General features: G+C 36.5%; 4 protein-coding genes, 1 long non-coding RNA gene and 3 other non-coding genes across 14 annotated transcripts; 5 read left to right on the top strand and 3 right to left on the bottom strand.

Moving 5' to 3' along the window:
• Window positions 1-16,500: 16,500 nt before the first annotated feature.
• On the top strand, window positions 16,501-17,440 carry LOC110905049 (21 kDa protein). The gene has a single exon (XM_022150935.2). The coding sequence runs from the start codon at window positions 16,623-16,625 to the stop codon at window positions 17,208-17,210; it is 588 nt and encodes a 195-aa protein (XP_022006627.1). The 5' UTR covers window positions 16,501-16,622; the 3' UTR covers window positions 17,211-17,440.
• A 15,095-nt stretch (window positions 17,441-32,535) lies between these two features.
• On the top strand, window positions 32,536-32,617 carry TRNAS-CGA. Its single transcript has one exon. It is a non-coding gene; the product is annotated as a tRNA-Ser (tRNA).
• Window positions 32,618-34,084: 1,467 nt separating this feature from the next.
• Window positions 34,085-34,166, top strand: TRNAS-UGA. Its single transcript has one exon. It is a non-coding gene; the product is annotated as a tRNA-Ser (tRNA).
• Window positions 34,167-36,533: 2,367 nt separating this feature from the next.
• On the bottom strand, window positions 36,534-37,175 carry LOC110906292 (pectinesterase inhibitor 4). Its single transcript, XM_022151465.2, has one exon. It carries the CDS (start codon window positions 37,157-37,159, stop codon window positions 36,572-36,574), a length of 588 nt encoding a protein of 195 aa, XP_022007157.1. The 5' UTR covers window positions 37,160-37,175; the 3' UTR covers window positions 36,534-36,571.
• A 7,637-nt stretch (window positions 37,176-44,812) lies between these two features.
• Window positions 44,813-45,674, top strand: LOC110905047. Its single transcript, XM_022150933.2, has 2 exons — window positions 44,813-45,278; window positions 45,362-45,674. Exons 1-2 carry the CDS (start codon window positions 45,123-45,125, stop codon window positions 45,539-45,541), a joined length of 336 nt encoding a protein of 111 aa, XP_022006625.1. The 5' UTR covers window positions 44,813-45,122; the 3' UTR covers window positions 45,542-45,674.
• A 3,315-nt stretch (window positions 45,675-48,989) lies between these two features.
• LOC110905046 (pectinesterase inhibitor 7) lies at window positions 48,990-49,708 on the bottom strand. The gene has a single exon (XM_022150932.2). The coding sequence runs from the start codon at window positions 49,676-49,678 to the stop codon at window positions 49,046-49,048; it is 633 nt and encodes a 210-aa protein (XP_022006624.1). The 5' UTR covers window positions 49,679-49,708; the 3' UTR covers window positions 48,990-49,045.
• Window positions 49,709-55,450: 5,742 nt separating this feature from the next.
• Window positions 55,451-55,523, top strand: TRNAK-UUU. The gene has a single exon. It is a non-coding gene; the product is annotated as a tRNA-Lys (tRNA).
• A 96-nt stretch (window positions 55,524-55,619) lies between these two features.
• LOC110905045 lies at window positions 55,620-60,534 on the bottom strand. Of its 7 annotated transcripts, none has more exons than XR_002572873.2 (9): window positions 60,071-60,531; window positions 59,674-59,989; window positions 58,984-59,138; window positions 58,793-58,846; window positions 58,593-58,685; window positions 58,419-58,511; window positions 57,164-57,207; window positions 56,514-56,770; window positions 55,620-56,091 (listed from the first exon to the last, which is right to left on the bottom strand). It is a non-coding gene; the product is annotated as an uncharacterized LOC110905045 (long non-coding RNA). The 7 variants fall into 7 exon arrangements; XR_002572874.2 differs by having other exon boundaries at window positions 59,741-59,989; window positions 60,071-60,530; XR_004879896.1 differs by having other exon boundaries at window positions 59,766-59,989; window positions 60,071-60,530.
• Window positions 60,535-61,938: the final 1,404 nt, after the last annotated feature.

The raw sequence follows: 61,938 nt of genomic DNA, 5'->3' as shown, positions 1-61,938 counted from the left end.
CTCGGACAAATCATGAACCGGTCACAGAGGGTTATACCATCATGTAACCTGGTCCTAAGAGTGTCCTAAGGCATATCTATACCTCACTAAAACGGGTCAGAACTGAAGTCAAAGCAAAAGTCAAACTTTTGCGACATTCGGCTCCGAACCGGGTCAATATAGCAAATGGTCGATTCAAACGAGCGTAAACAAGTTTATATACTTAATATCATGTTTTATGAGTGCCAAAACAGGTTTCATAGCATATACATTACAGATTATGTATAAAACGGCAAAATGACTTTCTGTTGACTTTTTAAGTGCACGTTTGACTCGGCATTTGACATAGTTAGAGTGGTGATCAGAGGGAACCCTTTTAGGGGTTTATTACCCACATAAATACTAACTCAAAACTACTTTTGATCCGACAATTCACTGGACCATTTGTGAATTATCGTTATGACAACCGTTAGTTACGACGGTTGAATTTACAAGCTAATTCTATGGAAATATAAGACCATAATGGTTTAGATAACTTACAGAAGCTTAAGGCAAGACTCAAGAACAGAGAAGAACACTTGAAAGCTCTTAGAATGATCAGTGAAGTGTGTTTTGAGTTGTGTGATTGTTATGAACACAACATGGCTATTTATAGTGAAAAATGAGCTCCAAGATCATTACACAACACCTACAACTGATCATGGATGATGGGCAGGTGTCCCATAGAGCTATGGGTCGAGTATAGGGTGCCCATGCCTCATTTATTGGCGTTTTGATCATTCACAAGCTCAAAAGGCAAGAAACTACAAACATTCTGCATCTGGGCGTCTAATGCGGCCCGCATGGGAGTTGCCATGCTTTTGTACGCGGGTCGCCTGAGATTCAAACTTCCGGCGCGTATCTTAGGTGGCTCGCGGCCCGCCTCAACTTAGGCCAAAACATCACGCGGGTCGCGAGAGGCCTGTTTTTCAGGTTTTTTAAAATCTTTTGTAATGATGAACAAAATCTGGTAATTAATAACGAAATCTTTCGTAATTATTAACCTGACCTTTCGGGTTTGAAGGGGTAACTTTGCGGTTTGGCCCTCGGTTAATTACAACTAAGGACCTCGTGTTATATACCCGCGTTGTTAAGTCCCCGGTTAGTTTATTAATTATTCAGAAAGTCTTAACTTTCATTATTGACGCTTTTAACCCTTCTCATACGAATTTGATTATAACTTTCTCGTTTTAAAACGGAACTTCGCGGAATTTATACAATATGTTCTAGTGAGCGTATAATACTGTTACAAAGCCTCGGGAGCGTTAAAGGGTCACTCAGAGGTATAATTAAACATGTTGACACGGTTAACCCCTGTAGCTTGTAGTCCCTCACTATCTTCCGCGTTTCGCTTCCGTACGATCCATGATTCATTCGTTTGAAGGTACAAGCACCATTTAGGGTTACCATACAGTATATTTACCCTTGTTTGACATCTATAACCCTCGAATTTATATACATTCAAGGTTTGTCAATATTAGTCCTTTATTTAATAGCAATGCCACGTGTAATCAATTGACACGTGTTAACACATTATTGGACACAAAAATTCGAGGTGTTACATCCTCACCCCCTTAAAATAAATCTCGACCCGAGATTTACTCAAATAAATAGGGGTACTTTTCTTTCATTGTGTCTTCGACTTCCCACGTATATTCGGTACCTCTACGAGCATCCCATTTGACTTTTACAATCGGTACGTGCTTTCTTCGAAGCTTCTTCACCTGTCGATCTTCAATCGACAAAGGTTTTTCTACAAACTTTAAGCTCTCATCTATATGCACATCTGTGTGTGGAATCACCAATGATTCATCGGCGAAGCACTTTTTGAGATTGCAGATGTGGAACACGTTGTGAATTCCATTGAGCTCTTCAGGCAAGTTCAACTTATAGGCAACTGACCCGACACGTTCAATGACCTCAAAAGGTCCTATGTATCTCGGACTCAGTTTGCCTTTCTTGCCGAAACGCATCACCCCCTTCCAGGGTGATACTTTAAGCAACACTTTTTCACCCACTTCAAAGTGAAAATCTTTACGCTTTGGATCAGCGTAACTTTTCTGCCTATCTCTAGCAGCCTTGAGACGTTCCCGGATCTGGACAATCTTGTCCGTCGTCTGGAAAACTATCTCTGGTCCCGATAATTGGACCTCTCCTACTTCCGCCCAACAAACAGGCGATCTACATTTCCTACCGTATAATGCCTCGAAAGGCGCAGCCTTTATGCTGGTGTGGTAGCTATTATTGTAGGAGAATTCGATCAGGGGTAGATTCTTATCCCAGTTACCACCTAAATCGATCGCACATGCACGAAGCATGTCTTCTAACGTCTGGATAGTACGCTCACTTTGACCGTCCGTCTGTGGATGGTAAGCCTTACTGAAGTTCAAACGCGTGCATAAAGATTGCTGGAAACTCTTCCAGAAATGAGACGTGTATCTAGTATCCCTGTCGGAGATAATAGACACAGGTATGCCGTGTAAGGCTACAATCTTATCAACATAGAGTTGGGCTAACATATCGGAGCTATACGTCTCCTTGATGGGTAGAAAATGAGCTGATTTAGTCAGCCTATCGACTATGACCCATATTGTATCGTTTCCTTTCCTGGTTTTGGGTAACTTGGTTATGAAGTCCATAGTTACACATTCCCACTTCCACTCGGGAAGCTCAGGCTGTTGTAGCAAGCCAGACGGCTTTTGGTGCTCGGCTTTGACTTGAGCACAAGTCAAGCACTTTGCTACATGGGCGGCCACAGACTTTTTCAAGCCTATCCACCAATAGTTCGCCTTTAAATCTTGATACATCTTGTCTGCACCAGGATGGACAGAATATTTGGAACTATGGGCTTCCTAGAGGATAACATCTCGTAGTCCTCCATAAATCGGAACCCATATACGTCCATTCAGTCTAAGGACTCCATCCTTGCTAAGAGTCAACTGCTCCTCAGTTACTCCTAACTTTTCATTAGGATAATTAGCTTCCAACACAACCTCTCGTTGTGCAGCTAGTATCCTTTCAATTAAATTGTTCTTGACTTCAATGCTCTTGGCATTGATTCGAATAGGTTTTACCCTTTCTTTCCTGCTCAAGGCATCAGCGACTACATTCGCCTTACCGGGATGGTACCTGATCTCGCAATCATAGTCGTTCAAGGTTTCCATCCAATGGCGCTGCCTCATGTTCAACTCCTTCTGGTTGAACAGGTGCTGGAGGCTTTTGTGATCAGAATAAATCACAAATTTAATACCATAAAGGTAATGCCTCCACAATTTCAGTGCAAATACAACGGCACCCAACTCCAAATCATGGGTGGTGTAATTCTTTTCGTGCACCTTTAGTTGCCTTGAAGCATAGGCAATCACCTTGCCCTTCTGCATAAGCACACACCCCATGCCTGTGTGTGATGCATCGCAGTAAACTACGAATTCATCTGTACCTTCAGGTAGTGTCAACACAGGTGCGTTGCTTAGCTTCTGCTTCAGAACTTCGAAGGACTCTTGCTGCTTTGGGCCCCAAATAAATTTTTCCTTCTTCTTGGTTAGGGAGGTTAAGGGTGCAGCAATCCTCAAAAAATTTTCAATAAACCTCTTGTAGTATCCTGCCAATCCCAGGAAACTACGAATTTCGGTAGGCGTCTTTGGCTCTTGCCAGTTCATGACCGCCTCTACCTTAGCGGGATCCACTTGGATACCACGCTCACTCACAACGTGACCTAAAAATTGAACCTCTCGTAGCCAGAATTCACATTTCGAGAATTTGGCGTAGAGTTTCTCACGCTGTAGTAATTCGAGAATGCAACGGAGGTGCTTCTCGTGGTCAGCTTGGTTCTTGGAATATATAAGGATATCGTCGATGAAGACTATGACAAATTTGTCCAAATACGGCTTGCAGACGCGATTCATGAGATCCATGAACGCAGCCGGTGCATTTGTGAGCCCAAAAGGCATCACTAGGAACTCGTAATGACCATAGCGAGTCCTAAATGCTGTCTTATGTACATCTTCATCTCTGACCCTTAGCTGATGATAGCCCGACCTTAAGTCGATCTTTGAGAAGTAGCTCGCTCCTTGCAGCTGATCGAACAGATCGTCGATCCTTGGCAAAGGATATCTATTCTTTATGGTAACTTTGTTCAGCTCACGGTAATCGATGCACAACCGCATCGATCCGTCCTTCTTCTTTACAAATAGGACAGGTGCTCCCCAGGGAGACGAACTAGGTCTGATAAAACCTTTTGCCAACAGTTCATCCAACTGGGTCCTCAGTTCCTTCATTTCCGTTGGAGCTAGTCTGTAGGGCGCTCTCGCTATGGGAGCTACTCCAGGTATGATATCTATTCTGAATTCCACCTGTCTATCTGGTGGCAAACCAGGTAGTTCTTCAGGAAAAACCTCGGGATATTCAGAAATGACAGGAAGATCCTCGATCTTCGGCGTAGGTCCTTCAATTATCACCTGAGCCATGTAAATTACACAGCCTCTGTTCAAACACCTAGAAGCTTTGAGCATAGATACATCTTCGGGCAATCCATACTGCGTGTCTCCTTGAATATAACACTATATGCTTTTTGCCGCAAATGATTTGAGCCTGATTACGGGATAACCAGTCCATGCCTAGAACAATGTCGAAACCCGCTAGTTTGAAAGGAAGTAGAGATAGAGGAAAAGAATGGTTCTTAATGGACATTTCACATCCTACTAGAACAGTGGAGACGGTTTCCATCATGCCGTCTGCTAACTCTACCTCGTATTTCATATCTAGGGTTTTGATCGGCATGTTCAATAGTTTACAAAACTTTTGGTCTACAAAGGACTTATCAGCGCCAGAATCGAAAAGTACTCTTGCAAATATATTATTTACGAGAAAAGTACCTGTAAGCACATTGTCGTTCAGCACTGCCTCCTTTGCATCCATGCGGAAGACTCTCGCGTTTGTCTTCTTGGTCTCCTCCGCCTTTTTGGCGTTCTTAGGGCAGTTACTCTTGATATGCCCCTTTTCATTACAACCATAACAGGTTGCATCCTTGATCTTCTTGCAATCCACTGTCTTATGATCCTTGGACTTGCACAGTCCACAGGAAGGAGTCTTTGGCTGCGACTGTGAATTCGACGCAAACCTACATTTCCCAGAGTGGGGTTTCTTGCAGATTTTGCAATTGGGCCTTTCACCAGTTTGCCCATCCTTCTTTGCTTCAGCCCCTCTCTTGCCGTCACCGTTTCCACGGTGCTTCTTTCCTGACTTTCGTGAGGTATCATCCTCACGTTTCCTCTTCTCAGCCTCCTTGCTCCTTAGCGTCCTCAGACGGACAGCGTCTAAAGTGAGAGACAAGGAGAGGTCAGTAACTGACCTGAAGGTCGTCGGCCGAGAGGCCTTCACGCTAGCCTTTATCGCAGGCTCCAAGCCCCCAATGAAACGGGCGATTCTTCTAGACTCTGGTGTCACAAGGTACGGAACCAGGCGAGACATCGTATTGAAGCTCGTCAAATAAGCCTGGCAGTCCAGGTTCGTCATCACCAGTGACACAAAGTCAGCCTCGATCTTCTCAACCTCATGCTGAGGGCAGTAGTTTTCCTTAATGAGAGCAATAAATTCCTCCCATGTCATCTTGTATAAAGCAGACTTACCTGATGCCTGCACCAACGCTCTCCACCATGCCAGGGCCTCGCCCTTAAATGACTGGGACACAAACTTCACCACATCCTTCTCTGCGCACCCACTGATGTCCACAATAGTGTCCATCTCATCTAGCCAGGTGATACAATCAACAGCACCTTTCTCCCCTGTAAATTCCCGGGGCTTACAAGATACAAAATACTTGTAGGTGCAACCCTTGGCACCAGATGCATCAGTGTACTCTCGTTCACGACGGATACTATTTTCAGCTGACGAGTGATTGTCGTCATCCTTCTTGGGTTGAGAGGGTGGTTTGGAGTGTGTCTTTGGTTTGGAGGGTGGTTTTGATACGGTTCTGCCTTGGGACTCAGTATATTGACGATCCAGAGCTGCCTGAACAGCGTTGTCAATTAGAGCCTTTAACTGTGCGCCTGTCAAATGCACTGGCGCATTGTCGTAGTCATCTTCATTTGTATGGCTATTCTCTCCATTGGGATCCGCCATTGTAACTTGAATCTGTTACAGAAGATAACAAAATTTTATTTAGAAGTTTATTATGGAATTGTCTTTTATGTCAATTCGTTAACCATGGTAACAGAGACCATATTTGGTTAACTTATTACTCATTAAATCTTAGGATCTGAATACATCCTATTCTAGCTATAACAATAATATTGGCGGCATAAAGCCTAATTACGAGAATGTTTTATAATATTAGCCGAGATTCCAGAGAATCAAAGGCATAGAGAGTTGAACCGTAGTTCTTTTATCTCTTTCTGACAGGGAGTCATAGACCACCGTTGTCCTTTGTCGTTATCAGACAATTATTACGGCCCATAGGCACTACACCACTAATGGATGTTTTAATAAGGTTGGCCCGTAGGCACTACATCACTAACGGATGTTTTAAATAAGGTTGACCCGTAGGCACTACATCTCTAATGGATGATTTAATAAGATTTGGCCCGTAGGCACTACATCACTAATGGATGTTTTAATAAGATTCGGCCCGTAGGCACTACATCACTAATGGATGTTTTAATAAGATTGGCCCGTAGGCATTACATCACTAATGGATGTTTTAAATACGATTGATCACCTTCATTGGTGATTTAACCCACGATTTATAAATCATTTAGTTGGGTGTTGAAATCCTTAAAGGATTATTGTACAAGAATGACGCGCGTGATTTTAACGAATCACATCTGCCATGATTGTTAACATGCTTGCAGCGGTTAACAAGGAATCTGAATCTTTTAATTAAGTCCTACCATCTTGGCCGGATCTTAAAAGACACCAGGCTAGGTTTCACTCGTAAGATTCTTTATTTAGGCAGATCAATTTAAAATGAATGGTTTTGATTTATTTCATACATATTAAAAACTCATAACATACATTCCATAATCTCAAATACAATCACATATTGCCCTAAACGGGTCTTTCAAATAGTACATACCTCCATAGAGGTTTAAAATAAGTGACAAGTCCACGCAGGGACTAACATAAGATAAGTGTCCATGCAAGGACTAAAAGATAAGTCCACGTAGGGACTGAAATACGATAAACGTCCAGGTAGGGATTTCTTTTAAAGTAGAAATTACATTAGTACAACTATTAAGGGCTAATGGTCACGTTTCTTCTTTTTGCCCTTTAGTAGGTTCGCCAAGCCTTTGAGAAATCCTCGGTGGCTCTTTTTCTCTTCCTCGAACTCTCTCTCCACACGATCTAGTCGATGGAGTATCTCTTCCTGTTCAGGAGGAGAGAAACGTGGTTGTGGCGTTTATTGCGGAACTGGAGGTCTGGGAGGTATTGGATACCCATGAGCTGAGTAGTCCGGAGCTCCCATGTTTCCATGTGCTCCGTCAGGGTAGCGTGCGTTATATCTAGCCGACACCACATATGGGTCGCGCTCATAATTGTAGTTGTAATGTGCTTGTGACGGTTCGAACGGGTTGTAAGCCGTTGGACCCGTGTAAGCAGGTATGGGTTGGTCATACCCAAATGGTGGCGAATTTGGTGCAGCTGGTGCGGAGTTCGCCTCCTGTATAGGACTTGAAGGTCCTTCTTCTTGTAGTGGCGGATAGTGGCTACTACTAGAGTGTCGAGGGGTGCTGAAGTGGATACCCCCTCCTCCTCGTGTGGACATACGAGCATTTGTCCTCCTACGTCTTGGCGGATCAGGCATTACTGGTTGCGCCGGTGGCGGAGGTGGTGGCGTAACTGCCACAAAGCGTGAATCCTCAGAGGGATCCTGTGGATGTCGCGGTTGTTGTGATGTCTGTTGAGGTGGTGTGTAGTACCACTCATGTCGGTCGAACAACGCTTGGAAACTATCTGGTCCCTGATAGGGTGTGCCATGGAAGGATGACCCATCAGAGACTTCTATCGGATGCGTGGGCGTACCACGAGCAGGTTCTGTTGGATCAGTATCTTCATCCATATGGTCTTCGGATAAGTGATCTTGTGGCCCTAATGGAACAAAGCCTGAAGGTTCCTGTATGTAGTCAGCTGGATTAAACTGACCTATGAAGTATGGAGTAGGGTCGTCGTAATTTCGGTGTGATACCGAACGTTGTAGAGGTATGAAGGAAGGTTGTGGGTTGTTGGGATCATTCTCTGAGTTTGGCCCAAAGGAGTGCCGGTATGATGGCGTCGAGCTGTGCGAGGTGGAATGCCTCGCGGGTTCGTAAAGGTCTATTCGTCGTTGTGGTTCTTCGCCCCTTGTCATTGAAGGAGGTCTTGTACCTGACGGTCCAGCTTCGTGATCGTGATGTGTTACGATATCTCCTCTGCCTCTTCTTCCCCTTCCTCTTCCTCGGAATATTACGGGCGGCATTTTTCCTGCTTTATAAAACTTTAAATACCAATAATAAAAGAAAAAGACAAAATTGGAATAACAATTCGAATTTGTCCTAAGTTCTTGTCTAGACTCAAGTATGTGCAATTGTGTCACTGAGATTAAACACATTAGGATAGTGTTTAATTCACTCAATGTTGGCTCTGATACCAACCTGTCACACCCCGTTTTCCACGTGTATCACCGGTGGGCCCGGTGGGGGATTACCGTGACGTAGTTGGCAACAATATAGTCAAACCACACAATTATATAAATGCACAGCGGAAGCTTTTAAAGATAAATATATACTTCAACCTCTGGTGGTACTATCAAATGTATTACAGAAGTCGAATGTATCCACAGCGGATCAAAATAATAATAAAATATTGTTCATTCAGATACGGCATCGAGTTTGCGAGACTATTCGTGATGCCTAGGAAGCTATTACCAGCCCATTTCGTATAGTACCTGCACTTAATCTTTTGGGGGAAAATACGTCAGTTTACACTGGTAAATACATTCAACTGACACATTTGAAAATGTTTATTAAAAATTGATTTGAATGCACAAGGCACAAACTCTTTTATGGAAAATTGTTAAAATCTTGTGAACGTATTACATGTTCTTTTATGCGTTCAGTAGCCCGGATCGTGCCGGGTTAAAGATTAATAGACACACCACATTGCGTAAAACCGTAGTATAGAAACCAACGGCTACGTCTTTTAATTAAATGTCGACAATATATACCGGGTGTACGCCTACACCGGGATGTCGATGGTCGTGGCCATTTCGTAAAATGATGCCAAGGATATCCGGGACAACGGTCATTAACCCCCCAAAGGCTTTTAAGAAACAAAACTGTTTAAATGAGCCGATCATATTATTTAATTAACCACCTAAGCGATGGAAAAATATAATGCTCAATCAAGCGGTATTAACATACCGTAACCCAAGCCCGTATAGGGGAAATAAGTTAAAGTATTTACCTTTGCAAGTATTATTCCTTAATTTGATTAAATCACCGATAGCTTTTACTGGGCTCCTAATCTGGAACGAAGGTTTTAATTAACCTCTTAGAATTCTAACGGGTCTTTATATTGGCCGTAGCCTAGACCGGTTGGATTCCGGAATATAAATATGGTTTAACCGCGCGAAAAGGCGAAAACCGAGGATGGAATGTGATTCTGCCCCAAACAAGTTCAGAGACTTGTTTTATATGGGTTCAAGGTTCACACTCTGGATTTTGGGGTCAAAATAATATAGTTTGACCCGTATCGGCTAATTTATGAAAACTAGTTTCATAAGCCGAACCGTGCGCGCAATAGGCGAAACGGTTAACCATGAGAGTCTTACGCTTATTTCCTAAGTCAATATGCCTTAAAGAGGTTGTGGCATCAGTAGGATACCTTCCGTGATGCTCGGAACGAGTTTAAGTTAATATTACGCCCCGTAGGGGTTTTCCGGTCATTTTAAAGACTTTTAAAGAGCTTTTCGAGTTCTACAGGAAATCCGAGTTTCCCGAACATTTTATAAAGTCTAAAATACTTTATTTATTATTTAAAATCAGTAGCAACTGGAATCGGGTCAAAAGACCTTGTAGAACTCAAGTTTTGGCCGAAAAGGGCATATTCGGTATTTACCGAACCGTAGCCATAACCGCAGGTTATGAGTAAGGTAAAAATTATTAAAAATCTTTAAAATTCCAAAAATATTATTTTATAACAGTGGGTAAAAGTTTTGGTGACGAAATCTTGGTTTAGATAGGCGTTATGCTAATTGTGTCGTTTATTACAAAAGTTTACTTTAATTGCGCTATTTAGCATAACTCTCATTCTAGACCTCGGATTGACGTGAAACTTTAAGGACATGCTTATAATTTAGTAAGCAAGGTTATGGTCCGTTCACGTGTCCGAAATACTCGTTTTATTTTTAAAAGGCCGTTACGGTCAACTTTTAGGCGATTAACGGAAATGCGCAAAAGACTCGGACAAATCATGAACCGGTCACAGAGGGTTATACCATCATGTAACCTGGTCCTAAGAGTGTCCTAAGGCATATCTATACCTCACTAAAACGGGTCAGAACTGAAGTCAAAGCAAAAGTCAAACTTTTGCGACATTCGGCTCCGAACCGGGTCAATATAGCAAATGGTCGATTCAAACGAGCGTAAACAAGTTTATATACTTAATATCATGTTTTATGAGTGCCAAAACAGGTTTCATAGCATATACATTACAGATTATGTATAAAACGGCAAAATGACTTTCTGTTGACTTTTTAAGTGCACGTTTGACTCGACATTTGACATAGTTAGAGTGGTGATCAGAGGGAACCCTTTTAGGGGTTTATTACCCACATAAATACTAACTCAAAACTACTTTTGATCCGACAATTCACTGGACCATTTGTGAATTATCGTTATGACAACCGTTAGTTACGACGGTTGAGTTTACAAGCTAATTCTATGGAAATATAAGACCATAATGGTTTAGATAACTTACAGAAGCTTAAGGCAAGACTCAAGAACAGAGAAGAACACTTGAAAGCTCTTAGAATGATCAGTGAAGTGTGTTTTGAGTTGTGTGATTGTTATGAACACAACATGGCTATTTATAGTGAAAAATGAGCTCCAAGATCATTACACAACACCTACAACTGATCATGGATGATGGGCAGGTGTCCCATAGAGCTATGGGTCGAGTATAGGGTGCCCATGCCTCATTTATTGGCGTTTTGATCATTCACAAGCTCAAAAGGCAAGAAACTACAAACATTCTGCATCTGGGCGTCTAATGCGGCCCGCATGGGAGTTGCCATGCTTTTGTACGCGGGTCGCCTGAGATTCAAACTTCCGGCGCGTATCTTAGGTGGCTCGCGGCCCGCCTCAACTTAGGCCAAAACATCACGCGGGTCGCGAGAGGCCTGTTTTTCAGGTTTTTTTAAAATCTTTTGTAATGATGAACAAAATCTGGTAATTAATAACGAAATCTTTCGTAATTATTAACCTGACCTTTCGGGTTTGAAGGGGTAACTTTGCGGTTTGGCCCTCGGTTAATTACAACTAAGGACCTCGTGTTATATACCCGCGTTGTTAAGTCCCCGGTTAGTTTATTAATTATTCAGAAAGTCTTAACTTTCATTATTGACGCTTTTAACCCTTCTCATACGAATTTGATTATAACTTTCTCGTTTTAAAACGGAACTTCGCGGAATTTATACAATATGTTCTAGTGAGCGTATAATACTGTTACAAAGCCTCGGGAGCGTTAAAGGGTCACTCAGAGGTATAATTAAACATGTTGACACGGTTAACCCCTGTAGCTTGTAATCCCTCACTTTCTTCCGCGTTTCGCTTCCGTACGATCCATGATTCATTCGTTTGAAGGTACAAGCACCATTTAGGGTTACCATACAGTATATTTACCCTTGTTTGACATCTATAACCCTCGAATTTATATACATTCAAGGTTTGTCAATATTAGTCCTTTATTTAATAGCAATGCCACGTGTAATCAATTGACACGTGTTAACACATTATTGGACACAAAAATTCGAGGTGTTACAAAAATATACCAGAAAAAAGCTCTGTGAAAGTAGGATATCGTGACAACCCTCATGAATAACATCTGAATTGTCAATTGAAGTAATAATCGGTGAGGAATCAAACTGAATCAGAGGGCCACAACTAAATGGTTAGCATGAGTGAACCCTAGATCTATATTATTCACGTTACTGAGATAAACCTGCTGAGAAATAGAATCAGTTGGAAATTGTGAGGAACTGAGATCCACATCTGACTCGCCAATGGAAGGCATCGAGAAATTAGGGTTCAGTGGCACCAACACATCATAGCAATCAGTCGGATGTTGTGGAATTTGATCCCTCAATTCAAGAATCAACGAGTCTTGTTTATCCAAAGTTGCAAGCATTTCATCAAACACGTTGAGAGCAGATACTGGTGGGGACAATTTGACAACGGTATCAACAGCTTTTAAGGACGAAGAACATAATCGACGAAGCATTGCATTAGTGAAATCGTTCCATGTGAGGTCATCGCTCCGAAACCAGGAATTGAACCAGTAGAATGGTTCATCCTCAAATACTTCAATAACGTATGAGAATCGTTCATCACCATAGATTGAGTAAAATCGAAAGTATAGCTCGGATTGAGAAATCCACGAGTTAGGATCAGAGCCAGTGAAACGAGGTAATTGTGGTTCGAGATCTTCCAAAGCCATCGATGCAATGGATCAATGAAAGCACCAATGTTGTGTACTCAAATTAACACAACAAGAGATAATCAACTAGGATGTAAGTAATTGCGATTCGACTGATTCAATAGAACGATTACACTAGAAAAATAAACAACTGACAAGAAGAAGGATAGGAAGCTTAGAGATTACAGAAACGAGATGGGAAAGAAGATAACACACTGATCATATTTCTTTTATGCTCTATTTGCTTTGCTATGTTTCCTTATATCCTACAGCATTCCTATTTCTTTTGTTAGGCTGCCTTAATTGGGCTGGTTGGGCCCGGGTCCAGTTCATAACACATAACAGATCATATACACAAGTTTTTCACGCGAAAGAGAAAGTGAGGGATTCCTTGTAAAATTCGGTTTAAGCCTAACTTTTCGTGCTTGAGGGGGTGCATTACAGATCATATACACAAGTTCTTCACGCGATACATTTTTGAAAATTAATATGTATTTCCAAAGAGAAAGAATTTGCAGATAACGGATCACGTGCACGTTTGGATATTCATCACATGATCCAAATTTTGAGTTGTTGATATTCTTCCTTATTTTCCTCATTTGTGTAACTTGTGAATTGATAAGCATAATGTCTTAAAAGGGATTTGGTTTTTGAAGTATATTTGCATAAAATATGACCAAACAAGTCACATGTTCCGTAAATTCAGAACAAAATTTATGGACCTTTTTCTTGCTTTACGTGTGTGAATCATAAAAGGTTGTTACAACTGTCCGCATTTTACAAAATAGTAAGACCAACCGTACTGGGGCGTGTTCCCCCTTAATATCGTCGGAAAACGCCGGAACACCCACTACACCCGGCGTGATGTGGCGTTTTTTACAAAAAAAATTGCCCCAACGTTTTTCTAATAACGCTGCAAATGGGTTTGACTGGGGTTGACTGGCCAATGATAAAATAGTTTGCTTTTTTTTTTGTTTAATGATTGGAAGGGGCATTATTAGGCATTATTCCCACTACGCCACTTTTGCAATAACGCCCCATGCTGACTGGACTGTCACGTGTCAAATAATGCCCCATGGTGGGGGCATTATTTTGTTTAACCACTACACATGGTCTAATTAAAGTGTACGGAGTGGTTAGGTACTTTGAATAGGTAAACTCTCAAATTACCCAATCAAACAGTGCCACGTCATTTTACCTATTTTGTTTACCTATTACTCAAAAACGTTGGCGATGGTTAGACACTTTGGAATAGGTAAACTATTTAAAAAAAAGGAAAAAATGTGTGATTGGTTGAGAAGACATGGACCCCACCACACACCCCTCTCTCTCCCCTTCCCTCCCTCTCCCCGATTCGATGAAGGTTCACCGAAATCCGTTAGCTTGACGGTAAACTTATGTTGGCAGAAACCAAGTTTACCGCATGAAACCGATGCCACTCCGTAAGGCCTTAACTAATTACAAGCTCTGTTTTCTTTTGCTTGCCATAACTTGATAAGTTATCAATGAGCGGCGTGCCCTTTTGATTTTCATGTCATAATCATTGTCATAATCATGAAAGTAATTACGAATTATGACACTATGAACAATGTATATTTTATCTAGACTGTTTTTAAATGAGCAAGTAAAAGAATGTAAATAAAGAAAACTTATTTCTATTGGATAAGGAAGAAACTAGATAAGGAAGAAAATAAGTAGGTTGGGAGTTTTAAAACCACATGGACGTAATTACACAATATTGTTGCTAAAATATGATTCTAAGCAAAGTCACAAATCAAAGATTTTTACACTAATTACATGTTTGAATATTATTTAAGAAACATAAACCAACACAAAATTACATGTACTCTTTTTTTTTTTCGAACGGCATGTACTATTTTTATTTAGTTTGGATATTCATATATCGTGATATGCATCCACTTGATAGAGCCTTCCTAAACAGGACAAGAAGTGAAATAAAACTAACAATACCGACGAAAAATCTATCTTATGAACCGAGAGACCTTATCCATAACCAAACCACATTATGACAAAAGTAAAAGGGGGTGTGGTTAGCCTCTTCACCCTTCAACCAATAATGTATTCTATTTACAGGAGGGGGTATTGGATTTAAATAAACACAACTTTCATCAATTATTCGATAATACTTCTAAATTTTGATTTGTACTATACCATTTTCAAACTAACTGAACCCTAACTCACTTAATTTTGTTGATGTGGTACTTTGTTTGGTGACATGGCATATGATGTGGCCTTTTTGCTGACATGGCATCTGCCATCTGGTGTGCCACTTATTTGGTGACGTGGCAGTTGACATGCATCTGATGTGGCACTTGTTTAGTGATGTGGCATCTTACATCAGTTAATTGCGTTAAGGTTCAGTTCAGTTAGTTTAAGAGTGACAGAGAAAAATAAGTTGAAAGTTATGAGTGGTGTGATACAAATTGAAAGTTTGAAGTGCTATCGGGCAATTGGTGAAAGTTGTGGTCATTTAAATCCAATATCCATTATAGAAGTGTCTAACACCGTTTGGTTTCTAATAATTTTTACACTCAAACATGTTATCATCATTAGGGGAGTTTTCATTGAATTGAAATTTAAATAGTCGAGTTAATCAAATTAAAGTATTCAAATTTTAAATTTTGAAACTGAATTTAAATTTGGTTTAAAAATTATCTATTAAAATTTGAATCGAATTCGAATGTAATTCCAAAGGTGAACTTAAATTGGAATTTGATTCAAATTCGAATCCAACTTTAAAATTCTAATGATGTACAATTTAAGTTTAAAGGAACTTGAAATCAAACAAAGTAACAAACCAAAGGAACTCGAAATCAAGTACATAAATTCTAAATTGACATATTGTACATCAATAATGGTTGTTAACCGGAGTGGAATTGTGGAAGTGACTCAAATGTTAAGAAATTAGAAATCTAATGATTTTTGGGTAGTTGTTTATTGGGTTGATAACTCGATTAGATATTAAATGTAATACCGAATTCAAATTTAACTCGAATTAAATTTGAGTATTCAAAAACCAAAATCAAATTCGAATTCCATTCGAGTCGACTTTTGCGTTTTTCGAGTCCGATATCAAAACTGAACACCCTAGTTACGTGTATATCTATTTAACACATATAAAAAAGTTCTATTAATGAATAATAATCAGCTGAAAAGTTATAACTTGCATTGTATTCCTCTTCTTGGACCCATAAGATGTAATAGCTTGCTATTTTATATTAATTTAGTGATAGTGTTCAGATTTTCTTCTTTTACGTGTGAAACAAAATAGATAGTAGAAAACGACCAAAATCAGCCTACTGTACCCGCAATTTAATGCTGGATTGTTGCATCGACAGTGAAGAAAACCTAACCTCTGCCTTAATGTCCATTATACACATATATATAAATAATATTTTCATAAAATAATAATGCCTAGTGACATCAAGGGTGAGATAAAGCTTAAGCACCATTAGGTCCTGAGTTTGATTCTTAAAAGAGGGTTTTTTTTCCGAATTTATTGGGTTTACTTCTGAATTGCTGTATAGTGGGGATGGATATAATCAGATGGTTCCTTTAGTGACACGATTATACTCCAATCGTCTGTCTGTTAGTGATCCAAGTTTCTCCTTCAAATAATAATAATAATAATAATAATAATAATAATAATAATAATAATAATAATAATAATAATAATAATAATAATAATAATAATAATAATAATAATAATAATAATAATAATAAGTTTTTAACATTTATGTCCCCATTCTCAAAATCTACAAAACCGGTTCGAACCCGACAGTCCAACACGGCTACACCACATTTCACACGGCTCCAGCAATGCATAACAACCATTAACCACCTCTATAAATACCCCCTCAAAACCCATATCTACCCATTACACCATAGAAGTACACACAACTCACTCCAACGTAATGGCACCAAAGCTAGCCACATTACTCATCTTTCTAGCCGTTATCTACCTAGCCCAAACCACCAATTCCACCACCATCAAACCCTCCTCCAGCTTCATCAAGTCGTCTTGCGCCACCGCAACCTACCCGGCCTTATGCGAACAATCTCTTTCGCCTTTCGCCAAAACCATCCAAACCAGCCGGGCCCAGTTGGCCCGGACCGCGTTGGCCGTGAGCCTTAAACAGTCCCAAACCACCCAAGCCTATTTAAACAAGCTTAAGCAAGTTAAAGGACTAAAGCCCCGTGAACGGTCCGCAATTGGAGACTGTTTAGAAGAAGTTAGTGATAGTTTGGACCGGGTCAGCAAGTCCATCAAAGAGCTCAAGAACTGTGACCGGGTTAAGGGTCAGGAGTTCATTTGGCACATGAGTAATGTCCAGACATGGGTTAGCTCTGCACTGACTGACGAGAACACTTGTATGGATGGGTTCGGGGGTAAAGTCATGGAGGGTCGGGTCAAATCATCGGTTCGGGCTCATATCACTAGTGTTGCACATGTTACTAGTAATGCTCTAGCACTTGTTAACAACTTTGCACAAAAGCATTAGTTGTTGACTGGTGTGTAATGTTACTTACTATAGTACACCATCACCAATGAACCTTTTTTTGTGTTATATGTTAGTAGTGTTGTTAACCCGTTTGCGCGTGTTTGGGTCGGGTTTGAGTAAGTTTTACGGATATGGAAGATGTATAAATTAATAAGTGTTATATATATATATATATAAATGTTTTTTTTTTTTGTTTAGCATAAACAATGAGGTTGTAAAATTATTAAGTCTTCAATTTGTCCTGTTTTATATTTATTTTTTCTTTTTTTTTTGGTCTTACATCATGGCTTCGAATTTATTATTGACAGACATTACCGTTTTAATTGTAGTGTTATGAGCTACAAGGGTCAATTTCGACCACAAATATTCTCGGATTGCGTTAGATCTGATGGATTATTTAAATAATTTTTTAATAAATTAATGCTTATGATTCCCATTGCGTTAGATCTGATGGATTATTTAAATAATTTTTTTAATAAATTAATGCTTATGATTCCCATTGTCGCATGCTAATGCTTATGATTCCCAGATTTATTGGGTTTCCTCCTGAATTGGTGTATAGGCATTATTGCCTAGTGGAAATGGATATGATCGGGTGGTTCTGCTGGTGGCACGATGATACTCCAGTGGTCCGTCAGTGATCCAAATTTGCCGTTCAAAAAAAAAAAAAAAAAGTATTTTATGTATCATAGTATTTTATTTTATCAAATAATGTAATTCAATATCTTCTGTATTATTTGACTATTTGAGTAGAAAGTTAGGCTAAAATACCAAAAATAAATATAAGAAGACGTTATAAATCAAACTCACATGGGACACTAGGGGTAGATACAACTGCATTGTAGGCTAATTACATTTTTCTTTATTTTTTAACAGCAGCTACTTTTCATAAAAGGGTGAGCTACTAGCAAAAAGCTATAGCAAACAATTATTTAAAAACACACACTCACGAATTTGCTTTTTGAACATGCTGTTAAATATATTTATTTAAATGTCCATGAAAAATATGGTGTACTGGTAAGGTGTTTTTGCTCTTTTTTAAAGGTGGAGAATTCAAAACTTTATATCTGGTCATGTGTATGCATTTGTGGTTAATAAAAGTGATTGCAAGTATATTAGCTTGCTATTAAAAAATTAATTAATATTAGTAATATTAATTAATTAAAATCTAAATTTATATCAACGGCTTAACTGAAACATAACTTTAGATTTAATATCTTTATATATGCTTCTTAAAATACTAAATAAATACAATTAAAAAAACAGTGTGAATTTAAATATGGCCCGTGTAACAAGGAACCGTGTCCATAAGGTACTATGTCATGCTTATTTTAAGAATAATATATATTATTTATACATAATAAAACTTTTTTTATATTGTACAGGATAAATTTGCTTTTTGAAAAGCGTTATCTCATTTTGAATATTATGGATGAGAATGGTATTTGTTCAGTACCGAACTGCTATCAGCACCAAAAGTATCGGTATCGGAAAACAAGGAAAATTGATACAGGTACAGAATATATCAGTTCGATACTGGTACTAGTACCGGTATTTACCAATATTTTATCCATAAAAACCGGTATCAAAAACGAAGAAAATAGTTACGGGTACTAAATATATCCGGTCCAGTTAAGTAGTGATACATCAATAAGATACTAGTACCAAATGCTACTATCAACTGCTCATCCTCGGTGAATATCACGTCTAACAAACAAATAAAAATAGGTGAAAAACAGCAGTCTAGATTAGAAAAACGGAAAGGCAATGACTAATGAGCAAGTAGAAAGAGAGGGAACATAACATGTTGGCATGGTAAATCAAGTGGGCCCCAATCACACGTGATTGACTATGGGTCCCACCCATGTGGTGTTCATAATTGATGTCGTTATGTACAAAAAATATCAATTTAAAATACCTAACTTATTGAGTATTTATTATTTAATAGTTATTATATTAGCCGTTCAAAAACAAAATTTATTATATTAATTCGGTTGTTTTCAACAATTTAAATTTAAGAATTTGAATCTTCGAGACACATAACACTTACCAACTGAAATAGTTGCAAAAATCGGTGGGCGTCCCCTAGTCGGTCGAATAGGGAGTTGAGAGTCCTTGGCTAAGGCGGAGAGTACTCAGAGAGTACTCGTAAATGTTAAATTATAAAGAAATTAGTTTTCGGAAATTAGATATATGTCAAACAACATAAATTTACTAATATTTATAACAAAATACGTGAAAAAGATTTTCATTCTTTAATATGATAGGCATATAAATTATGTTTTATTTTTTAAAGTCAAACTCGGTCTGAGTTGACCTACTAGATCCGATTCTGGCCGAGGTTAACCGCGTTTGATCGATTCCAGGAATTAGTCGGAGTTGAAGAAAGTCGCCTCAGCATATCTTAGAGCGATTACTTGAAGAGTACTCGGCCTTAGAAACCATGTGTTACAACCATGGCTACTGGTTAGGTTATATAAAATTTAAAAGCAACAAAAGAAATATGCATTGTGAGGAAGTCACGTCAAAATTTGAAATCCAGACACTAACAATAGTTGAAATAGAGATGAAAATGTTATCGAAGAAGAGATTTTGTAGAGAATAATGTCACACGTCGTCCTCAAACGCACAGTGCAGTGCCTTTCGTTGACTGAGGGTTAACAATTCCGTCATGCTTATTTATACGAGTAATTGGTTTCATTTGTAACATATCAGGGGTGTGACAACCAGTGATACGTGAGAAGTGCAATTAGTTGTGTTGCACGACTTTCCTTAATCATTGAGAGTTAAGACACCAACAAGTAGACGAGATATTCAACATTTAGCACATCAAAACAAATAGACATAAAAACTTTAAAATCATCCAGCTTTATGTTTAACGTTATCTTAATAAACCAAACAAATTAGACTATCGGGTGTGATGGCATGACCGAGATCCTTACGTGGCACCCCCTCCCTCCATGGGTGTGGCGACGACGTGCAATGGTGGGTGATGTGTTGGGAGTCCCATGGTGATGAGGGTTGGTGTGGAAGTAAGGCGTGTGGTGTGGAGGCCAGCCATTGGCCAAGCCAGGTAGGGTTTTTCTAAATATCTAAAATGGGTGTGGAGTTTAGATGTGGAAAGTGAAACCTATACTCGCATGCGTGAAAACTGTGTGAAAATAATATCACGTTGAGGTGAAGAGCGCGAAAGTAAAACCGGACCCGATAATGTTAATGTTGATGTTCCATATCTGATGTCAATTCATTTGAAAATCACATTAATTAAAACTGTAAAAAGGTATGATAATAATACAGAACACAGTCTAACAGCGGAAATAGCGATAAAACATGACATAAATTTTTATTAGTTAACCAACCCAAAAAAACCCAAAATCAACCCCTAGATCTTACGACTGTAAGACCTGAAGAACAATACACAATACACAGATCAACTGATTGTAATCAGTTGATCATAACAACAAAAATACAGACAACAGGACCGTAACAGACGACCAATAAGACCAACAGTATGAACCCTAACAGACGAATGAGAAAACAAAATGGAACAAGATAAAGACTGACAGCGAAGAATGACTGTTTGATTTATTCAGCAAGAATGGAGATCGACAGAGATCTTGAAGAAGAATGGAATCCAGCATCAAGATGCAGGCCGGAGAAATAACGACCAGAAGCGGCCTCCATCACAGCGTCTACCGTCGTCGTCTTACCAGACGCAGCACCACCAGAAACTCCTATGACGAATGGTTGTTCGAATCCTCTGGAAACCCTAAAACACTCTTTTATACCACCTGTTTTCGAACTTACACTCCAGCCCTTCTTAACTTGTAATACAATCTCCACAGACCTTATTAAACCACACAAATTACACTTTAGTCCTTAATACAATATAACCTGCACATAAAAAGGAAAAATTAGATCATTATAACTATAAAGGCCACAAGAATTAAATCTTGACATATTCAGTCCTTTTAACATGCCCCCTTAATTCATGTGGCAAACATATGTCAACCATAAACATAGCAAACTTGTAAAAAAAACACAACTTGTAGCAAGCATGTTTAGCCCCAAGATTGAAGAGAACAAAGAATAAAAACAAAGATGTATAGTAATTTCCCTGAGAAACACTAGTTGACAGATGCCAGCCTTCAAGATATATGTTCCTCTGGGATACCAACCATCAATTTTATTTGCCTTTATTATAAACCTGAGAGCAAGTAGATAACAATACTAAAATCTCAAGAAATAGAGAGACACGGACAAAAGAAAAAGATATCTTTCTACAAGCCCTCTTGAAATTTATCTTATATACATCCTTGTTCAGATAACGACAAAATAGAATGGAATTACAACTTCGTACTATAACCAAGTTAGAAGAAACACACAGAATTATGTTGAACCAACAAAAAATTTTTTAATACTTTGTTTAAAGACACTACAATCACAGTCCTCAACATGAATATACAAATACAACACTCAATTTACACACAAAAAACCCACACCAGAGAACAGTCATAATTTGATCCGATAAAAAAACATGATTATTCAGTAGAGCAGAAATACGAGAACTAACGAAACAATAAGAATCACATGATTCCTAGATAATATCACAATCACATGTGCCAAAAAACAATCCAAGTAAACAAATCATAAACTATCTTATAAACCAACAAAGAATCACCAGATTTTAATAAATCAGATCCATAAAAAAAATCAAACAAGGAATCACACAATTACAGAACCAGTTAGAAACAATCATGATAAAAACAAAAAAGTCTCAAAGCGCATCATAACCCTTTTAATCATCACAGACAAGAACAACTATACATGTCTAAACAACATAGAATCATATGATTCTACAAATAGAACAGAAAACTTCTCACAAAGAGGCAAACAAGGCAGTCACATCATACAAGAGCAATCTTTTTCACAAAGACGCTAGCAAGACAATTTGCACACACTAATACAATTTTCTGATCAACTCAACCAGAATACAACAGACAAGAAGATCTTGAAAATCAGAATCAACTAGTACATACATGAATCAAATCCTCAACAAACACAGAAAGATACAATCAAAAAATCTAAACAATAAATTCTCAGATGAACAAGATAATTACCACCGAGGACTAGAACTCTTCTACAAACATTTCTGATAAACAAGAGATACACAAAAGACAACATAACTCAGAACAGCGTCTGAAAAAAACCAACATTGAATCACACGATTCATACATATACAAAACAAGTGAGATAACAAACAACTAGAGAACATACTCTAATTGAACAATGAACCACACAGTCCATCAACAATACCACAGTTATATCATTTAAACTAAAAATCACATGATTTTTTAGAATTTGAGACCAAGACTAAAAGACTATACTTGCGAAGAACTCAAAGTCTAATTTGACTTGATTAAAAAAACTTACATTTTTTAAGAAATAAAGAATCATAAGATTCATACCAACACTGATACACAAGAAGTACACTTTCATATTAGTCAATAAATTCAGCCTATCCAAAAAAAACAAATGATATAACATCTCACACACAAAACAAGAACAACACGACAATAAGACACAGCCAAACAAAATCACAAAATAACATATTTTGCAACCAAAAACACCTTACAAGAGATAACATACAAGGCTGTCACAAATACAGAATAATCTTGACAAAACCAACGGTTAAAAACATGAACCACACAGCTCAAACTAACCATACAAACAAGATCATAGACAAGCAGACATCAAGACTGTGAATAAAAGACATTTAACAACATACAAGACAAAGATCCTCAACATATAGATCTCATAGCTAGGCAGAAACAGACATCAAGAACAAACTTGACAAAACAAGTGGTTAGAAACACTTGAATCACATGAATCGATTAACCATACTTAAGACATACGAACCACTGCCGTAAAACATTTTAGTAACTCTCAAGGCAAACTTAAATCACATGATTCAAGTCTCAAGACACACCTAGTAAAACAAGAATCATACGACTCCACATCAAATCAGAACTTTACAGCCACAACTACTCTTGATAAACACAAAAAAGTACACTTTTGCGATCAAAGAAGAAACATAACTCACACAAGAGAACATACAAGGCTGCTAGAATATCAAGAATATCTTGAAAAATACAACTAGTTAAAACAAGTTAACCACCCGATTCAACTAACCAGAAAACAGAGTTTCAGACTAACATAATCATTTTGTCCAAACAACAAAATCCTACAACAATACCATCAAGACATTAGGATTAATCACAAGACAAACCAAAGATTACCCTACAGATATAGACTTACTCACATTCTTTACACCAAAAACAAAGTGAAGATATACAAACTTCAATACAAACCTATCTACTCAACAGTTGACATGAACAAAGATACAAGACAAACCCTAAAATACACAAAAATGATTTAGGGAAGACAAACATAGACAAAGATGATGGCATGACAAAAAATTGCAAATGCAAGAATAAATCTTACAATTAAAAAACATACAACCTCATGCAAAGGAAAAAATAAATGCCTAATTTAAAAACAAACCAAGACCCAATGTTTGAAAACTCTTGAACCATAGTCACTTTGAAAGCAAACAGTGAACCAAGTAACAATCTTAGCGAACTCTTAAGAAAATTAACAGCCATAAACCAATCCCAAGAATAGTTACTAACTAAGTAACAAACATGATCAATATGAACTCATAAGCGCTCACTACAGATGAAGCTTGATACAAAACAAGGATAATTGAATAGTCAATAATGCCTTTGAACACAACAAATATATAAATATGGATTAAATGGAAACCTATGTACAGAAAACAACTTCATTATCTATTTAAACCCTAAAACCAATAGATATATGCATACATTAAAGAACGCATTGAACAACTCTTATGTATACATAGATATATATTCAGATGATGTAATCGATTTCAAGATAATGAAAAAAACCTCAATCAAGGATATATCAATCAATTTTTTAAGGATTATAGTAACATGGTAACCAAATTAATCAACTAGCATCTAAGACTAACAAACGCATGCATATATTCTATACATCAATAGCTAGTGAAAACAAACAATCAGAGAATAGAACTTTTAAACAAACAAACTAGAAAACAACTAATCATGTATTTAAACACAAGACATTTCAACGAAATTAGCGCCTCTTTGATACATAAAACTTATAACGGATTAAATGCCTCGACTAAACTCCTATGTTCCCAAGACTAGACAGTTTAATCAACATCTAACAATTAAAATACAATACAGAAACAGTGAACTCTATTCAACAAATAATTATACAACCATTACGCAAAACAATTAGCAGCGAAGATACCATCATATATCCCTACAAAACACAAAATTGGTCTATATATTATGACCTCAATATGCCACTCGCCTAGACCTAAATACACACTAACTGCTATCAATTCCCAGATCTTGCCCAAAAATTTCATCTAACAGATACAAAACCAGAGTTATACAATACTCTAAATCACAAACATCCAAGAAAGAATAACAATCACCTTCAAGACCTAACGAACTTAGATCAAGAACTACATTCTTTAATAACCACATAACTAACACTACACAGACTATGAACAGAACAACAAATAGACTATCAACACAGCAAAAAACCTGACAATGCAACAAGGGATGCCTAGACTCAGCAACAATATGATGCAGAAACAGGAACAAAAAATAAAAGAGATAAGAGATAGGAACGATCTCACCAAAGCCTCTGCAATAGATCCGATCCGTAACCTTCTAGGGTTACTAGATACTAATCAGAAAATCCACAAACAAAACCAGGTTGGTTTGCCCTATAACTCTCGAGAGTTATAGAGACCAACACAGATCTTGAGAATAAATCCAAGCTCCAAGAACTCCTAGTTAATCTCCAAACGTCGTACAAACCCTAGACTAGGGTTTCTTCTTCCAGATCGTAACACGAACACCAATATTCTTCAACAATTCAGATCTCACCAGATATTACCACAACAATAACCCAACACTAATTTCAATAATCTCCAAGAAATGAACCAGAACCACCGACACTAGTTTCTGAGCACAGAAACAAAAGAATCCCAGGAATCATCGAACACAGATATGAACAAGACACAATCAAGAGCTACAGAGCTCTGATACCATGTAAAAAGGTATGATAATAATACAGAACACAGTCTAACAGCGGAAATAGCGATAAAACATGACATAAATTTTTATTAGTTAACCAACCCAAAAAAACCCAAAATCAACCCCTAGATCTTACGACTGTAAGACCTGAAGAACAATACACAATACACAGATCAACTGATTGTAATCAGTTGATCATAACAACAAGAATACAGACAACAGGATCGTAACAGACGACCAATAAGACCAACAGTATGAACCCTAACAGACGAATGAGAAAACAAAATGGAACAAGATAAAGACTGACAGTGAAGAATGACTGTTTGATTTATTCAGCAAGAATGGAGATCGACAGAGATCTTGAAGAAGAATGGAATCCAGCATCAAGATGCAGGCCGGAGAAATAACGACCAGAAGCGGCCTCCATCACAGCGTCTATCGTCGTCGTCTTACCAGACGCAGCACCACCAGAAACTCCTATGACGAATGGTTGTTCGAATCCTCTGGAAACCCTAAAACACTCTTTTATACCACCTGTTTTCGAACTTACACTCCAGCCCTTCTTAACTTGTAATACAATCTCCACAGACCTTATTAAACCACACAAATTACACTTTAGTCCTTAATACAATATAACCTGCACATAAAAAGGAAAAATTAGATCAGTATAACTATAAAGGACACAAGAATTAAATCTTGACATATTCAGTCCTTTTAACAAAAACAAACAGGGAGCATCCTTCCACTATTTTGATATGGACCATCTTGAAAGATCCAAAGCCCATTTTATGTCCAACTAGTGTTTTATAATGACGCGCGTTGCGCGAAAGGTATTGGTGTTTTCGACCATGGGGTATGATGAGGCGGGGGTTTGGGGCATAGGTTGATACGTGGACCTCAAGCCCTCCCGCTGGTGAGTGACGTGTTGGGTCGGTAGCCCGCGTGGGTTGGCCAGTTTTATAAAAATTAAAAAAGAAACCTAAAATTAAAAAATATACACAGAATTAAAAAAAAACCTAAAATTATTATTAAAAGTTCCTAAAAATTACAAAAATCTAAAAAAAAGATTACAAAAAAAGCCTAAAGCGTTTGGTAGATTTCAAACAGGGCGATCTTGTCAAACGGCTTCCGCTCCTTGCCCCGGAACTCGATGTTGGCCACCGCCACCCGGTCTTCGTGACTTATATCACCTCCCGGGACGCTACCGTAGTAGGCTTTAAAACGGCCGAGCTTCGTTGTAGCTCGCGCCACTTGTGTTGGCACGCGTTTAAATTGTGCCGGTAGCTAACGAAAGCTTCCGGCTAGTAACGGGTCTCACCGAGTTGGCGGCCCTTCATCGCGTTGTGCTGGTATCAAGTGTGGGTAGCGGGTTCAGGTAGGTGGAGTGAAGGGTTGAGGTAGCGATGTGGACAGTCGGTGGGGTTGGAGGGTTTTATAGTGACTTGGGTGAACCGTTTGGCTTGGCCAAACATTTATTTTTTAAAATTTAAACCTAGCCGCTATGGCCTAACCAACCCAGCCAATGAGAGCCGACCACGGAGGACCGCTAGGCATGCCCAACGCCCGGGCTGAAACTTTCGCCCAAGGGGCCACGCCGAAACCCAAGCCACCGGGGGTGGTAACTTGGGCATTTGTACCCAACCCACGCTCCAACTCTCACCCCATACCCCATAGTCTAATAAATGAACATAAGGTATTGCACAATATAAAAAAGTCTCATAATAAAGAATTAAAAAAATCACTAAAGAATTAAAAAATCACAAATGAATGTTCATTCTGTTTTAATTTTATCATATACTAATACTTGAAGCTGAATAATGGAGAACTTGTCCCACTCCTAAGGGTATCCGGGGCACCCTTCGGTGACCCCTTAGGGGACTCAACTCACCTATTAGGTGTGTGCTGCCAACAATTAGGTGAGTTAGAGAGAGAGGGTGAAATAGGTGGGGAGTTGCCGAAGAGAGGGGAGGAGAGAGGGAGAGCTTGACCAATCAATGCTTTTCTTCTTTTTTTTCTTTTTTTTTTAAAAAAAAAACCAATTCACCTAAGAGGGGAGTGCCGCCATCAAAAGGGGGTATTAGGGGAGTGTTAGAGGGGAGTTGACGTGGCATTTTATGGTTGGTTATGTGTAAGAGGGGGGACTCACCTAAGAGGTGAGCACCCCTTGCACCCTAAGGTTATAGGGTGTGGTCATGATCCTTGTGACCATTATGATCTTTCACATCAGTGTCATGTAAACCATCTCTAATCAATCATCAAAACCACTACTCTGAGGGTGTGGTCATGAACCAAACCACTAGCCCCTTATTTATTTTAAGGGTAAATTACTTTTTGAGTCCTTGTGTTTTAGTGGTTTTAACTAGTTGAGTCCAAAAGTAAAAAGTTTAACGACCTGAGTCCCTATAAGCATTTTCATTAACCATTTGAGTCCTTCTGAGTCAAATTTTAACCTTTTGAGTCCAATTTTTTGGACTCAAATCGTTATAAAATGAACAAAATTGGACTCGAAACGTTATAAAATAAATGGCTAGGCACTCAGGGCGTTAAACTTTTTGATTTTGGACTCAAGTGGTTAAAACCACTAAAACACAGGGACTCAAAAAGTAATTTACTCTTATTTTAATTTATCTTTGTCTAAAGAATAAAAGAAATGATTTATTGAAAAATGGAAAGAATGACCATGGTTGCTATGGTTCAATCCATGTAAACCATGGTGGATCAAGCAATGGGGTGGTGTGGCCTTCTATTCATGTTTCTAGGTAGCGAATCATGTCCCAACCATAACCCCACATCCTTTAGCCCCAACTGTTAGCAAAACTTATAGTCGATTAGTTATGTCTTGATATTGAAGTAATAGTTATTAATTTAAACGTGAACACATTGTGTGATTTTGTAGTTAAAAATACGTGTCCTAACTTTTTTATTTGTAGTTTGTAAAATCTTCTTTTTTCTAATAAATAAAGCAATATAGAAACAAAATGTTACCAAAGGACAACACAACTCATGATACCCAGGTATGAGAACCACAAGACAGGCATGACACTCAAGGGTTCATTTACAATGAGTGTGCTTTTTAGAATATATTTTTTCAATTTTCATTTAGAACGGATTTCTAGCGAAATAAGGTCATTTCTTATTGTATAAGAATTACGTATCGTTTTGTGTGCGTTAAATACATGTGAACAACATATTAGGTTTATCGGATGGCTATAACCCTATATTAATAATGCTACAGATTTAACTTTTTGTATTATTTTGTTAAAGATTGATAGTGATAACATGGTTTTATGAATCAGTATGTGTGTTTGGTGGCTAATTAGTTGCAATCACAATACACTAGTTGATTTTGGAGGGTAATTGTTGTAGTTGATCGGCATGACCCCCGCTCTAGCACCTTCGACCCCCTGCCAAGAGATGTTGCATCCTTGACCCTAGGTATTCGTCAAAGCCGGAAATCATATTAGTCCTAACCCGTGACAAACTAAAGCTTTAATTTGTTGTCCCAGACGCTTGATCATCATCATCATTCTGATGAATCATTAACTTGTTGACAGCGGAATCGTTTGACATGTTTGATCAATAGATGATACGAATGAATGGACAAACAATAACAAAATGAGATTGATTGTCTTGGTACCAGACAATGTTGCCGGTTCCTCATTATTTATACATAGGAATATGGCGGTTAAATGTGGCGGGAAAACTGTCATCGAACAGTTTTTTCGAATTACTTTGCTTATCACCTGCCACCACTTATCACCTTGATCCGAGTTCTAAGTTATACGAATACATACATACACTTACATATCATAAATAATTAAGTTTAATAAGTTTATTCTATCACTTCCCCCTAAACTTAATTACGTTTAGCAGCAAACTTGAGAACACTTTCATTGGCTTCTTCGACGGCTTTCCGTGCTTGATTGAAATTGAACTTCCTTCTCTTCTTTTGCATGTTCTACGCACCTTCCCAATCGTTGCCCGCATAAAGTGCGTAATGATCCATTGCAGTCACATCCTTGATTACTTCTGCACTTGCACTTCTTCTATGGCTGCATTCCGGTGCTTCTTCTTTCTCTTTCATTCTTTCTAAATCCCCTGCTTTCTCTTGTACATCTTTAAACCTGTAATAGTAAACTAAAACATCCAAGTACATGGCATAAACTACTCGCATGTACTCTCCATCCTTATACTCGTAACCCAAATCTTTGGCAATTATCGGCCAGATGTTGTCTTCGGTCACACTGCTATATCCACCGTCTCTTTCTACTATCATGTAAAGACTTAACAAGTCTATCCTTCTGTTTTCTGTCATCACCGGTGGTATTGGTCTTGTGGTAATCCCCAAGAAGACTGTGATGAACCGTGATACCATTTCTTCGAACTTCTTCTCTAATTCATGTTTGTAATGAAATACAAACTTCCCATCTTCTAACATATTTAACAGATTTTTGCAATCATTGAAATCCTTTAAATCCAAGGCCCTTATAATCATCACACTCCAATCCATTTCACCGGAGGAAACATGTAGATCTTCGAAGTAAGAATTCAGATATTCTTCCTTATATTTTTCATTTACATCGTTCAAACTTATCACCTTTTGCTTTTCTTTTGAGACCCAATTCATCTTCCTTGGACAACCCCGTAATTTCATTTACCGTATTAATTATCGGAGAGGAGAACATGGGAAAGATCTTGCAAGTATCTCCGACCCTTTTGACCGTGAATCCTTGCAAGGTCAATTGATTCATACTAAGAACATTCCTGTCTAGTTCAGGCGTATAGATAACGCTTTGAATCAACAATCTTTCATTATTTGATTTAACTTCTACAACCCCTATGCCCCGCATAAACAGAAATTCATTTTCCCCTGAATTTGTTTCAACCCCCACTAAATGTTTTATTCGTTTAAAAACATTTATATTATCGGCATAGTGTTGTGAAAAAGAATTACTGACATACCATATGTCTCCCCACATTCCGCCTTCGGTTCCTGTCACTATCAGTTCGTTCCGATCTCCTGCAGACATCTTTTGATTTCGAATTCCTGCATTTACTGCTTGACTTATCAGTTGCGTATTTTCATCGTTTTCTTTCGATTTACATTCGTAAATGTAATGTCCTGGACGACGACAGTAGAAACATAATCTTGTTCTTTGATTTCTTTTCTGCAACTTGATTTGTTCTTCATGACAGTGTTGGCATGGAAGGGTTGTTGAAGTGGCTCTGATACCACATGTTGTCCCAGACGCTTGATCATCATCATCATTCTGATGAATCATTAACTTGTTGCTAGCGGAATCGTTTGACTTGTTTGATCAATAGATGATACGAATGAATGGACAAACAATAACAGAATGAGATTGATTGTCTTGGTACCGGACAATGTTGCCGGTTCCTCATTATTTATACATAGGAATATGGCGGTTAAATGTGGCGGGAAAACTGTCATCGAACAGTTTTTTCGAATTACTTTGCTTATCACCCGCCACCACTTATCACCTTGATCCGAGTTCTAAGTTATACGAATACATACATACACTTACATATCATAAATAATTAAGTTTAATAAGTTTATTCTATCATATTTTGGTCTTAAGTAAATCATAATTATAATGAACAGACGACAATAAAGTCAACGACCTATATTATGATTGATGAGTGAGAGATTGAGAGTCGTATCTCACTTGCTATCAGTCTATCACCGTAACTATTACCTCAGTGCTATATTACCATATACTTCTTACTCACTAACTCACTTAACCTATATTATGGTGATATGGTCTTGCTTAATGGCGGCAAATTCTAACACAACCAATATGGCACAAAAAAACAAGTTTTGGGTTAGCTAATATGACTCGTTAAAAATGAGTCAGTTCTAACAGATCTCGTTTAATAAGCGGGTTGACATGTTAACTCGTTTAAGGGTTTTTAATAAAAAAATAATATTTAGAATTTAGAAATGCAAAGTGATAAAACAAAAAATAAATATTTTAATTATTAATCTTTTGTTTGCCAGCTATTAACTTTTAAAAAGAGAATTTTAATTTTCCTTTTAATTATTTTTATCAACTTTTTACTTCCAACAATTTTATTTTATTATTTTTAACTACCAATTCTTCAGCCGAGCTCGAGCTTCATAAAAACATGACGAGCCGAGCTTGAGCTCGAGCTTCATAAAAACATGATGAGCCGAGCTCGAGCCTAGTCGGGCTTGGCTCGTTTACACCCCTAGATACATAATTGCTTCTTGGTATCCGATAGAAACTGTTGAAATACACAACTCAATTTATAGTCCAAAGTTTTATCTTTTATTTTTTTTTTCAAACTTTATGTCTTGTCCTTTGGGTTTTAGTTTACTTTGGTTGGATCTTGAAGGTCCTTGGGCTTGCTTGGATTGAATCTTATTAGCCTTATGCTTTGGCCGCTCTTTCTTCCAAACACGCATTTTCCCTTCAAAGTTGTCATCTAGCCGTTTGCGGTTTGCCTCTCTATTCAAGCTGGAGAATGATTGAGTTGCCTTATTTATGGGCGTTAACGTGTTCTAGCTAGCCTCGCACATATAATGCCTTGTTCAGTTGTTCTTCTCCTGCTGAAGCATCGGTCATCACTAAGTCAATCATTCTTCTAGTCTGGTTCTCTTGTATGCATCTTGTCTTTGTCGAATTATTTCAATCAGACTTGTCTGATTATGTCCGAGTGTCTTTGTTCTTGTAATTCATGTTCAAGTAATAAAATCGTTATATTTTTGACAGAAAGTGACTTAAGCTTTCCTTCTTGATGTTTCTTTTTCACTTCTCATCATTTATCTCCAATTGTTATGTAATTTCCTAAAATTTCTATTGAAATATATATCATAAGTAGAATTCCCTCTATTGCTATTATGCTTGTTATGCATGTTGTAGGATTATTGTTAATAATATACGCATATAAGCAAAGTTTGTTGTCCAATGCTTCAATATATATTTAGTAAAATAACCATACTATTACAATAGGGATCTGACTTTTAAACAATGAATGAATGATTTCAGATGTCGTAGGCACTAATATATATACGCTTTTACGGCTTTTAACAGGTTCAAGTTATTAATCTAAATCAACTATGTACGTAACAATAGTTAAATCAGTTGATGATAAATAGATGTTTTTAAACTTATTCAACAGAAGTCGATATGTCCGAGTGGTTAAGGAGACAGACTCGAAATCTGTTGGGCTTTGCCTGCGCAGGTTCGAATCCTGCTGTCGACGATTATCTTTTTTTACCTCTTATGTTCTTTTGTTTTTTCTTTTTAATTTGAAAAGACCGTACATTTTAAACAGGACTTGTCCCAAAACAACTAGTTATATTTTTCTTAAACTCTATCGAACGTATTTCATTTTAATGATTAGAGTTAAGTCTTTTGCTTTGAATTCATTGTTTTTGTCTACCTTTTTTTATTAAGATAAAAATAAATGAAAAATTAAGATGATTGCATGATTTTTGTTTAAGATGCTATAAGATAAACAATTATGAATTATATTGTATTTCTTATTCATGTTCAGATATCATCAGTTTTTATATGTCTTTATTTGAAGACTCAATAAGTAAAAGTACAGTTTTTACGGTTTGTTCGGTTCGATTTTAATTTGGTGACAGTTTGATTTTGTTTATTAAAACCATCAATAGTGATTTAGCCTAAACACCGTCAAAATTGCACCATAACTATTCTTTGTTTTTTTACTTTTACTTTTCAAAAATATCAATTACACCTTGTCACCTTTTACTCGTGTACCATCTTTTCACTCGTGTAACTTAAGAACTGCACCAAATTTACAATCATGTCATGTGATACATGAACCCATTATTGCGAATTTACATAGCTTGCATATCACACTTTATGCCATAAGTAAAATCGTAAATTCAGGATCTATACGACCAAAGCCCGCGTATCATCTTTTCACTAACGCAACATCAAGAAACCTGACCCGACCGCGCTCTACATGAGGGTGAAGAATCACACCTTGTTCTTCCTCTTGAACCTAGATCTGCAATGGAGAAAAGAAGAAAGTGGAGCTGTAGAGATGACCGGTAGGGGAAAGAATCCCCTGTTTCCAGTAACAAAAGTGTGGCGGCTCCATATCTTCTCTCCCCTAATAACGAGGTGAAGACCTCTTTATATAGGGGGATATGGGCCTCCCCTAACCTCAATGGGCCAGGCCCAGTTAGGGGTTATCTCTACAAGCCCCGGCCCAAAGTAGTGTAAACTACATCGCGTTGGGCCTCGCGGTTGGGTTAGTAGCAACAATAATAAATAATTAATATAAAAGCCACAAGTAACGAGAAGTCTGACCGCTCGGGTCAGGTTTAATACCGTACCCCATCAGATACATGAACCCATTATTGCGAATTTACATAGCTTGCATATCACACTTTATGCCATAAGTAAAATCGTAAATTCAGGATCTATACGACCAAAGCCCGCGTATCATCTTTTCACTCACGCAACATTAAGAAACCATCTTTTTATTAAGGCTTCATAATAATATACGACTCAAACTCGTGTATTAGCCATGTATTGTCTTGTTATTCTTACATAATATATGTTTATAAAACTCTTTGTATATTTCTTTTCACAATATATAGATTTCCAGATCTCAGTAAAAAGATTATTGGAGGTGTTGTTAATATTTATTGATAAATAAATTATAAATTAAATATCAAACAGAAATAAATAAGTCGATATGTCCGAGTGGTTAAGGAGACAGACTTGAAATCTGTTGGGCTTCGCCCGCGCAGGTTCGAACCCTGCTGTCGATGATTGCTCTTTTGTTTTTTTTTTTCTGTTATTCTGTGTTATTTATAGGGGTCCCTGAGATCATTCGGTGAACCGTGAAACCGCACCTTGAACATACGTGTGAGCTTCTTTCACACTCATTTTCTTCCCCATTTCATCTGGGAAACTGCTCAAGAAATGGTCACCGTTTAGAACCGCCGCTAGTTGAACCACTTTACTCTGAAATTCGGACAAGCCCTTTGTTTCATCTGGCTCGGTTCTTCGCAACGGTGCAGCTTCGGGCAAGACCTCTGCAACCAACATATGTTTATAGTCATGAGATAACATAAAAAATTCTAATTGGGTGTGTGTTAAATTAATGAAACGTGTTCAAAGGTTCCGGCCCAAGCATCTCTATGAGTTAAGAAGTTGGATGACAAGTTGAACATCTTTTTTATGGTAGCAGGGATTGAAGAATGTTCATATTCTGAATTTGGTGTTGGTCCTTTCGGGCTACTTATGACTGTATAACACCGTATAAACACACAAAAACATCACTAGAATTAGGGGTGAAAATTGATCCCGAGCAGCTCAAGACCGGCTCGAGAAAAAGTTTGAAACGAACCGAGCCTTATTGAGCCCGAGCCGAGCTTGAGCCTAAAATAAAGCCCGTTTATTTATCGAGCCCGAGCTCATGCCTAGCATGTAAAGCTCGTCAGGCTCGTCGAGCCTTATTGTAATATTACGTTTTATTAATATCTAATAACAATTACCCCTTATTTAAAGTTGTCTAGTAAACGTGCCGAGCCGCGTTTATTAACACTTGTTTACGAGCCGAGCCCAAACCTAAAAATAAGTTTGTTTAGTAAACGAGTCCGAGCTTAAGTCTATTATTTATATTATTTTGATTTAATATATTAATTAATAGATAATAAACGGGTTGAGCCCGAGTTGCGCTCAAGCTTGAGAAATTACCAATGAGCCAAGCTCGACCCTGGTCAAGCTCGGGCTCGGCTCGTTTGCACTGGAATCAATAAATCTTGAGTCTTTATACAAAAAAAATCTTGCATTTTACCTGTGCCTTTCTTCATCCAGGGAGAGACCATTATGGTAGGAACCCGAACACCCAACCGATCGAACTTAAAGAACGACGGAGCTGCCATTATGATAAACTTGCAGAGTAATTTTGATACACTTGTAGAGTAATTTTGATAATTACCCTACGAGCAAATAATTACGAAAATGCCACCGCATTTTTTTGACTTTTTCATGCCTTTCGTCTATTTTGTACGATAAGGCACTTTGTACGTGAACTTAACCCTATATAGGTAATATGCATTACACTTTTTTAAAAAAGTAAATTGCCAAAATCGTCCCTGAGGTTTGGGTATGCTTGTCATTTTCATCCCAAACAACTTTTTTGTACCATATAATACTTCACTTTTGGGATTTTTTGTCATTTTTATCCGAACCAAACAAAAATGTAACAAAACTATAAGAGAGAATGGTTTCCTTGTATAAGAAATCAAACAAATCTAAACAATAAGTTTGCACTAATAATTAATATTAATAGTTAGCATATTAATTTTCTGGCTAAATTGCACTTTTCGTCCTTTATGTTTCAGGGTTTTTGCAGGCGCTGTCCTTTAAGTTTAAAAATTACACTCTATGTCCTTTATGTTTGCAACCTATAAAAGGCGGTATCCTTTCTGGGTTTATGAGAAAGGACACCGTCTGTTATAGGTTGCAAACATAAAGGACACCGCCTGTTATAGGTTGCAAACATAAAGGACACCGCCTGTTATAGGTTGCAAACATAAAGGACAAAGAGTGTAATTTTTAAACTTAAAGGATAGCGCCTGGAAAAACCCTGAAACATAAAGGACGAAAAGTGCAATTTAGCCTTAATTTTCTTTTAAATAACACGCTAAGCCAAAACCTGAGTTACTTGTACTTTAGGTCCAGCCCAGCGTACATAATAAAATTAAAGTACGTATTTTACAAATCATAAGGGCATACGGGGTGCCTTCGGGCAACCCCTTCGGTGACACCAAATCCCGCTCGGGCAAAGCACCGCCAACTCCAGCGGTGAAGAGAGAGAGGGCATAGAACGGTGGGCGGCTGCCGAAGAGGGGGGAGGAGAGAGAGAGGAGAGAGGAGAGAGGGGACCAATCACAGCTTTTCTTTCTTTTTTTTTTTTTTTTTAAAAAAAAAAAAACCAATTCACCTAATAGGGGAGTGGCGCCATCAAATGGGGGTGTTAGGGGAGTTTAAGAGGGGAGTTGACGTGGCACACGGGGATTGGTTTGGCGTAAGAGAGGGCACTCACCTATTAGGTGTGCACCCCCTTCACCCTAACAGAAGCAATCCAAACTAGAAATCTTATTCATGCAAAAGGAAACACAAAAAAATGATAATATTAAATTAGGGTTTCATTTAAATAAAGATTTTAAACTGAGAGATGGTTGATAAGATACAAAGCATTACTGCTAACCCTTGCAAGATTCACAATGCTGTTCCTTATCTTCTTCTTAACGGTCGGATTTATTTGCCCATCAGAGAACCCGTCAAGACACGAATTCTCATCAGTGATTGCTGCACTGGTCCAAGTTTGAGCATTCGAGATGGCGAACCTCTTATTCGCAGACGTAGAAATACCATTTATTTCATTAATGGAGCTTTTGACTTCATCCATGGAGTCTTTAATATCTCCTATACAGTCTTTCAGCACTGCAGCTTCCCAGTTGGTGATCTGTTTGGTTTTGGATAGTTTGGTGATGGTGGAGAGGGTGGCGTTGGCGGTATTGAGGGTGGCAGAGAGGGCGACAGTGGCGAGTTTGAGCGGGTTTGTCTGGACGGTGGCGGCGTAGGGGAGGAGGGATTTCCGGCAGGCGGAGGGGTAGGTGGCGGAGCTGCATGAGGTTTTGACGAATGTGGAATATGTGTTTTGTTGAGTAACGGTGGTGGATGATGAAACTGGGGATAATATTAATGCAAGTATTGCAAGAAATGATACTGTTAGTACTCTGGGTTCCATGCTTATTGTTGTTTTCTGGTGAGATGAATGAAGGAACTAAGAAGTTGGTCAAGAATTTATAGAAGGTTTTTAGTTGATTGTTTATTAAAGTAACACATAATTCTGTATTTATTAAATAGGGGTTAATTTGCATGTATCTGTATTTAATAAACTCTTTGAAAGAAAAAAAACTGAAGTTAATTTACAATAATTACCATCTTTTTGTAGGATAAACATAAAGGAGTTAAGGGGGAGGGGGTGGTGATCACTCATCACTCACAACATCCAATCAAGTTTCTCCATGTCATCAACCATTATTCCATCACTCACAACCTTTTTTAGTGGAAATGTCCATCACTCATAACACCCAACAATAAACCCTCACATCCAACAATAAACCCTCACACCCCCTCACATCCTTTCTTCCATCACGCGTGAAATATATCACGGAAACAACAATTCACGCGTTGAACTTTGTTGGTGACGGTGGTCTGTTTGCATTTTCCACGTGTGGAAACAAAGTATCACGGGGAAACAAACCCCCACCTCGCTTGCCCTAATAACTGCATTTTATAATCTAGAGTAAATTACGTTTTTGGCCCCTGTGGTTATATCACTTTTACTATATTAGCCCAAAATAAGAATTTTTAACATATGTGCCCCCATGGTCTCTATAACTAACTATTTTAGCCCCTGAGTCTAACCAAACTCCAAACTCTGGTTAATTATTACTCACATGAGAGGCACATGCTGTCTAAAATGGTAATTTCCCCTCCCCTTTTTAATGACACATATTAAAAACAAATTCATTCTCATTTACACCACAAAACCCTTAAATTCCCATCATCTTCTCCAAAAAACCCCAAATCGATTTGGGGGTTTTCTTGGAGAAGATGATGGGAATTTAGGGGTTTTGTGGTGTGAATGAGAATTAATTTGTTTTTAATATGTCATTAAAAAGGGAAGGGGAAATTACCATTTTAGACATCATGTGCTTGTCATGTGAGTAATAATTAACCAGAGTTTGAGATTTGGTTAGACTCAGGGGCCAAAATAGTTAGTTATAGAGACCATGAGGGCACATATGTTAAAAATTCTTATTTTGGACTAATATAGTAAAAGTGATATAACCACAGGGGCCAAAAACGTAATTTACTCTATAATCTATTAGAAAAGTTTCAAATTAATAAATTCATATTCTAAAGGGTTAATAACTGTATTTTATAATCCATTAGAAAAGTTTCAAATTAACAAGTTCATTTATTTAATTCATATGAATTCATTTTGATTAATACAACTTAGTGCAGTAAACGGACAACAAGTTGTGTCGCTACTTTTTTTTTAATACCAAATCTAATATTTTTAAAAACTATATCCATATAGATCTCGGGGTCGTAACATTACTCTACATGACCCTTGGAACTCGACTAAGTACGTACATAGCCTCTGACACAAAGAACCCAAAAGTATCAAAATCAAATAAGATAAACACGTGCTGATTGGTAAGACACACTTTCTCGTGTTTTAAAGCAACCCTTACCTTTAAAAAATAATAAGTAAAAACCCTTTTCGTAGTTGATAACTATTCACATTTTGATACATACATGAAAATATATTAGTTAGGCTAGTAACTCCACATGATTTCACTTCTCGGCGAAATCTAATTCTAGATTTTTAACAAGGTTCTATGACATATGCTTTTACGGCATGTAATAAAAGTTACTTATATCATCTTGTAAAGTTGAAAAAACACAAATGATACAAATTAATTAAGCCTAACATTATCTGTAAGAAGATTTTTCTAATATACAGAAAAACTGTTTGTTCAATGAGTACCTGGCCTAAAGACACATGTATAACAAACTCTTTTTAATATCTATGTCATTGTAATATAGTGATTTTTTTGGGGTGATTTATACACGGTATATATATATATTTCATCAACAATTCCTTTTAATACAATAGAGATTAGAACTAGCTTCAATTTAAGATAACAAATATCAACATTAACAAACGCTTATTTGAATATTATATGAATATGCAAGAAACTCACGTATTCTCTTGTTATTTATGATCTTGATGAATGTAGGATATAAGATATATTTAGAAGTCCAGAGTACACATGTACGAAGTTTGAAATTATAGGTTTGAAAGAGTTTTTATGAGCATAGGTTGTAGTTTTCTTTTATAAAGCAAAAGTCAGCTAACTTTGAAAATTTGAAAAAAGTTTTAAGGGCTTTTCTGATTTAGAAGATGTTTTTACAAATTTGTTCAGAGAAACTTATGTTGGAATTAGTCTTCGAAATGAAAAGTTTACCGATATTTTGGTTTGACCAATCATTTAAAGTTATGATATATATATAAAAAATGTTTGCTTGGTTTATAATAATAATGTGGAAGTTATATAAAATAGTTTGAAGATCTTAAAAAATTGCTAGAAACCAATCGTATACCACTTGATTAGCTTTATTTTACGATGTCTTAGGGCTATCAACTAACTGGATTAATCTGACTTCCGTCGTCAAATCTAAAGCATGAATACGTTCCAACACGAGCATGTCGATAACTGTAATCCGAAACATAATATTCTTCTTTTATACTTTTTGTTTGTTCTTAGGTCTTGACTTTGGTTAGCTTGTGACTTCAGTTGGTTTCTGAGGTTGAAGTGTACAAACATACAAATGTTTATATGTAATATTAATGTCAAATGTCCTTGATTTTTATTATCATCAAAACGAGATGTGTATTTAAATTAGATTTCATGTTTGCACTATATTTTTTGAAGGTAAGGTTATCTTACAAAGTCTCCTGAATCTAACATAATTGATCGGAAAATATAAAACAACGAATCACAAAAAAAAAAAAAAAAAAAAAAAAAACCAAGTAGAAATACACAATGATCTAAACAACAATTCTAAAATCTACAAGCTAAAAATCTAGAAGCGAAAACCTAAATCTAAGATCGTAGAGTTTGACGAGACGGTTTCATTAATGCCGGTAGAATGAGTTCAGTTAAAGTCCGTTTGAACCTTTTTTTATTTTTAATACTATTTGTTTAACCTAATCGTCCACTAGAAAAAAATTGCAATCCTAAAAACATAGAACTAATACAGTTTTAGAAATTTTAACAATTTAAAACATATATAGTTTTAGAAATTTTAAGTTATGCATGCTATAAATAAAAATGAGAGCTTGGTAAATTACTGTAGAGTATAGAAATTAACAAGATTTTTAAGGTAAACTAAACAGAAATATAGAAAATAATACTGAAATTACTGATATAAAAGAAGTATTTATAAGTTTTTAGGTTTTTGAGTTTCGAACTTTTGGCATTTCAACCAAAAAAAAAAAAAAAAACCGTCATCACAATGGCCATCGTTGCATGTATCCATAATTTGGGTGGCCTATGAAAGCAGGATTGATAGGGTTCACGTGGGAATCCTATGAAACAAAGTAACGTGAATGTACAAGATCAATGCAAGAAAGTCAAACAAATCTAAAGCTCCATCTTGACTGCCGTTGATTGCTGCTTGACAAATGCCGCACCTCATGGAATCGTATGAATGATATATCAGAAACAATATTTCATGTTCTTGTCAGCACATCCTCTTTATTTTTTTCATGATTATTCTCGTTAAAATTCTTAATGATCACCTAAGAGGGTCGGCATTTTTTTTGAACGCCATCAAACTCTCTCTATACATATAGGATTTTAGCAAGAAGCTCAACAAGAAAAAAAGGAAAAGATGAAAAAACAAAAGACAATTACAACATGCCAATGTCGCCTAATTAATGACATCAAACTCGATCCATTTCTACCATGACGGTGTAGGAATCTTTGAGCGGTTAGACACCCAAACATAGGCATCCTCTTTGATCAACACGACGGTCTTTTGAACGCAAATGGCCTTCCCTTCGAAAACACCTTCATGTTTCGTGTATGCCATATTCTCCAAACTGTCGCCATCATGATCATATGTATGAGCCTTTTCCAACATTTTGCTACCGGGCCAGCATTTTTTATTTGAACTACAATTCCTAGAATTTTATAGACAATATAATCTACACCTCATAGATTAAAACTTCTGAGACCTTTTGGTTGTGGATCAGAACTACCTACGGATTCGAACCTTTAACTCATAGATGTTTGATCTGTACTTACCTACGAATTCAAAACATTCCATTTATACTTTTCATTCATATATCTTTGATCTGTACTATACTAACTTACGAATTCATTATAGAAAGCTCTCGATCACTTGAGAGTCTTACATCTTAACCACAAATCGTCCCTCAAATTACTTCTCCATACTTCATTACAATTAGTTTATAATAATTTTAAGGTTTTCCACTTGAGCATACTTACAAGTGCTCAGTTTTAAACCTTCTTAGTGAACCTCTTCATGTTCACACCATTGCAGAAGGTTTATTCCATCCTTTTGCCCACACAACTGCTTACTTCCCACTTTAGCAGACATACCTGTGATAGTTTTTATGGTCTCACTGTATCATATGCTTTTTGTGCACTGGCCAGGCAGATAATCCGCATATTAGCCAAATGCCTTCATCTAATCATCACCTTATGCCTGGGTGGGTTTTAGTTACGTGCATTTCTTTCAAATCATTTCTTTATACGACATCATTGTCTTTCGTTTAAAATGTACCCTCCCTTGGGAGATTTTTCCCAACACCATTACCAACGTGTATTAAAATTGTGCACCTGTGGTCAGTCCGTCTTATAACATGCTTGATCTATGTCCTGGATCATATCCTCAAAACATCCTCATTGTCCACTTAAGCTCATCTTACATATACATCACAGTTAGTTTCATTATACATACATGCTTATATTCAGTTCTACCATCGGTTCTTGATCGAATCTTGGATTATACATAATCACAAGATCACACGAGTTTGAGTCCAAGTACTTACCACTTTGTACTTGGTTTCACTCAAACCAGGGCTCTGATACCAACTTGTAACACCCTAAATGTTTTGACCAAAAACGTGCATCGGAAAATACAAACCTTAAAAATTCTTGCTTTATAAACATTCTTAAATACTTAGAAACCATTTTCAATAATTCATTACGAATTTTACATACTTCATTCATACTTATCATTTATGTAATAAAACTCGTATTTAAAGGACTATGTGACCACAATCCCGAACAATCCACGTTCTGACTTGATCTTCAGCCATTTTGCACTTCAAACATGAGTCATTTCACTGATTCCACGAGTTATTCTGTACGGTTTTCTAGTCTTTGAACTTTCTACAGTGATGATGAATTTGATTTTGATGTTGAATTTGTTTGTCATGTTCGTCTAAACTTTGATATAATTGTCCAGATAAGATGACACGTTGATTTGTTTATGACTGATGATATATTTCCTTCTTGTATGATTTTAGTAGTTTAGTATGACAAATTTCTTATGATTCATATGTGTGTATGTTGAAATTGGTTATGATGTTAGTTGTGTGATGATATTGATCTTTTTATGAAGTTATGAATGTTAGATTCAGTATTTTGCAATCTCTAGGTTATATTGATACCCATTAGTCTAGGGCTTGACACTTTAATTGGTAATAGATAGCGAATCGTCATAACTGGTTAAATGCATGTGCTGCTTATGAGAAAGGTTTAGTTAAAATAATCTAGAAACTGATTAGGGTTTTCTAAATGAGTTACCTTGGTATTCGTAATTCGCTCGGTTTATTGATTGCCATGAGCACTAGGCTAGAAATCTTAAATCATAAGAATTCGTATTGTCACTAGCTTTATTGAAATAGGTCTAAAGGTGTGTCTATAGCCTTAACCCTAGTTTGATAAGATTAACCTTACGTGGTATTAGTCTATTTTAGCACTTCGTATGCCATAGGCAAGTTAAGTCTTGGAGTGGTTTAGCAGGACCGCCAATCATCAACCTAAACAGTCTTCGTTGATTCGAGTCTAGGATTGTTATATTTTTTTTTTAACTCTTGGTAGTAATTATCAGTAATTCAAGTAATTAGATCTTAAGTATTAATTTCCATAGTTCATTAGATTAAATATTAAGTAATAGGTTCAGTACTAATAGATTTTGTGTCTACGGATTGATACTTGGGGTACTAACCTAGGCTATACTATAACTATATATTGATAGGTACGCTTGCCTAGAAGATGTGTAGTTAGTATTAATGTTTTTATCCTTAAAACTCGGTTGTGTTCTGTGTCAATTTAATTGTTACTTTCTAAGCACGTCAGTGTGCATCTCATCATTTCAACTCATTTAAATGTGTTTGATCAATTACGTTATTTGTTATGTGAGCCTAAAGGATCAATTTAGTATATCTTCACAATTTGTGGAGTAAGATGCTCCACATGATACAGGTAAGTTAAAATAAATTAATATGTCTAGTAGTGCCAACCTTCAAACTTTTCTCTTGGAGTTCAAAAGGGTGGGTACTTCATCTCGAGTCTTAAGAGACTTGTCTTAAGAGACTTGTCTTAAGAGACTTTTCATCCGTTTACAGACAAAAACGGTTTACAATCCAAGTGAAAGAAGGAAATGAAAAGGAAGAGAAAGAGCGGTCCAGATTTGTTTTTCATGTCGACTTAATGTGTGCAAAAGGTACACGTGCGCACAGACATGTGTGTATATATATGCATCAACAACCCTGAAGGGTCGTTTTGTTCATGGAATCGAAATTTGAAAACTTTCCTTTAGAAATTGTGTTTGGTTGGTTTTTGATGGAATTAGAATCGGAAAACATCCATCCAAATTCCATCAATCAAAGGAATTTAACACGATCCTTCCTGTATTGGAGGGAATTATAAACTTTCCAAATGAATGTTTTAAGATAACCAAAATACCTGCATCTTTCCATTACTCGCCTTCTTATTCTATCTCGGAGTGAGTTATACAAAATAATTTTGTAAATGATTTGTTTTTGCATTCAAATTCCTATAACAATTATACCAACCAAACACAACACTAATTTCTATTAGAATTCATTCAAATTCCTCTCAATTCCCTTCAAACATTCTAATTTTGTTTTAAATATTCCATGAACCAAATGATCCCTGAGTCTACAAAGTCGTCTTGGAAAACTACATATGTCCCCAAGGGCCAAGGGTGTCAGATTGTATAAAATAATGCTTCATTGTTCAATTATAAATGCATTTTTATTTAATGGACAATTCATACCCTACTAAAACATAGTTTTCTTTATATTAAATATTAAATAATAGATAATAGATGAACACAATAAATATTAAATTAAAAAGCGTACAAATCTTTGATTTTGAAGTGTTTTATTCAATTAAAATCAAAGCATATTAACGATGTTTTGATTTAACATCACTGATTAAAACTTTGAATATATTGTAAGTTGAATCAATACTCAAAGAAAAATAAGGAGAACAAGATGCATTTAACAAAAGCAACCTTTATATGGCAAAGAATATATGCTTAGTGAAAGAGAAAAAATGAGGGACAGTGGGTATATCGATCGACCATTTTTATCCACTTAAGCACTATTCCTAGTTTGTAGATATATATGAAAAGGTATATATGCTTAGCGAAAGAGAAAAAATGAGGGACAGTGGGTATATCGATTGACGATCATGCTTAGAAATATAGGCTATAAATAGAGCCTGAGTTGATGAATAAATAAATGCAAGTAAGCAAGATCCGAAAACAAAACAAATAACCTCACACATACTAATATATAAACTCTAAGTTAATGGGTACTAATGTGTTTGGCAAGCCTGTGACAAAGGGGAATAGGATGGAGAGGGCACTTGAGGCTTTAAACAATCCGAACGCAGATGGCAAGCGCAATCAAGCGCTTGCCTATGTGAGGCAAATGAAAAGAAACTGGGGGAATGGAGTTTCCACACTAGGTATCTTTTATAATGCTACTGGTGAAGCCATGATTTTTACTCAAGAGAACTCCTGGTACGGAAGAATCTATAGTTCGTATCCCATGAGGGTTCAGAATGGGCAGTGGGGTGCGTTTTTTCATGTCAATCGTGGGTGTAGCTTCTGGCTCTGTTGGATTTGTGGTGTATCGTGTTAGGGTTGACGATACAAAATTCTGCAACCAGCTAATTTCTTGGTCGACCCCTTGGAGACAATCGAGATATAACAACCAAGTAAGTATACATGTACATCTACACATGTTTGTATGTATGCATGTAAATTAATTGTGTTAAAATTTGGTATATGTTGTGTGCAGGCCTACTGTAACATCTTTGATAATGGAAAGGTTGATGCAGCTTATGAGGTCTACCAAAAAATGGATGCCATTGATAGTCGACAAGATGTTGTTACAAAGAAAGGAATGATGATAGCAACAAAAATTGAATTGGGCACTTCTCCTATATACGAAGCCGAATTCAGTCGTGAGGGGTGTTAAATGGGTCATGTTCATGTTTGGCAGGTCAAATCTGACATGGAGTGGAACATTAGACATAAATTAAGTCACTTCTCTCTTATAGTTTTGACATAAAAACTCAAATCACTTAATAACATTTTAAAAAATTATGAAACTAAGCACGTTAACCCATGAAACTAAACACGTTAACACATGAAAATCTCGTCAACGATGAATTAATGGGGTGCCATATTGATAAATATAAAATTAATAGTTTAAGTACCTGTGTGTTACACAGGTTATTCAAAGGAAATTATATAACTTAATAGTGTTGAAATAAACTTCGAAAAATTCAAACAAAAAAAAAAGTGTTCTGAATAGGAAGCAACATCAGAATCAGTTTTTGATTTAAAAAATAAACAAAGTTTAGGAAAATTAGGAGCACTGAATCAAATACTTTCAAATAAAAAAACAAATTTAAGTTTTTCGTTAAACTCATATTGGATGAAGAAGGGAATACGAGTCTAAAGGTCAAATAAGGAATCAAACAAAATAAAAAAGGTTGAAATCTTTGAAGCAGATCATAATGGACGAAAGGGATTTTAATGGCAAGTTTTAGTTGAGCAAAATTTTGACTTTTGTGAAAGTCAATATTCAGATTATATTTGTGACAGTTTATTTTTGAAAGTGGGTTCAAAAGGAAACAACAAAGAAATATCAGATTTAATATTTAAAATATTTTGCATGAATTAGCATTTAATAAGGAACATTAATATTTTTTATATAGTTATTAAAAATTCAGAATTTAGTATTTTGAACTTAAGAATTTTCGCATCTCATAACATTCATGATCAACATCCCGCTGCAACGCGCGGGCTTACACCAACTCGTTAAATACAATTATTAAATAAAGTCAAATGAAACATTCTTATTGGTTGAAATTTCATCTTTTTTCTTTTTACAAATAGTTTCTTCTCATTTGAACCCTCCACTATTTTTTTTGAACTATATAGTGGAGGGTTCAAATGAGAAGAAAAATTGTACAAATAAAAAGAATAAGTTCTAAACTAATAGAAAAACTCCATTTTACTTCATTTAATATGTGTATTTAATGTTTTTGAAAAGGTCATATAGGCAAATTTATAATTATAATTAATTACCTAACTAATTAAATTTGGAACTTCCTTTTAAATATACTCTTTCAAAATAAAATAATTTATGGTGAATGACAATTTTCGACATGTGTAGGATAAATTTCGATATGTGTAGGGTAAATTCCGGTAAGTGTAAGATATATGTAGGATAAATTTTGAAATGTGTAGGATAAAATGTTTTTGTTTTATTAATGAGACATAACATAATCATGGGAGGAGATATAAACTATTTAATGTTTTACCATTATGTTTTTTTCTTCTTTTTTTCTTCTCACATTAAATTTTTTCTCAAATGAACCTTCCTCATTCGTTTAATAAAGTTATATTATATCAATGTGTTAACCCTTCTTAAATTTCTTTTATTATTTCTTATACTCTATTTAACCTATTTATACTTATATTTAAAATTCTAAATTAAGTTGTAATTAAGAATGTTATTTTTTGACAATCTATTTATTCGTTTTTATGGTTTGTTTACATAACTTTTGTTGAAAACGAAATAGTATACGCAATAGAGTATCTCTCTTATATCGTAAGCTATGTGTGTGTTAGTATTGTACTGTACCGTGACGACAAAACTGTACCTTACCAAGAATATCGATGCCACATGGATTTCGACTAAACAATATCGATGTTGATGTCGGTACTACTAGAAGCGTTACTGATACACAGATTGCGACGTGCTTATTTTTATTTAAATATATATCTCATTAGAATTGAAGTTTTATTCACAACATTGTCGTTGGGATCGTAAGTTATAGCGAGTGTGGGTATGGTACGAAAATCGTGACCAACCAAACTAATACCGTCTCAACAATATCGCTATCATCGCGATTCCGACCGAACAACATCAGTATCGGTATCAATACAATGTGAATTGTTAGTAATATTCGTTTTTATAATTTTGATCAACGTAAAACCGTATCGCCATCCTTTTGGGTATATGATGACTCTTACAATTGCTATACTGAGTGTTGGGAACTGTATCAGTATCGTAAGGAATCAAACCGATGTCGAATAAATTCCCGCTGCAACGCGCGAGGACTATTACTAATTAAGATTAAACATCAAGGTTAGGCTAGGCTTTCTTTTATTGTGCCTAAACTTTTAAACAATTTGGGTTTAAAATTTTTAAACAGGTTGGGCCATTGTCAAAATTTTAAACAAAATAGCCCACAAATTCAAATATATAGATTTTATTATATATAAATCATAGTCTCTTTTCAATGGTATAATATATTTTATAATATATAAATCATAGTATCTCTTTCGAATGGTATAATACAACACCATTCGTAATGGTTAATGTCTTATAAGTGACATTTTCCGTTACATAAGCCTCGTTACGTCATTCAAAAAATGTTGATGTGTAAACAAATAAAATTATATTTTATTCAACCAGTATATTATATAGTTTTATTAAACTATACTTGATGCATGGCAATATATCATTGCATTTGTCGTTCAGAACTCGGAGTTGTTTCAACAAGTAGAAAAAACACACACCATTCTTTAACAATATCACTATTAACCAAATGAACAAAAAATAACTAAAAATGAATCGAGGGGGACTTTGTACAACACACTTTTAATCTAGACATCAATATTTACTATTATTTATAATTTATTTGAATATCAATTTTCCCGTAAAAAGTGTAAATGACTCGAATAGTCAGCTTTTATATTCTGCTTTCAAACTTTTTTCTTGTTTATCCGTCTGAATTCTGAAATAGAAAAAAAAATAGGAGTGACATGGCCCACCCGTCCCATATAATGAATTGACAATCGTCCGTAGCTTTATAGCCTAGTGACATCTTAGGAGTGAGATAATGCTTTAGGACCAATAGGTCATGGGTTCGATTCCTGCAAGGGGGTTTTTCCCCATATTTATTGGGTTTCCTCCTGAATTGATGTATAGACATTATGTCTAGTGGAGATGGATATGATCGAGTGATTCTACTGTTAGCACAATTATACACCAGTGGACCGTCAGTGATCCAAATTTACCGTTAAAAATGAATTGAAAATCAATGCACATATTCGTAAATCACAACAATAATAATCTACGATTTTTCTATTTTTCTTTTGTTGCATGACACAACAAGATATAATAATAACATCAATCTCAAACTTACATCATCAACCCTAAATATTTTCCACCCTTTAGGGATACACCAATACTACATACCTAGCCTAACTAAAACATAAATCCACACAAATAAAATTATTTTATATTTTTATATATTACAATAAAGCAGCAATATATGCCACTAGCTTTTCCTCAACTACCTTTTTTTTTTTTTTTAAAGGTAACTACCATTAACACACACAAAAGCTATTGGCATATATTGATGCTTTATTACTTAACTTAAATAATCTTGCTAATACTTCATCAAGTGGAAGAAATATTATTAATAAGGGATAATGCAATGCTTGTTAACTCTGCAACATTCACTATATACCTTCTAATGCTCTCCTTCATCTTCCCATCATTTTCTTCAAACCCATCCATACATGTATCCTCATCAGTCAATGCTGCACTCACCCAAGTCTTCACATTCTCCATATTCTCCTCAAAATCCGGACCCTCCATTTCCTTCATCGCCACCATTGATTTCTTCATCTCATCCACCGAATCACTCATGTTTTCCAAACAATCCGCCACTGCCTGCCCGTCTCTCGTACTCAAGTCCCGCCCTTTCGACAATCCCCGTACAACTTTCGACGTAGATTTCGCACTTTTCAAACTCTCAGTTAGCGCCGCATTGGCTAGTGCCATAGGGTTTTTTCGAATATTCGCGGCATAAGGGGAAAGCGTTTTGTAGCACAAGTCCGCGTACTTTGTGGTTTGACAAGAGGCCTTGATAAAATCTTTGTATGTGTCTAAATTAGTTTCGGTTTTGGTTTTGGTTTTGGTTTTGGTTTCGGTTAGTCGTGAAGTTGCATGGATGGTGATGAAGTTGTGTGAAAGAAATATTGAGAGGATGGCAAAAAGTGGTAGCATGTAACAAGTGAAAGGTTGCATTTTGCCTAAGGACTAAGGTACCTTGTGGGTGGTACGTGTGATATATCATTTATATAGGTCTTTATAACTATTAAAATAATATAAATAAAAAATTAGTATAAAGTTAAAAAAGGGTACTATCCTACACGTGAACTGGTTGTCAAAGATCATTGATAAACTACGTGATCATGTGATTCCTGTTCCTCTCTCTGTCATTCTGTGGTTCATCAATCTCTTACAACAACATTAAACTTTTATTAAATTTTGACTAAAATGGACGGATAGTCCCTGTGGTTTGCAAAATAACACCTATAGTCCTTAATTTTTGAAAATTACATCGATGCTCCTTGAGGTTTGACAGTTTGTTACTCGGATAGTCTCTGAAGTGGATGACGGTTAGTTTTCTCCATTAAGTGGATGTGAAATGACAAATTTACCCTTCATCTTCTTCACTCTATAAAAACAAAACAACCCCACTCCTGGGTGGGGGGAAACAGAGAGAAAGGTTGGGGGTGGGTGGGGTTGTTTTGTTTTTATAGAGTGGAAAAGATGAAGGGTAAATTTGTCATTTCACATCTATTTAACGGAGAAAACTAACCGTCATCTACTCCAAGGACTATCCGAGTAACAAACTGTTAAACCACAGGTATCACCGGTATAATTTCCAAAAGTTAAGGACTATAGGTATTATTTTGTAAAACCATAAGGACTAATCGTGCATTTTACTGTTAAATTTTTGTCCGGTAACAAATAACCAACAAATTAAACCCATAAAAGACTATTTTACCCTTAGATGTGTGATTTTAAAAAAGACTTATATTATGTGTAACAATAACAAGGCCATTGAGTTGTATGGATGCCAGGTCATATTTCCAATGATACTTGAATTATATATATATTTTTGGTTAGATTCTACCCAATAAATGCATATGAACATGCCAGTTTTTCCTCCTGGATTGTAGACCAAGCATGCAAGTCGACACCCTTGCATTCACATCTTCACCTTTTAATGTATAAAACTTATCCACTAATATATGTTGGCTAAAGGTATACAATTTGCATATTCTAGGACCTACCAGCCAGATCTTTTGCAAAAGAAACAGGTCGGTATTTCACATGTAATAATGTTTCGTTCTCGTGAATTAACATATATTCGGTTAATCATCGACAAATCTAAGCAATAAATATTAAATAGTTATCAAGAACGTCCACATGGCTTTCTACAAGTATGGAATGTCTTCACTTAGACTAAATCAAGGGCGAAGGATTTAAGGGGCGGGGAGGGGCGCCCGTCCCCCGAACTTTTCGGTCAGTAGTGTTATATATGTACGTTTTGTATAGGATTTTGTAGGTATATACGTTTTCGACCCCCCAGTTTTATAAAAAAATAGGTATACATGTTTTCGACCCCCCGGTTTTAGTTTTTTTATTTATATAGCCCAAATAAAATATTTAATTATTCCAAATATTATAGCCCAAATCATTATATTTGGTAGAATACTAGAATGTATATTATATAACCCAACTCAAATCATTATATAGCCCAACTTAAAAGGCCACCCTATAAAAAAAACAAAAAACTCAAATTCGTTTACTTTGGGACATCGGCCAGAAGAACAGAAGCCACAAGCCAGAACTGCAGAAGGGGGGGAGGGGTGGGGGGGAACGCAGGTTCCAGAACTGTTCGACTTCAGCTTCTTGTTCGAGAACAAAAGCCAAAACACTGCTCGTTGTTGTGCTCTTGTACTCTTGTTCGACTTCTTCAATCTTCATAAGGTTAAATGTATGTGTTTTTTATCTTTAGGTTTAATTTAGGACTGCAATTTATGTGATTTAGGTTGAAATTAGGGGTGAAATTGTTTTGAATTTTTGCCCTAAACTTGTTGAATCTTTCTATAAGTATGTCTAATTTTATTTGTTTAATCTTATTGTGATTTGATTTTAGATAGAAATTCGAGTTTGAAATTTAGGGTGATTTGTTAACTTCTTTTGTTGTTAGATTATGCTTTGTGGAAGAATAAAATGATAACTTCTTTTTTAATGTTTGAGAACGTTTTTCATTTGATATTAATGTTTGACCCGACCTGACCCGAATCGAATCACCGACGTCTGACCCGAACATACACCTCGAAACTACGCGATAAACTTTTTTTTAGGTCCGTTACTTTCCGACCCCCCGAACTTTTTTTTCAAGCTTCGCCACTGGACTAAATGTAGTGGTTTAACATTTTTTAAAACAAAGGTTGTCAAGATACCACTTACTAGATGGATGGGACTCGGCGGCCGCAACCACGGCTAAAAAGTGTAATGACAAATGTCATACCACTGTCACGTAAATGAAACCTACCATTTTACAATTGTAGTGGTTTAATTTAAAGTTGAATAAAAGAAATAAATAAAAAAATTGGTGATTAGTTGCGGCGGTGGACCTATCACTAATCACCCATCTCAACTTCAACTTTCATGCTTATTAAAGGCTTAGCGAGAAGGGCCTTGACGCCCACATGACGGTTTTTATCGCAGAGTTTGGTTGAGGTGGTGTGGGCATGCCGGCATGGCACCCACCCGTGTGTTACGCCAGAGAGTTCCACTCTTGTAGTGGCACGACGACTGTCAAGTGACAGTCGGCGGTATGGTTTCCCCGGGGGAACACCCAAGGCAAACTCTGAAGCTAGCGTGAGCACGGTTAAAACAAAATAGACTGGCCGGAGTTGGCAACAGGGCCCTCCAATTTAGAGAGCACGAAAGCCAATACAAGAAAGTCGACGTTACAAAAATAAATAATTAAACAACTACGTAAACCTAAAATAAACCTAAAATCCCCCCATATAAGACCGTGGGGTATGGTGGGGTGAGGGTTTGGGGCATGGGTTGACACGTGGACTTCGAGCCCCCCCCCCTCCCGCTCGTGAGTGACGTGTTGGGTCGGTATGGCGGGGCGTGGCTAGCCCTCGTGGGTTGGCCAGTTTTATTAAAATTAAAAAAAAAGCCTAAAATTAAAAAACACACAAAATAAAAAAAACCTAAAAATATTATTAAATTTTCCTAAAAATTACAAAATTCTACAAAAAAAGGATTACAAAATTAAAAAAAAAAAAGCCTAAAACGTTAGGTAGATTTCGAAAAGGGCGAGCTTGTCAAACCGCTTCCGCTCCTTGCCCCGGAACTCGATGTTGGCCACCGCCACCCGGTCTTCGTGACTTATATCATCTCCCGGGACACTGTCGTAGTAGGCTTTAAAACGATCGAGCTTCGGTCGTAACTCACGCCACTTGTGTTGGCACGCGTTTAAATTGTGCTGGTCGTTCCCCACGCTGTGCCGGTAGCTAGCGAAAGCTTCCGGCCAGTAACGGGTCTCACTGGGTTGGCGGCCCTTCATCACGTCCACGACGCTCGTGACAAGTGCTAGCTCTTCCTCGTGCGTCCAAGAGGCCATCGATCAAGTGTGTGTGGGTAGCGGGTTCGGGTAGGTGGAGTGAAGGGTTGGGGTAGCGATGTGGACAGGCGGTGGAGTTGGGGGTTTTATAACGACTTGGGTGAACCGTTTGGCTTGGGCAAACGGTTATTTTTTAAATTTTAAACATAACCGCTATGACCTAGCCAACCAGCCAATGAGAGCCGGCCACTAAGGACCTCTAGGCATGCCCAACGCTTGGGCTGAAACCCCCGCCCAAGGGGCCACGCCGAAACCCAAGCCCACCTGTGGTGATTTAGGCGTTTGTACCCAACCCCCGCCCCATACCCCATAGTCTAATATAACCTGGACGTCGGCTGATTGAAAAGGCATATTTTACGGATCTTGGTTTGGATTTTGTTTGGAACTGATGGGTACCTTTGAAAGTAAACTTTCTCTCGTGACGGCTAGTTCTGGACAGGCTTCCAACGGCAGTGGATCTGAGACGCAGAAATGTACAGATTCCATCAGTGTTATGCAGGATGTGTGATGAGTATGATGAAGATGCCAACCATCTTTTCGTGTCGTGTGGTATAGCCCAACAAATCTGGGAGTTCGTTACAAGCTGGTGCAGGATGAGCCATATTTATATCCTGGAATTAAAAGACTATCTCAAGGTGCAGAATCGTTGTCGCGGCTCCGGAAAATGGCGAAAGATGGTATCATCTATAATTCAGACTACTTTACGGGTGATTTGGAAAAACCGTAATGACGTCGTGTTCAACAACAAACAACCCAATTTGGCGAAAATAAAGGAAGAAATTAGAACTTATGGGTTTCTATGGATCAAGCATAGAGCAAAGTGTCAAGACTTAAACGTGGGAAGATTGGTGTAGTTTTGTTTTACATAGTATGGGGGTTTGATTTTTTTTTTTTTTTTTTATCTCTGGTGGTCTATGTATCCGGCCGGTATAACGTTTTTGTTGTTCGGTTTTGTTTAATCAATAATAATATTTGTTTGCCGTTCAAAAAAAAAAAAAATAACCTCGACGTCTGGAGATTAATGTGAACTGATGTTGCCTGAGCCTCTCACTGTCAAATAAGTATTACCTTTATAAAAGATTCCTGACAGGAGTTGTGTGCTTTGGGATGCCGATGGGACTTGTCAAGAGTCAAAAGTGAGCATTCACACAACAATATACCGTTGCATTGTATGAGATACAACCTTAGGGTATAAGGAGTGGTTAAACACTTTAAAGTAGCAAACCAAAAAACCGACCAATCAGAGCGTGCCATGTCAATTAGGCAAAAGTGTTTAAACTTTGCTGAAAATTGTTGGCAGTGGTTTAAACACTTGCTGAGTGGTAAACTATTTTTTTAAAAAAAAAGGAAAAAATTATGATTGATTGAGATAGGAATGGACCCCACCCACAATATCCCCTCTCTCTCTCTCTCTCTCACTACCCTCTCTCATGTTACCGACCGGCAAACCTTTACCGATTTTGTTTGTTTGCCGCGTACCGACATAGTCGGCGGCGGTGTTTGCCGATCGGCAAACATCTTTGCCGACCTTCACCGCGTCCCACACCGTATACCCTTAGGGTGTAGGGAGTGGTTAAACACTTTGGAGTGACAAACCAAAAAACCGACCAATCAGGGCGCGCCATGTCAATCAGTCAAAAGTGTTTAAACTTTGGTGAAAAGTGTTGGCAATGGTTTAAACACTTGGTGAAGTGGTAAACTATTTTTTAAAAAAAAAGGAAAAAGGTGTAATTGGTTGAGATAGGAATGGACCCCACCCACAATACCCTCTCTCTCTCCTTCCTCCCCTCACCGAATCGTCAAACCATCACCGATTTGGTAAACTTTGAGTGGCAAACTAGTGTTGGCGGCGGTGTTTACCGAGTGGTAAACTAGTTTGCCACTCTTTGCCGATCACCACACCGTACACCCTTAAAGTTATATCTTCTTGAAACAAACAACTATGTGATTTCCCTTAAAAAAACATTTTGCTAGCTAATTAACTTTTATAAATTAGAATAACAGAATAGACCCTATTTTTCAAGTTTAATATACCAAACTGATCACTCAATGATTATTTTTAGCATCCTCGATCTGTTGTTAGCTCGGAATTGCGAAGCATTTCGTCTTGTGACATGTTTCATAAAACTAAATGTATTTTAGGTAGGGAAAACAATATTTAAAAAAAAAAAAAAAAAAAAACAAGTAGAACAATGTTATCCACATTGAATAAAGTTTTTACTTGAAAGTTTCGTCGAGCAACGGGATTAAGCATTTAACAGTCAAATAATTAAAAACAAAAAACATACGCAAACTAAACTTAAATAAATATTGTAGCTATATCTTCTAATAATATATCTATTAAATATTCTTTCAAAGCCGTTCTAGCTCAGTTGGTAGAGCGCGTGGCTTTTAACCACGTGGTCGTGGGTTCGAGTCCCACGGATGGCGGTTTTTTGTTTATTAATTTTGCGGTTTTCATGCAAGGTATGTTCTGACTATCTCTGGCTGTATAAATTAAAATTTTAATATCTTGTATTTTGTATATAATCGAAAATCAAAATTGTATATTGCTCGTTTCATGACGTTATTAACCAAACTACTGGACTGGATCAGTTTAGTACTAAACAGATATCTAATTGTCCATAAAAGCCCAAATCAATCTAGCGGGCTTCCAAAAAGTAATAACGTAAACTAGGCCTTTGGCAGTTTGGGCCATCACTAGTAGTTTGTTGCAATTTGAAATAGTGAAAGATCATAATTATATATATATATGGAACCCATTAAGTGGGAGTTATTGGTGAAATCAATATCATCCGTTCGATTATGCTGAGATTAAATCTGGGCCGTATAAACTCTTAATTTTAACTGCTGTTGACATCAGTTCTGAGCAGTTCTGAGCAGTTGTGAGCAGCACCATCCCACGTTTGAGCAGTTTCTGTCCATGTTCCTAAACTGAACCGAACAGCAGTTCTGAGCAGCACTATCCCACTATTGAGCAGTTTTTCTGTCCATGTTCCTACATAATGAACCGAACAGCAGTTAAATCCATTTTTTTGGCATGTTTTGGGACAAATCATTTCAGGGTTTTGATTTAAATCGTAGAAAATAAAACTAATAATGATCCTCTATCCATGTTCCTACATAATGAACCGAACAGCAGTTAAATCCATTTTTTTGGCATGTTTTGTGACAAATCATTTCAGGGTTTTGATTTAAATCGTAGAAAATAAAACTAATAATGATCCTCTATTCATTTTTTGTCAAAATCGTAGGCACAATGAACCGAACAGCAGTTAAATCCATTTTTTTGGCATGTTTTGTGACAAGTCATTTCAGGGTTTTGATTTAAATCGTAGAAAATCGTAGAAAATAGTGTATGTCTGACATCAAGTTCTGTTGTCGGTTATCTGATCTACAAACCCATTAAGTGGAAGTTACCTTTGAAATCCATCTCGACCGTCGGATCATGCTGAGATTAAATCTCAGCCCTTTAAACTCCCAAAAATAACCACTCTAATGGAGGTTATTTGCAGTTTTCTGCTGGTGGTTTTGCTCCAGAAATCTAGGCCCATGATCTCCACTCCTCTTGCAAGTTTTCTCCTTATTTTTAGACTCATTATCTCCAAACCAACTACTTCAATCTTCCTAGAAATCTGGGTCGGTTGAGGTGATCTTCTGCTATATAATGCACCTGCCTGTAACAAGTTCAAACATATTCGATCAAGCATTTCAGCAAAAAAAATGAAGCAAAGTATAACTGAACTCGAACTAGGCGACCAAAAGTGTTCTACCAATGAAAATCAACCTCCGTTAGCAACTTTATCGGGCACTTCAGCAAAGGTTAGTAAAAGCATTTGTTTACAAACCTGCTACTGTCCCTATCCATACACTAAACATTTGTATTGATTTTGTTGTTTTAGGAGATCAACGTCAACAATTTGACTGATGCGGATCAGAATCCGTTCATAAAAAGTGGACCAGGATGTTATCAGGTTTTTATTTGATACTCTTAATATAAACATATTAATCTTGATATTTCTATCATCAACAATTTTGATTGATTTTTTATTTTAGGAAATGAAACTTACCAGTCTGGATGATGAGCAGCAGAAAATGTTGGTTCATAATGAACCTGCATGTAATCAGGTTAATACCGTTAATTTAAACTTATAACTCTTGATATGTTCATGATCATCAATTTTCATTGATTTCTTATTTCAGGAAATGGGACTTGCCAATTTGGATGATGAGCAGAAAACAATAAAAAAACATGGAGCAGCTTGTGATGAGATATCTATTTCCAAACTATAAATTTCCAAATTTTTGTTGCTTTGATGGTTGTAAGATGTGTATTGGGTGTTTTTCAAAAAAAAAGTTGTTTTTTTTAAGTTTTAACCCAAAGGTTTTTATGTTTCTCATTTTAAACCTTTTGACATTTTTAGTTTTAATCTAAAGTTTTATTATTATTATTGTTATTTATTATTTTTTATTATTATTATTGTTATTTATTATTATTATTTATTATTATTATTAAAACTTATTATTATTATTATTATTACTATTATTATTATTATTATTATAATTACTATAACTATTATTACTGTTATTACTATTATTATTATTATTATTATTTTATTGTTATTTTTATTAGTATTATTAATACTATTATTACTATTACTATTATTACTGTTATTATAATTATTATTATTTTTAATACTTTTTAATAGTATTATTATTATTATTATTATTATAATTATTATAACTATTATTACTGTTATTACTATTATTATTATTATTATTATTATTATTATTATTATTATTATTATTAGTACTATTAGTACTATTATTACTATTATTATTACTATTATTATTATTATTATAATTACTGTTATTACTATTATTATTATTATTATTACTATTAGTACTATTATTACTATTATTACTATTATTATTATTATTATTATTATTATTATTATAATTACTATAACTATTATTACTGTTATTACTATTATTATTATTATTATTATTACTATTAGTACTATTAGTACTATTATTACTATTATTATTATTATTATTATTATTATTATTATTATAATTACTATAACTATTATTACTGTTATTACTATTATTATTATTATTATTATTACTATTAGTACTATTATTACTATTATTATTATTATTATTATTATTATTATTATTATTATTTTGCCACCACTGATTAAATCCAATAGATTTAAAGGTAGAGTTGCAATTTAGTTGACCACACACTTCAGGAAATTAAAAAGTTTGACCCGGCAACTTATATGGATCAAGAAACATATAAGAATAGATAAACGAGCCGACCTTTCCATCATACTCTTGCCTAAGCAACACTTCAGGAGCAATGTATGCTGATGTACCAACCGTAGACTTTGGCTGTGAATGCAGCACTGAAGACTACAATACAACATAGAGAAAAGTCAAACCCATATGAACTTTGACCAACAATGTGATGGTGTAGATTATAAAGAAAACTACCTTGGAATATCCGAAATCACAAATCTTCAAACGAGGAGCAGGACTTCCGTCCAACAACGTGTTCTCTAGCTTCAAATCACGGTGACAAACTTGCTTCAATCATGAAAAACAAAAAAAATTAATAAATAAATAATCGAGCTAAAAATAACTCACAAAAAGCATGAAAAAAGAGAATATTGGAATATAGAAGTTTCAAATACCATAGAGTGACAATAGCTGACTCCAGAAATCAGTTGTTGAAAGAAGAATCGGGCCTGAAAGAATCGACAAAAGTAAGCATTCGCAAGAAAGAAAGAAACAACGGCAACTAACACCTTATGATATTGACAAAACAACGACAACCTCATCCTCATTGAATCGACCCGCGTTGCAAATTCGATCAAACAGTTACCTGGTGTTCTTCTTTCCGTAAGGCTTTCTTGCAGGTGGTATTCCAGTTGAATTTTCCATGTTAGATAATTCCACTTCTTAATTATCATCATCATCATCATCATCAGAACTTACATCTTCCAATCAAGCAAGATCATCATCTTCAACAGAGACCATCTAAAAATTGCCAGAGTAACAAATAGATGTATATGAAAAACATAATAAAGGATCAAGTTGTAAATTTTCGACAATAAACACGAAAGTAAAAAACGTTGGCCGACTCTTCTCAATTTTAGTGACGATCTAAGATCCCATTCAACTGGCCTTCAACCGGCCTGAGCATTCAATCCCATTCAACCAGCCTTAGCATTCAATTCCATCGAATCAATTAGAGTCTGGCAAATTAAAGCGACAAAGACAGAGCCCTTTTGTAACTAAGGATCTTAAACTTATGAGTGTGGTGAGGGTAGTTTCAAGTGGTGTGCGAATCACATAAGTAATTCAAGAATGTTCCGATGTGTGCCTAAATGTTAGTCAAGTTTAGTTTCCAATTATTAATAAGAAAGTGTAACAACTTGCTTATCCATAACTTTGATAATCGCTTCAAACACACATATTAAACACTTGAGTACCACATTTTAACTAATAAATTCAAAACCCAAAACCCCCCACCAGATTTGGGGAAAATAAAACAAACAAAAGAATGATAAACCTTAAAGAGTTTATCACCACAAAGACCAGCATCTTCAAGAGCCATTTCATGAGCAACAATGCCATACCCAAACAATCATTAGACACCCGAACCTGTAACGAAGCTACTTGACCCGAAACGAGACCTGAACAACCCGCTGAAACGACACCCGAAATTGCTAATTTTGACCGGGTTAACTGTTGACCGTTCCTGAATCTGATCCGTAAGTCACGAAGCCGTACCGAATAAAATCTGAAATCTGAATCTAAGCACTAGAACCAAATTTGAACTTTAACGAAGCTCTGGCGGCAGCCACCACCGCCGTCGGGTGTCTTCACTGCCACCATCATCGTCATCAGTCATCAACAACCAAACAATCAATCTTAAAAAAATAACAGAAACGTGGAGAGGGTTTTACCGGTGAACCTGTCGGAAGGAATTAAAGTCGCCGCCACCCTCCCCCGTGTGCTGTAGCCATGTCTGACGACCACCACCATCATCACCGCCGGTAAGTCGGTCGCCGGCTCCTCCGATACGTTTTACCTGAAAAACAGTTGTCGGAATCCATTGACGCCGCCCTTGCTGCTTCTGTTGCCGTGACATAGGTTATCGGTCCCTCTCCTGTTCTCCGATCTCTCTCTCTCTCTCTCTCTTTGGACAGGGTAGCGGTGTGTGCGACGGGTTAAGATGAAGATGGAGCTTGGGGTTGTGTGGGTTGACATGCCAGCAAGCACGGGACCCCGGTAGCCGGCCGGTAACCGGCACCGGTCGCAATCATCGGACAGAGAAAGCAGAGGGGTGAAAGGGGATGTCGGCTGCTGATGGTGTTGGATGTTTTAGGGTTTGTAGTAACACAAAAGGAGTGTACACTGACTTGGTTTATTAAATGGGGTTGGGCCCAAGTGTAAATCCTTTTGATTTATTAGGTTATAGATTATGAGCCCAATTATTATTTTCTATTTCCATTTTTTTATGCATCACGTTATAATTATAATTATATTTTATAATTTTCTTTAAAAGGTAAATGATAGCATGTTACGTTTCATTCTCAAACTTAAGTGTTGGAATTAAAATATGCTAAATGATAGTATGATACATTTCATTCTCAAACTTAATTGTTGGAATTAAAACAAAATCTGATTTCTTTCAAATCATGCTTTATTGGTGAACAAGAAAAGGTGAAATTTATTTATTTAAATATAATTCAAGAGGTGACATTCCCATATAAAACTAAATCGATAAAAAGAAAACTTTTCAATGAAAATGATACAAAATTACCAAATAATAAATTGACCTCAATTTGAATTATGTATAGCAGCCCAAAGGCACAATAAGTATAATATTCGTAAAGGGATTAAATTATGTTTTTATAATAAAATAATATGTTAACCTTAATTTGAATTCGTATAAGTTAGAAATTTTCAAATCAATATCTTCAACTACTATAATTATAACAACACATTCAATTTTTGTTTTTGTCATATAACATTAAAGTTGTACGTCTAATTGATAATGGATGTGCATTCCATCGTTGACTATTTTTCATCTCTCACACAATACGGAGTTTGGTATACCGTTACCTTCGTTTGGGTCGAGTTTGTTTTGTCTATCGCTGGTGAAAACAAATTATTGGTTATCTTTCTCGATCAAGCCGTAAGTGTCATTTTTCTTTCTTTGTAAATACAAATTTATTTCTTACTTAAATCACTTAAAATCTCTTCATCTTTCAGAGACAAAAAGTAGCAACATTCATCCCAGCATCTTTAATTCACTTTTACGATGACATGAATTTGGTTGGCAACATGTTTGTATTAAGTCGTTTCCAAATTGAAAACTTCGGATACAAAGAGTGGCCAAAACATCAAAGGCACATCTTGGTTTTTGGTGACTTCAAGATCGTAATTAGTGAATATACTAAACTTATTCCATTCTTGAGCCATGTCCCAAGAGGGTTAAAGAGGACGATCCAAAAGCCGAAAAAAGGCCATCTTTGAGGTTAAAGAGGACGATCCAAAAGCCGAAAAAATTGAGGGAGTAAACCATGTTTGACTGTTATAACACTTTCCCACAGTGGTGCCTACCGTTTACTTTTGCATTAAAATGACACCATTTCATGTTTTGTCACTCTGTCATTTTTATTTTATATTGTTGTGTGGTTGTACACTGTTCACGTTCGTTTTCCTTTTATAAGTTAAAAATGGTGCTTTTGTTTATAATGTTGTTTAGATTTGTGTCAACTTAATGTGGGTGTTTGAGATTGCTTATTTTGAGCTCCTTTTAAGTTTT

This window comes from Helianthus annuus, chromosome 14 (assembly GCF_002127325.2).
Source record: "Helianthus annuus cultivar XRQ/B chromosome 14, HanXRQr2.0-SUNRISE, whole genome shotgun sequence".
NCBI classification, from domain to species: domain Eukaryota; kingdom Viridiplantae; phylum Streptophyta; class Magnoliopsida; order Asterales; family Asteraceae; genus Helianthus; species Helianthus annuus.
This window is presented reverse-complemented; position numbering and strand designations above follow the sequence as displayed.

Coding starts and splice junctions, on each gene's coding strand:
- LOC110905049 (XM_022150935.2), top strand. CDS start 16,623: ATGGCACCAAAGCTAGCCACATTACTCATCTTTCTAGCCGTTATCTAC.
- LOC110906292 (XM_022151465.2), bottom strand. CDS start 37,159: ATGGAACCCAGAGTACTAACAGTATCATTTCTTGCAATACTTGCATTA.
- LOC110905047 (XM_022150933.2), top strand. CDS start 45,123: ATGGGCAGTGGGGTGCGTTTTTTCATGTCAATCGTGGGTGTAGCTTCT. Junction 45,279..45,361: donor AATCGAGATATAACAACCAA/GTAAGTATACAT, acceptor TGTTGTGTGCAG/GCCTACTGTAACATCTTTGA.
- LOC110905046 (XM_022150932.2), bottom strand. CDS start 49,678: ATGCAACCTTTCACTTGTTACATGCTACCACTTTTTGCCATCCTCTCA.